The sequence below is a fragment of the Pan troglodytes genome, chromosome 21, assembly GCF_028858775.2.
Source record: "Pan troglodytes isolate AG18354 chromosome 21, NHGRI_mPanTro3-v2.0_pri, whole genome shotgun sequence".
NCBI lineage: Eukaryota > Metazoa > Chordata > Mammalia > Primates > Hominidae > Pan > Pan troglodytes.
This window is the reverse complement of record NC_072419.2, coordinates 54,616,072-54,687,151: the sequence shown is the minus strand read 5'-3', so window position 1 is coordinate 54,687,151 and position 71,080 is coordinate 54,616,072. Positions and strand designations below refer to the sequence as shown.

Here is a 71,080-nt window from a genome sequence, read left to right as displayed (position 1 = left end):
TCCTCACTAGCGGCAATGTGCATGACATTTGAGGTGGCAACTCAACAGGCTTGTCACCAGTCTGCATTTACAGCTTAATCACTTCTAGTGCGGTCGGTCAGAGCATTTGCATGTTGAAGTATGCATTAATTTCTTACAAATTACTTTACATAAATTACTTTTCTTATACTTCTGTCTTTATATTATAGTTAGGGCATTATATTGAACTTTTAAAAAGATGTGGATAGGCTGTATTATCTATGAATTATATTTCAAGATACAAGTGTGGAAATTATAAAATATTGGTTTAAAAAAGGTGGCATAGGTTTGGACACAGCTGAGAACCACATTTCTAAAACTCAGCAGTACCTTCTCTTTCCCCAGGGAAACTGCAGCCTCATTTGGAGAGGCTTTTGAGCTTTTTTGTTAAATTGAGCCAGATCTTTTACCATGAAAGAGGATCTTTTCTTTTCTTCTTACTCATCAAGTCTTCCTTTGCCAAGATTCCCCTTAATGAGTCTGCTGGAGGCCAGTGTAATTTTGATCATTACAACCTTGGGCCATATAAATTCTCCTGGAATTGTCCCTACAAATACAAGTATAACTGTCTGGCTCCAGTTTGCTGCAGACACGGCTGGGGCTTCTGCCAAATTTAGGTCACTGCCTGGTGGGCGAATGATTTGTCCCTCCATAGGGGACAGATCAATAATCAACAAACAAACACATTAAAAAGATAAAAAGGCAGAAAGCTTAGTTATGCAAATCAGGGTGGAAGAGAGAGAGGGCAAAGAAAAGGGCCTCATTCATATTCTGCAACTTCAGCAGGCCCTGGCCCATGGGCCGATTTCTATTAAAACACTCCGCCCAGAGCAGCCAACACTCCGGCTCATTAATAAAGGTTTGTCCCAAGTGGAGTAAACACCACCCGTTCCCAGGACACCCAGAAGCAGAAAATTAACCAGAGGTGAACTGGGTCATTAGCTGCTGCACAATATGGGTCATCCTAGATTAATTTAGTTCCCTTCAACTGGAGGCTCAAAGAGAGTGACCGGTTCTCATGGAGTGGGACAGTGACTTAGCAGCATGTTGAGGTCTCTTGGATACCAGGCCAGGAGCTGTCATTATGATTCATGGCACCTCTGACATCACTCGGTGGTTTTGTGATGCAAAGTTTCATGTTGTCTAAACACACACAAGGGAACCGGTGAGTTTGTGTGTGGTTGTGTGCACACCCACAGAATGGGACACAGACACACAGAGGACTAAATGACACACTGGGTTCCTACAAGTGTCATCATGTCACAATCCCTGAGTAGCCTGTTATACGATGGTGTTCTTGAACTATGTGAATATTTGGGCGATTGCAGGGATGAAGTTAGACAAATCCAAGCGTTATAATTCTGCATTATGCCTATGTTTTGACTTTTCGTCTTTTATTTGGAGAATAAGAAAGCCAAATAGAGAAAAGGAAGCCCAGCCAACCAGCCCAGTTTCACGTGGGCAGAACCAGGAGGAAATTCAAAGGGGAGGGAATCCCCCTCGCCAGAGTCGCCTCCGCGTGCACCAGGAAGCCCACCGCAGGCCCACCATCTGGGCTGGGAGATTCGTCAGCAGACGTTGGGCTGCGACAGTCACACTTCCTGCTCCTCAGTCTGAGATGCCCCAACCAGATAGCGGAGGCCCAATGGGGAAGGAGCAGCCTTGGCGGAGGCCCGCCTGGTTTTCCAGCCCTGGACTTGTAGCCAGGACATCAGGGCTCCCTCCTGCTCCCCAACTCCTCCTGCTGGTGAAGCAAGCCCCTCCTGCCCAGAGTGGAGCCTTCTCTGCCCTGGAAAGATGCTTGGAAACTTGGTGATGCTTCCAGACGTGCAGGCGCCAGGGGCCTGTTCTCTTCTCCTCCCCTTTCTCCTGGACTTGCTGACCTTCCTTCTGTGTCACAAATGGCCAGGTTCATTCCCCTGTGTGGCCGTGTTCCTGTCCCCAGCCCTGTGCATGGTTGCACCTCCTCACTTTTCAGGGCTCTGTCAAGTGTCACCTCCTGGGTGAGTGCCTCCCTGACCACCCTGTCTCCAGGAGCCCCCTCCACCCAGGCACTTCCTAGCATGTCACCCCATTTCCTCTTCTCAGGACCCCTCACCACCATCTGAAATGAACTTGAGTGCGTGATGAGTTGGGGAACATCTCTCTCCCTCCTTACCTGTGTATGAGCTCAAGGAGGAAGGGACTGACCTGACTTAAGAACCTGTGTGCCCAGCGCCTATGGCAGCACCTGGCACGGAGCTGCTGGCTGCCCACCATGCTGGATGACTCATGGGAGAGCCGGAGATCCGAGTCTTGCTGTGGCTGTTCACAGGCACCTGACTGTGGGAAGGACCTTTCCTCTAGGGATCAAGGTTTTTTCCTTGGTAAAATAGAGCAAATTCCTAATACTCATCACTTATGACTGCTGGGAGCTCAGACTGAGGTGACATATGTCAAAGCGCTTGGCCAACTCAGCTACAGAAAGAGAAGCGGCCATGTTAAGTTGCTGGCACACACCTGAGTAGAATTCAGGAAGTGGGCTAAGGGAGAGCACGGTGATGGGCAGTCCCGTGGAAGTCTGCAATGTGTGTGCTGAAAATACTGGTTAATATTGACCACCGGGGAGAGGGGAAGAAAATACTGGCTACCCTCTCCCTACGAACATTAATTCATGCCTACTGCATGCTGGGCTCTGTTCTGAAAGTTTCATAGGAATTCCCTTGTTAAATTCTCACCACTATACTTGAGATTATTATCATCTCCATTGCACAGATAAGGAAACTGAGGCACAGGGAGGTTAGGGTACCTCCGAAATCCATACTCTAAGCCACTATGTTGCACTCTGTCTCCAGAAAAAAAAATGCATGGAATAACAGATTCAATTCTGTTAAAGTCAAGGGAGAATGGAAATGCATCTTGTTAGCTTATTAATCAAATAAGAACTTCAGTGTCAGAGGGGATCTTGACAGATTCTCTAAATGCGTCTTTTTTGAGCAGCACCTCTTTTCGCCAAGAGGAAGTACGTGACTCTGGTGGACACAGGTGGCATTACCTCCACCATGTGTGACTCAGAGGGTGTTTCAGCAGGGTTTCAAGGACCCAGCTTCTGCATGGGCCCCAGTAGGAAGCAAATGTGGAAATGGCTGGACCATTTCTACAGATGTGGAAATGCTTCGTTTTAATTTTTCCTTGAGCTTGGCAAGGCCTAGGTGGCCCGAGAATGAGATACTTTATCTAGCCACATGTATCTTTGCAGACACGTCTAACTGTTACTCAACGCTCCTGCTCTCTTCTTTGATATCAACAGAACCTCAGGCTGCCCAGAATGAAGTCCACCTTCTCTGGCATCCCTCATCCTGGGGTGGCCCCCTGGACTCAGTTCTGGTCAATAGGATGGAAAGAGAAGGGATGGGTCTGACGTCCAGGCGCATCCTGCAACACGAGTGTCTCCTTCCTTCCCCCACCCACTGGCTGGAATGCAGATCGGGTGGCAAGCCATACTGGGCCACCTGGAGGAGAGCGACACCCCAGGAAGGGCGACCACAAGGCAGGCAAAGGCTGGGCCCCAGCCCCTTTTAGCTGCCCGTTTTCAGGTAGGGGCAGATTCAGGAACGATGTGGGGGCAGAGAGAGCACAGTTTAGGGTTTGAAGTTTGGTCTTGCCCATCAGGACCCAAGGCTCTTCTCTCCCTCCCCCCATGAAGAAGCCTCCTCTGTCCCCCCAGGGTTAGAACCCCTGCCCCCTGACTTCCTGCCCCACCCTCTACCCCCTTGTCTTCCAAATCACCTCATGGTTCCTGCTCCAGGGCAGTGATGAACCCCCAACCCATTGCCTCAGGGTCTCAAAAGCAGCCCAGGGTCTCCCTCCTTTGCCTTCCCTGGCCTTGCCTGTGGCCTCTAATCCTGGACAGAAATATCAGAAAAAGCCCTGGGTCTAATCTGCAGGAGCCCTGCCCTTCCCTAGGGATTAGGGAAGCTGAGCAATCACTAAAGGCCCAGACAGCTCCTAACTGGCTTGAGCTCCAGGGACCACATCCCCAAAGACAGGCCGTCAGGCCCCCTGGAGGGGTGTGTTCGTAATGGAAGGTGTGCACTCTGATGAACACAGGGTTCATGAGCCATGCATCAGGCCGAGCTGCTGAAAACCACCCAGTGATCCCCGAGTCAGAAAGAAGCCCGGCTGCCTGAAATGGGTGGAGGAGAGACACCTGAAGGACAGACACAGCCTTTATGTGGAAGAGGAAGGCACTGCAAAGGAAGCTCAGGGCTCAACACCTGTCTGCACTCTGGGCTCCCGGCCAACCTTGTATCCATCACTTAAGACTGCAGCCCTGCTAGGCAGGGCTGCTCTAGCATCCTAGATACAGGATGAGGGATGCTATGATCAGGAGAGGCTGGATTGTAGCTCAAGAAAGTCTACACCCACCAGAGGGTTGCAGTTCTCAAAGCCCAAATGATGGCTGGAAGTTTCAGGCAGTGTGGATGCCGACATTTCTCTCCTGGGGGTCAGGGGGACAGTCCCATTGAAGGGGGCTCCACAGGGTCGTGGAAGCTCCCTTTGTACTAAGCACTCTTGTTGGAGATAGATTCTAGGATTATCTGAGGGTAGCTTGGGGAGGGAAATGGAAATCATACTTAGGTCTAAAACCTCCCTTAGCACCCCTCAGCCGCTGCCTAGTTGTGGGGACCTGGGCTTCTTTTTAACACAAGGAAGAACTTTCTAACCGAACTCTAATGATGATTGGAGCTCCCTGGGAAGGAAGTGAGCTCACTGTCACTGGTGGTAATCAAGAGGTGAATGATGCTTGGTGGGATGTGTGGAGGAATTCCTGCATCGCCTGAATAACTAGAAGGAAGAACTTTGACGTTTGTGATCATTTTTGCAGTGCTGTGAACTATACGATGGTAAAGCCCCAGAAAGATCTACTTCCCATTCATTTTGCTCACCACACAGGGCTTAGTGCAATGCATGGCTCAGAGCACCCACGGGATAAATGCTTGTGGAAGGACAGAGCCATATTTCTCTGTCATCCCATTTATCCCATCGGATGCCACTGCTCATGGTGATCTCTGGGGAGTGGGGGCAGTGGGGGTGGAAACTAGGATCCCCAGAGAGTAAAATTACCCACTTCTTGTACTTTTGTACATACTCTATGTAAGTTGTGCACATTTACTTAGAGCATTATTACTTTTAATTTGTTTTTCAATTATAAAACTATCAAATACATGCTTACTTTAAAAATCACACAGGCTGGGCGTGGTGGCTCATGCCTGTAATTCCAGCACTTTGGGAAGCCGAGGTGGGCAGATCACCTGAGGTCAGGAGTTCGAGACAAGCTTGGCCAACATGGTGAAACCCCATCTGTACTAAAAATACAAAAATTAGCCGGATGCAGTGGCACGTGCTTGTAATCCCAGCTACTTGGGAGGCTAAGGCATGAGGATCGCTTGAACCCTGGAGGCAGAGGTTGCAGTGAGCTGAGACCGCACCACTGCACTCCAGCCTGGGTGACAGAAGGAGACTCTGTCTCAAAACAAAACAAAACAAAACAAAAAACAAACAATAAAAAAAAACACAACCACACAGAGAAGCATGGCAATCAATGAAAAGTGAAATTCTTCCTCTTTCCCAGGCATTGATTCCCTTGTAACTTCTAGTTCTAGCCTTTCTGGTGGTCATTGCCAATATTCTAGATAATATGCTCAGACAACCTAGTTCTAGCTTTGTCATCTTTAGATAACATACATCAGCGCTCTCATGATGAAAAATGAACATTTTAGCTCCTTTGTGGCAGCTCACCTTTCTTTCCCCATCCTGAGATGTATTAAGGACATTACCATTTTAAATTCTTCTGTTGGTCAACTTGACAGTTTTAATAACTTGAGCCTCTCTTTCCCCTTCCACTCAGCTTAGACAAGAGTGTTGTACACCCACAGCACTTGATGAGGAATTGGCTTCTCAACGCTATTCTGCATCTTGCCCTGAAATCCCCTTCCCTGTCCCCCATGCTCTACAGTCCTGACCATAGTCTATTATAGCACTACCTTTAGTCATCAAGGTTTATAAGATCCAGCTTCTTGTCCACAGCCAAGTGAGGTCTTCTGGGCTTTGACCATTGTGGGATTCTACCAGGAGAAAAGCAGTAAGTGCATTTGTAGCATCAGGATCGCCTGGGCAGATGGTCCCTTGATTGCCTCCCTCCTCAACTGTGAACCTTGTGAGGACAAGGGCCGTGCCCATCCCAGTCACTCCCCCATCTCTGGCACCAGCACAGGCCTGGCACTTGGTAGATGTTCCATAAATATCCACTGCATGAGTGAGTGAAGTTGGAAGTGTTTTTCGAGGAGTCAGGAGACAATATTAGGAGGACCATGTAAAGTTGCTCATATGTAACTATTATGACCTGTAAAATCAATTTCATTTGATTCAACTTAATGTCAGCGAAGCCTTGAGCACAGAACATGGCTCCTGGGAGGTCTGTGATAGGTGCTAAAACTCTTCCCACTTTTTCCATTTGACTGTGAATTTGACCTGGGGCTTCAGGATTGGTTTTGACATAAATATGCTGGCCTTAGAGAGCTGTTAGGCTCTGACAGTCTTTCTCCCAACGAGTGACAGAACAGCAGGTAAACTGTACGCAGAAATGACTTTTGTGTGGAAAGATCCTCCTTGCATGTTCTGGGGTCTGCAGGATGACAACAGGGGTGCATAGCAGGGGGTGACGGAGAGGGTGACGAGAAATTCACGGAGCATCTGATCGTCTCAGACCAGGTCTCGGCGCTTCCCAGGACTGCGCGATCTCATTGTTAAAGCGGCTGGGGCAGAGGCTGTGGGTCCTGTTCACTCCCACGCAGGACGGAAGCGATAAACACCTGGAAAGGCCCTCAGGGATGCCAGGCGGTGCCCGGCCTCCTGGCAGAGGCTCAGAGGTGATGCCCTGTGGGACTAGGAGGCCCATTAGCAATACCTCTGCATGTAATGGGCGATTTTGCCAGAGATGGGAATGCTCAGAGGGAAGTGCAGGGCCCGCCTTCTGAGCCCAAGGCCCAGGTTCCTCCTCCTCAGAGAAAGGGAAGAGTTGGTGAGAGTGAGGAGCAAGCAGGCCAGGCCACGTGGGATGGGGACCGGAGGCTCCCGGGTGACCTGCAGCTGGGCTTGCTTGGTGCTGCTTCTGCGACGTGCTCTGTGCTGCATGTTCCTTGCTCTCTGGTCTCCCTGAGCTGGTCTTGGAGCAAGGCTAGGGGTTCAGAGCCCGAGGCTGCTTTGAGGCCACCCCCAGGTGTTGCCAGAGCAGCCACAGAGGGGAACTGTCTGCTGGCTCACCTGGCCATGCCTGTTTGAACACCTCCTCCCGTCTCTGCAGCCTTTCAGGCTGTCTGGAAAAAGCAAAGGGAAGCTGAGGTAGGACATCATTTTTCCTGATTACTGGTGCAGCTCCCTAGCAGAGTCGGTCACTCCTCCAGACCTCGAGGGAGGCCCTTCCCTTGGGGACCCACGGTCGATGTTCCTCCTGCTGGCTCATTCTGGAGTGGCCTTCTCGGCCCTGCACTGGGCAGTCATGCTCCCCTCCAGGCACCTCTCACCCCTGACAGCCATCCTCAGCTCTGCCTGCTCTGTGCCCAGGGTCTGTCCTGCAGGCCCCTGCCAGGCTCCCTCGGCCTGCGGCTTTGGGTCAGTTTCAGTCAATGGGAGACACCAGCAGGAGGAGAGGGGGCAGAGGAGCAACAAAGGGGGTGGGGGGCTCTTTCTTTCCTGGCCCCCTGCTTCAGCATCCTGTCTCTCAGGGTCCCTCTGTCCTTCCCTGATGATTGGTCAGGTGGGTGGCTGCTGCTTCTCCTTGTCCCATCCTCCCCAGGGATGGTAACAGCTTCTGACTGCTGCTAATCTCTGTGTGCCTCAACTTCCCAATTCATTCTTTAGCCCTGACTGCCCCTCTGCAAAGGGTCCCTTCATTCATATCTGATTTGAACCATAGGGGGTGAACTCTGCTTCCTCTTGAGACCTTAACCCTGATGTCTCTGAAGGATTTGGGGTCCTCTGATGTGAACCCAGTCCTGTGTCAATAATTGATAAAGCTGGCAGGAAAATGTGAGATCAGAGTACCAATTATCAAATTAATATTTAATCCAAGGTTAGAGTAATAATTATTAATATGACTACTAACAAAGCACATATATATAGTTTCGTTTATTCTTGTGACATCAGCTCCAAAACCTATGCAGGGCACATGTGATTATGTCCATAATGAAAGTGAGTGTATTTATTAATCAGTGTTCTTCAGAGAAACAGAACTAAAGGGAAATGTATATATATATGCGTGTGTGTGTGTGTGTGTGTGTGTGTGTGCGCGCGCGTGTGGAGAGAGAGAGAGAAAAGAGAGAGAAATTTAAGGAATTGGCTCACACGATTGTAGAGGCTCGGTAAGTCCAAAATCTGCAGGTTAGGCCAGCAGGCTGGAGACCCAGGGCAGAGTTGCTGTTGAGTTCAAAGGTCGTCTGCTAGGAGAATTCCGTCTTGCTTGGGGGCCCTCAAAGCAGCTGCAGCAACAGAGTCTGACCTCCCAGCAAGGAGCTCCTGCTGGAGGTTTGTTTACTTTGAACAAAAGCTCACAAAGATGCCTACGATTCCCTCTGCAGATAGGAACTTTCCATTTCTGCATTACGCAGGGCATACGTGTGTCATTTAGGTGTTAAAACAGACCAAAATGTGTTCTCCTGGCCAGAAGTGAGCAAAGCCAACTCCAGCTGCAGTTCCCTGACAGCCCAGTGAATTAGGCCGAAGGAAATGGCCCCACGTGGAGGTGGGCAAAGCCCACAGAGGATGGTCGTGGTGGGAAACTCAGCAGGCAGAAATGTTCTCTTGGTTTCTGGGAGGCTGGAGGTTTCCCAAGGGGCCGATGAAGTTTCAGCCCCAACTGATGGCAGCAGCCTCTCCAGATGGCCTGCCACTGCCATCACACCAGCTGTAGCAGGGAGGTGCAGCCGGGGTTGACCGCTCCATGGAGTTGACAGGAGCTGGGGACAAGTGGGAGCCCTGCCCCTTCCAAGTTGGGGCAGGAGCTCCCCAGGTGCCGCTGCAGCCATCCATACCACGGCTGCAGGCCTGGGCTTCCCACTCCACAGAGCGCGCAGGAGCCCCACCCTCCTGTGAGGGGTTGCACCAGCCCAAGTCATGGCTGCAGATCTGAGCCTCCCTGTGCTCTTTGGGGGCTGGGAGCAGGCAGGAGCCCTGCCTTTCCAGGTGCAGCTGCAGTCGCCCAAACTGTCGCTGCAGACCCGGGCCTCCTGCTCCATGCAGCAGGCAGGAGCCTCACCACCTGCAACCCACCTCCCAGCCCCCTCCAGGTACAGCTGCAGTCACCCAAACCCTGGCTGCAGACTCGGGCATCCCTGCACTCTTGGGGACCCAGGGAGGCCCTCCTGCCCTCGCAGGCTCGGAAGTGCCTGCTCCTGCTGCCTGGCTTCTCCCTACTATGGGTGCCAGCTTCATTCTTGAAGCAAAGTCTGGGCCTAGCCCGGGTACCATGAAAGGCAGCAGGAGGCAGACAGATTCCTGGGTGGAAGGGGATGGGTCCCCGGTGATTCCCAGCCATACGTCCAAAGAATCTTGAAGGAATAGGATGGTTGGTGTGGAAGAAGGCTTGTGAATTCTGGATTTAGCTTTGAGTGCTTCAGCCGACCTGGAATGTATACCTGTGCAGGTGGTTGCTGGGTAGGGTGACCACTACTGTCTCTCTCCATCACCCAGGGCTGTGCTCAGCTCAAAGCCACAGAAGCCCAGGCATGGTGGCATCTCCGGGGGGACGTTGCCTTATTCCAGATTCTCAGGTCCAGGGGCAGAGGGTCCAGGGGAAGTCTGGGGCCGCAGGATATCACCCAGAGCCTGGCTTCTTCTGCCTTTCTGCCACCATCCTCAGCTGGTGCCTTCACCTTGAGGCCTCCTGTGGCTGCTGGTGCTGCCGCTCTTGGCCTCCTGTCTGCCTTCAGCCAGGAGAGGAGAAAGGAGGAGGTGAGAGGAGGAAGGGGCTTAAATAGAAGGCCACACTTACCCAGAATCCCTAGTAGCCCCCTGTTCTGCAACCCCCTCCTTCCCGCACCCCCCCACCACTGGCTAGAGCTGTGTCACACAAGGATGAGCAGCCAGAGAGCTGGGCACCATCCAGGGAGCGCGTGATCATCAGGGTCTTGTTGGTAAGAAAAGGGCATGTGGGTAGACATCTGGAGTGCCTGTCATGGTCCAATTAACTGGCTAAAGGGATTTGTGGGTGTGCAGCTGTTTTCAATCAAAAGTACGTAATTCACATCTTCCCAAACACAGATTCCTGCTTTTGAGTAATGAAGGTGACCAAACCACATGACCCTGCCTGCAAAGATTCCACCTGGACTCCCGGTTCCTCCAAGGAACCGTCGCGTGGTTCAAATCCAACAGAAATTCTCCAAATCTCCACCCTCCTCAGGGTGCAGAGTTGGCTGCTTCTCTGTGCCCCCTGCTGATCACCACAACCCCTGGGTGCCTCGGCCTGCGAAGCCCCAGCTGTCCTCCGTCTGCAGACAAGCCGAGGTATGAAAGCCTCCTCGCTGGCCCAGGAGCCTGTCATTGTCCTCCAGCAGCTCTAGCCTGGATGCCGTCCCAGAGATAAATCATATCTCTTTAAAAAGCCACGGTGGCCCATTATTTCTGCTTGAAAACACCCCTGGCTCTCTGCTGGCGAGCTGGGTGACAGGCCCCGGCTGTTGTGCTCAGCGCTGCAAAGAGTCACGTCAGTCTGTCAACTTGTGTAGTGAGCAAGCTGGTAGCTTCAGATGGCGTGCCCATGAAATCCCGTCCTGGCATCCAGGACTTGGCTGGGGGTTGCAGGGAGCCATGTCTCCTGAACAGGTAGTAATATTTTACAGTCCCCGCCTCATGCCCATGCGAAATGCCCTGTTCATACCTGGCTACATGGGCAGTAGCAAAAAAGACACAATGGCAATCCCCGGGCTACCTTTTGCAATATTCAGCAACACTTTCTCAAAGAAATTGCAATCTTGAAAAATAAACTGAATACAATTAAAGAATTACTCTGGATATCTCAACCGGAAGAACATTGTGAACCACCATATACCCATCACACAGGCTCACAGTTATCAGGGTTTGCTCCTTCCTTCAAGCTCTCTCCCTTCTTCCTGCCAACTTATTTTAAGGCAAACCCCAGACCTCACGTGGATGTTTTCTAACATAGCTGCAATATCTTTATCACCTCCAACAAAATTAAAAATAATTCCCCATAATTGTCTAACATTCAGTCCATGTTTGAATTTCTCCAGTTGTCTCCCAAATGTCTTTTTCCTGTTGCTTTTTGTCAATCAAGATTCAACAAGGGCCACATGGCATCTGGTTGTTAAGTCTCTAGTGTCTCTTTGGTTGACAGTGATCCCTTCTCCCTCATTTTACTTTTCATGTCGCTGCTTGTTGAATTCCCAGGAGCAGTTGCCTCTGGGGTGCTATACTTACCCAGAATTCCTGGCAGCCAGCTGTTCAAAGAATCTTGAAGCAATCAGATGGTTGGTGTGGAAGAAGTTTCGTGAATTCTGGATTTAGCTTTGAATGCTTCAGCCAACCTGGAATTTGTCTGAATTTGTCTGCCTGCTGCCTCATGGTGGCCCATTTTATTCCCTCTACCTGGAAGGACAAGTGGATACCTCTGAGCAATCTTGGGGAAGAGATCATGGTTTCCATTGTTAGGAATAACGCTCAAAATCCTAAGGAAATTGAACACTTGAACAAAAGATTCTTAGCAAAGCAATTTTACTTCTGCACAGAGGAGTGCCTCCTTGGCCAGGCGCCATGAGAACACATCTGAACAAATGGCACGAGAGCCTTTATTCCTGAGGCAAGTCCTGCCCCTGTACCCTTTCCCCATTGGCTGGGGTCGGGTTGTACAATCTAAACTAATCCCGGTTGGCTAAACATTTGATTTTTTTTTAGATAGGGTGGGTATGTAAAAGAAAGTGGACAGAAAGGGGAAGGGGGTGTCTGTAATGAGCTAGAAAGTTAGTCCCCTTTCCATGTAAGGAAAGGAATGTGAGCTGGTACTGATAACGCTTGGTACTGAGGCGTGCCTAGGCATCTAACAAACAAAGGCAAAAAGGAAAAAGGAGAAAAAGAAGAAAAGGTGGGGGAGGGAGTACTATGAATTAAAGGATAAAAGATTGATCACATTATTTAAAGAGAAACCCCATTATATCCCACACCATTAAACCCAGCCTGGGGTTTGAAAACTCTGAGCAAGGGAAAATACGTGCTTCAAGAAAATTTCCTGGATTCTTGCTGAACTAGCAAGGCAAGTGTTTGCTCTTAAGCCTTACCACCTCATTCCCTAACAGCTCTGTTCTAGGTTGAGTCACTTTAATGAACTGCCCTGCCATTCCCAGGTGAGATGTAAATTAGAACCTGCAGTCCCGATACCAGGACCATGTTCTCAGTATGTGGAGAAACCCTAACAGTCTAGACAGAATGAACGCCGGACCGATAAAGGGGCCAGGTCTACACAAGCACACCCATGGGGCAACCCGAGGGCACGTTATTTTGGCCTGAGTTATCTCCTGGGTCACAGGCGTGAGACTAGGAAGGTCAAGGTTCACTCGTTATCGTTATGGAAAGACACCCTGTGTGCTGGGCTCTGCCTTGGGTGCCTTCTTTATTACATCCTCAGATCAGCCTCAGGATGGCTCATGATTCCCTCATTCACAGACGAGGACCTGAGTCTCAGGAAAGACACATTTGCACAAGGTCTCGCATCTTGTAGGTCTGGATTCAGCCTGGACCCACGGTTTCCACTCTTGCCCTAATCCTCCATTCCCTCCCAGCAGCCAGTCAGTGGCTGTCCAGACATGTGCACCAGCTGTGCTGCACCCCCACCATATAAACTCCAATCACCTCCCACTGCTCCCGTGAACCCCAGAAGAGCTTACCCTGTCCCAGGAGGCTCTGCCTGATCCACACCCCGCACCCCTTTCTGCATCCCTGCAACCTGGTCTCCCTACGTCCTCAGTCCTGGCATCCTCTCTGTTCCCTGGACTTGTCCAGCCCAGTCCTGCCTCTAGGCCTTGGCACCTGCTGTGTCCTTGACCTGGCGTGATCTCCTGATGGCCGTTACTGGGCTGGAATCTTCTCAGTGCTCAGCTTGAGCTCAAAGCTCACCTCTTCAGAGAGGCCGTCCTCACCTCCCCATCCAATGTGGCCTTTCTTCCCTTTGCTCTTTCAATTCCCAGTTTGTTTCCTGTAGAGCAGTTTCACCCTCTTCAATCTTGTTTTTTATTTCCTTGTTTATTGTGCCTCCTTTACCAGAACACTCACCCTCTGAGGGCCCGGGCCAGGTCTGTCCTGGTCAGAGCTGTATTCTAGGACCTAGAAAAGTGCCTGGCACAATATCTGCTCAGCAAATGAAGGATGGATTGATGGACAGAAGCCTGTCTTAGCTGAAGGCCCACTTACTGAGCCTTCAAAGTGAATCTAGGCCCTTGGCTGTTTATATCTCTTTTGTGGTTAAATTCCAAAGGGCCTTGACAAATCCCTGTTTTGTTTTATGTTTTTTCTCTGTCTCAGTAGCCTTCTCTGCCCATCAGTCCACCTCGAGGAGTTGTAAGTCACCAAGGGCTCTGGGCAGCAAAGCCGTTCCTCAGCAACAAGGAAATGATGTGTGGGATTTCTGTTCCCGCTTTGTCCGTGAGTTAGGCTGAATAAAGGCAGCTTCTTCTCCCCACTCTTGCATCAGCTTCCTAGGGCTGCTAGAACAAGTTCCCACTCAGTTGGTGCCTTAAAACAATAGAAATTCGTTCTCCCACAGTTCTGGAGGCCAGAAGTCCAAAATCCCGGGGCTGTGTTCCCTCCAGGGGCTCCCCAGGTGACTCGGTCCGTCACCTCCTCCCACTTCTCGGGCTTGTGACTGCATCGCTCCAGTCTCTGCCCCTTCCTCCTCTGTGCGTCTGTGTCATCTCCCTCTGCCTGTTTCCCATAAGGACTCTTGCGATAGCATTTAGGGGCCATCTGGGTGATCTAGCGCAATCCTTCCATGTCAAAGTCCTTAACTTCATGACATCTGCAAACCCTTTTGACAAGCAAGGTTGCATGTACAGGTTGCAAGGATGAGGACTTGTGTCTCTGGATGGCCATTGTGTAACCTACGGTGCGGCTCTACCTCCTCCCGTGACCCTCCTGGAAGGTGGGCTCATTGGCTGCTCTTTCTCTGTGACTCCATATTCTGTTCATGATGTTTTAATCTCTAACCACCTCAGCACCTGAGGGAAGGGGACCTGGCTGTAAAAAAGAAACACTTCTCTTAATTACCCTTGTACCCAGAATACGCACTGGGCAGGGAGCGGCGGGGCCTGGGGCCATCCATCACCCGGTCCTGTCTCTGGCTCTGAGCTGCCGTCCACAGACCCCATCACCACTCTCCTCCGTGGCATTTAATCAATGGCCTTTCTGGGGGTTCTGAGTGATGCTGCCTCTGTGAGATGAGAAGCTGCAGCTGCCTCTGGAAAGACTGTTTCAGAAGAGGGGGATCCCAGGTTCTCCCTTTGCTGGGTGGGGGCAGGTCACAGGAGATGCTTTGGCCCCTGGGCAGCCCTTGGGGCTCCTGAAACTCCACAGGGGCAGCAACACCATGGACCATGCTACGGACCAGTCTCCTCTAGGCCCGGCCCAGGGACGGGACGGAAGAGATGCCAGAGCTCTGCACCGCTGCAAGACCCAGTTCCCTGGTTTGCTCATAGCCGCAGCCCTACCATTGCTTCCCTGGGAACTGGCCGGCTGTTCCCATCTCCCCTTTATCCCCAGGCAGCCAAGGAGGCCCAGGACCCAAGTCCTCCCTCATCCCCACTACGGTCTTCCCCAGCTCTGAGGCATGAGGATCCCCCACTCTCCCTGACCCCCACTCTCCTTTGACCCCTCCCACTCCCCGAACCCAAGTGCCCTTCCCATCCGCCATCCCCTCCCTGCCTGCCTTGTCCCACAACCCAGCCACCCCTGCACATACTCAGTTTCTCACTCATTTACTTGTTTGAGTTCTAGAACACATGCTCTGGGCAGTGAGAGCTTTTGTCTGCAGTGGCTCTGAAGAGGGGGAAGCCCCATGGCTGCCCATCAGGGAAGCAGCTCAGGGCAGCAGGCACCTGTGTGGGGGTGGCAGAGGGTGCAGTCCACTTGGTCTTGGCCAGTCCTTGGTGACCAGGGACAGAGAATGGTGAGGGGCACTAAGACCAGGGCTCTCCAGGGCCTCCTATGGCTGTGGGAGAGGCCTAGCAGGGCTCCTGCTTGGAGGTGATAATGAGGCATCAGAGCCATGGAGGTGAGACCAGTCCCTCCTCCGGTTGCATCCTGTGTTCCCTGCAGCTTTGTGCCTGTACTTGGTGGGGTAATTGTCCCGAAAACCAGCCCAATTGTCCCATAGAACTGATGTTTATGGTTTCTTTTGAGTAAACATAGAAATTGACCCTCCCAGTCTCAACTTGAGAAAGTTACATTTGTCTTATCTGAGTTCTTTTCTCAAGAAAGCAGCCATCAGTCCTCCCACATAGCATCAAGAAACTGAAACTCACCAGATCATTGCATCTGGACAATGAGAGACGCCAGATCCCTCACCCATCACGACTGCTGACCACCTGCCTCTTGTTGACCAACTCTTATTCCCTAATTTCTGTTTTCCCACACATGGTTACATTTATTCCCTGCTGTATAAACCCCTGATTAAAGAAGACATTCAACCCCCAAAGGGACGGATACATGATTTTTTTTTTCCTTTTTCTCTCCTTTTTTCCTGTTATTTGTTTGCTTGTTTGTCTTTCATTTGTTTTTCCCTTCAGAAGGAGAGCTGTATTTAGAAGGATGCTTATTCACATGCTATTATTTTCTAGTAGCAAAATTCTGGAAACAATCAAGATAGGGAATAGGAGAATAAAGTATGGTATAACTGAAACCAACCCAATTGCCCCATAGACAGTTCTTTTTGATAAACATAGACATTGGCCCTCTGGTCTTAAAAAGCTTGAAACTTATGTTTGTTTCATCTGAGTTCTTTCCTCAGGAAATGACCTTTAGGCCTCTCACAAAAAGTTCCAAAGGACTGAAACCAGATCACTGCAGGACCCCTCATCCACCATGATTGCTTTCTTGCCCCTTCCAAGTTCCTGTTTTCTTGCACATTGTTACATTTCTTGCCTGCTATAAAAACACCTGATTTTAGTCAGTGAGGGAGATGGATTTGAGGATAAGCTCCCACCTCCTTGGGGGCAGCAGCTGATTAAAGCCTTCTTCCTTGGCAATACTTTTCATCTCAGTGATTGGCTTTCTGTGTGATGAGCAGCAGGACCTAGCCCAAACCCTGATGTTTTGGTAATATAACTGCTCAGCAGACTGTTATGGAGACAATTAAAAATAACTCCATGTCGAATGTGAAGTAGTGTGAACTTCTATGAAAACTGTAAGACTGCACAAAAATATTTTAAAGGAGAAATAACCAATAGGAGATTAATATACATAAAATTAAAAACTGGCTTGCACAGTTATGGAGACTGAGAAGTCCTATGATCTCTCATTTGCAAGCTAGGGACCTAGGAAAGCCAGTGATGGTGTTCAACAGACTGAGAGCCAGAGCAATTGGTAGATGGCAGTTCAAGTCTGAAGGTTGGAGACTCGTTTCAGCTCAAGCAGTCAGGCAGAGAGGCAGAGATAATCCAGTCCCTCCCTCCCTTCCTTCCTTCCTTCCTCCCTCCCTCCTTCCCTCTCTCCCTCCCCTCCCTCCCTCCCCTCCCTCATTTCCTCTTCCCCTCCTCTCCCCTACCCCCTCCTTCCTTCCCTCTCTCCTTCCTTCCTTTTCCTTCCTTCCTTCCTTTCATCCTCCCTCTCTCCCTCCCCTCACTCCTTTCCTTCTTCCCCTCCTCTTCCCTGCCCCCTCCTTCTCTTCCTTCCTTCCCTCCCTCCCTCTTTCTCCTTCCTTCCTTCTTTCCTTCCTTCCTTCTTTTACTTCCCTCCTCTCTCCCTTTTGTTTCTTTCTTGTTTAGAGATGGGGTCTTGCTCTTTTGCCCAGGCTGGAGTATAGTGGTGTGATCATAGCTCAATGTAGTCTCAAATTTCTGGGCTCAAGTGATCCTCCCACTTCAGCCTCCCAAGCAGCTGAGACTGTATGTGTGCACCACCATACTTCGCTAATTTGTTTTTTAAGTTTATTTTTTGTAGAGATGGGGTCTCCCTATGTTGCCCAGGCTGTTCTCATAGTCCTGGCCTCAAGTGATCTTCCTGCCTTGGACTCCCAAAGTCCTGGAATTACAAGCATGAGCCCCTGCACCCAGCCAGAATTCAACCTTTCTAAGCCCTTTCATTCTATTCAGTCATCCTCAATGGGTTGAATGTTGCTCCCCCACACTGGGGAGGGTCTGCCTCTATGCTCAGTCTACTAATTCAAATGCTAATTTCTCTCAGAAAAATCCTCACAAACATACCCAGAAATAATGTTTAATCAGATATCTGGGCATCCCCTGGCTCAGTCAAGTTGACACAAAATTAGCCGTCACACACATTAAGAACCTATACCAATAGCCAGACTATGTTGAGTCCCTGCCATTCACCTAGCAACATGCAAAGTGCTTTAAGGCAGTGCTTCTCACACTTTAATTTGCTCACAAACCACCTGGGGGTCTTGCTAAACTCAAATTCCCATTCGGTAGGATTTGGATGGAATCCCAAACTCTGCATTTTTGATAAGCCTCTAGGTGATGAAGAGGCTGCTGGTTTACAGACTAAACATTGAGAAGCAAGGTCTTAAGATATATTGACTTTGAGCTTTCCCAACAATCCTTGAAATGAGAGGATTGGTTCAGCAAAGGGAAGCGACCTCTCAGGTAAGTGACCTCTTCAGTTACGTGACATTGTCAAGTGAGTGATGTCCTTAAGTAAGTACCCTCCCTAGGGTCACATGGGTAGGTACATGGTAGAACCAGGATTCGAACACCCATATCCCTGATTCCAAAGCTCCCATTCTCAAATCTGCTGTAACTACAACCACATGGGTGATTTCTCTAAAATTTCTCTTAAAGTGTGTTTTGCATCATTATCTTATCAGGTAAAAATTGATTAACAAGATGACTTCTCCCAATCACCAGACTATAAAAATTGCTTTTGTATTAAACTGTTCTGATGGGATTGTGGGAAGTAAGTCAATGTGAAAATTCCTTGGAAGGATGGCAGATAATGAGTATCTATCACAGAAGCTCTTACTGTCTGTAGCTCAGCACAAACCAAAGACATTTTACAGTGGCCTAAAATTGCAGTCATTTTTACCATAAACATCTGTCACTGCAAGAGTAACACAGTCTTGACGGGTCTGCTATTACCTTGATAAACATTTTCCACCAGGTGAAACTCTGAGAGCCTGTTCTCACTTGCACACTGCCACTGTGCTCAACAAAGCTGTAATATGTCTGGCTCCTGCCTTCTTCACCCTTGGACACGACCATGTAGAGAAAAATTCCAATTTAGGATACATCTCTCATGGTCATGCTTTAGAAAACCAGGAGAATATATATCTCAGTCTATGCGTTCTTATTTTAGGAAAAGTTAGGAAAGAAGAAATTATTAAAATAAATAAAATGAAAACCAAACCTCAGTATAGTCAGAGAGTCCAAAGGGAGTGGGGGCAGAATGAAATGGATGTTATTATTTCACATTTCTTCTTTGCTCTGTTTTAAGATTTTGTATTTTTATTTCTTGATGGAAATATGCACTTAAGGTGACACTGAAAATCTATACCCAAGAAACAGTATCAATTACAAAAAAGGCCCTGTCATCTAATTTTTCAAAGAAAAGCAAAAGTACGTTTATATCCAGATACTTGGGACAGAGAGGTTTTATCACTGATTGATCTACAACTGCCATAGTTTGCCACTTCATTTTGTGTGTGCAGATACAGACTGCTTCATTTTGGGCGTGCAGATACAGACTTTGCTTCATTTTGGGCGTGCAGATACAGACTTTGCTTCATTTTGGGTGTGCAGATACAGACTTTGCTTCATTTTGGGCGTGCAGATACAGACTTTGCTTCATTTTGGGTGTGCAGATACAGAGTTTGCATTGACACATGAAGCTCAGGTTGTCTTGTCACAGGTGGTCTCTTAGACCATGTTAACCTAAAAACAGGAGCAATCGGGGATAGAAAGTCCAGCCCTGTGATCCGGGCTCACAACTTCTTCCCAGGCCTCACTTTGCTCAGGGGTTACACTAAGGGGCTGCACTAGATGACCTCTAGGGTCTCTCGTCTGACTCCGAAGTTTAGATGTAAAGAACCAGGTTGGCTGTGAGAAGGTGTGTATTACACACAAAGAACCAGCCAGGGAAGGCCTTAGTTTAATAATCTACCCCTTACTATCATGCGACATGAGAGTCAGAATCAGATAGAAAGCTATGGCTGCAGGGAACAGAAAATTTAGTGGGAACAGGTGTGACCAACGGAAATTTGTGGGCTCAAGCCTTCAAAAATCCCAGAGATAAACACCATCAGGAATGATTGGATCAGGCTGTGGCTCAGTTTCCCTCAAGTTCTCTTGGTTCCTTCCTCCCTCATGGGTCATGCTTTCAGACTGTCTTCTCTCATGGCAGCAGAGAAGGCTGCAGTGGTTCTAAGAGCTGCATCCCGTCCAACTTACCCAGAGCAAACCATGGAAAAGCCAGGGAGCCCAGGCAACATCTTACCTTTCACTGGCCCCCTTGGGCCAGGTGCCCATTCTTGAATCAGTCAAGGTCAGAGAGTGGGAAGAGCTGACCTGACTGCATCAGGCCAGTCACTGCCCACTGCTGGGGCTGGGGGCAGGGTCAGGGCTACGGGCTACTGGGCTGTGAGATTCAGGGTCAGGTGAAGAAGAGCCTGGTGAATTGTTGCTGTAATCCTTCAATAGGAACCCATTGCAGGGAGAAAGTCACTCCACCTCCTTCGGCAAAAGAGAAACAGTCGTAATCTTCTTCCAACTTTGCCTCATTGTCCTAAGGACCGAAAGAGGTCGTGAGAGGCAAAGCTTTGGTATGAGCAAAGCCCTGTGTAACTGTTAGCAGGAGGAGCAGGCATTGTAGCTGTTGCTAATCTTGTTATTAAGGCACCAAAATTTGTTTACTGTGAAGCTGGTTCTTTCTGAATGATGAAGTGCCTGGTGTCAAATATCTCCATCAAGGAAACCAAAAAAAATCTATTTCTTTATTGTGAAATCAATATTGCATGAAATTGATTTTTAAATTAAAATTAATTTTCATGACACAATTAATACATAAATGTATTTCCCTGTAAGAAAACCAAGACATTAAAGACAAGCTCAGGTCTCCATTGATCTCCCCCAGGCTACCAGCCTGCCCACACATCATCACTGCTGGGTTGGGCGTGAGCCCTCTCAGAGGCTTTTCCTATGCAGTCGTCTATATGGTTACTCAGATAAGATATAGAAATAAATTCAACAAATGCTTATTAAGTACCCACTGTGTGCCACTCCATCACCTCCAAGGAGTGTACATTCTGCCGAGAATGAGGCAGATGATAAGTAAAATACAGAGCAGAGTAAGAAATGGAAGGAACCTGGGTGGGGACTGGTGGTGGTGGTCAGGGGAGGCCTCTGGGAGGAGGTGGCATCTGAGCAGAAGGAGGTTGTCATGGGTCACCTGGAGGAGGACTGGTCCCCCAGAGGGGACAGCAGGAGCAGCAGCCTAAAGCAGGAACATGCTGCATTTCCAGGGCATGGTGGCTGGTGGGTGGCACTGGGGGAATGGCAGGAGCAGGGCAGGGAGGACAGGAGAAGTGGGGATCAGAGAACAGCTGGGCAGGGCCAGGTCTGTGCAGCCTGGGCTTGGAGTGGACTCTAGAGGCTTTCGGGCAGTTGATGTATTTATATAAGTGTTCCAATCCATCTCATGTATTATATAGAATGCTCTTGAGGGGTTTTGAAATACATGTATGTGTGTGTCCATATGTGTGTGTGTTTATATGGGTGAATTTATGTCTAAGTCCATATGTGTGTGTGTTTATGTGGGTGAATGTAGACATTGTTTGCATCCTCCTGCATTTTGCCTTTTCACACCGGGCAGCCCAGACCCCGTCGATGGCTGTGCATGAGGTTCTGCCTCATTCCTCGCTGTGCCCAGTGTTCCTTGGGGAGGCTCCACCAGGGTTGGCTTTGGCTCCTCTGTGTTGATGGGCGTTCTGGTGGGTTCCAATTTTCTGCCATTACAAACAGCCCTGCAGGTCCACGTCTCCTCATGGACGTGGGTGGAGGATCCTCCAGGGCACAGCTGGAGAGGTGGAGGTGCTGGGTCCAGGGCATAAGCATTTGAAATCTTTCTTGTTCCTGCCACATTCTCTTCTGAAAGGGACGTTTGACCTGAGATCACTCCGTCTGGGGTGCTCATCAGTGGGGACCTAGCAGACACCCTCTCAGGGCTAAAATTCCTTTACATATGAACCAAGTTGTGTTCACCCTGAGAATGACCCCTGAAGGCCAGGCTGAAGTCAGGGGCATGCAGGTCCCCAGAGAATAGCACCACGTCCATGCAGGAGCTGCTGGGTGTGAGTTGGCTGTGGGGAGGTAGGACGTGTCCTCTTTGCAGAGTGGTGGGAGCTGGCACACGCCGGGCACTATTCCCCATGCCCTGTATCTATGATCTCACTTAGTCCTCACACTAACCCAATGAGACATTGCACTATTACTAAGCTCCCCATGCTACAGATGGGGAAGCTGAGGCAGAGTGCTCAAGGCACCTGCTTAGTGGGGCAGTTTGGCTCCAGAGACCATGTTCTTAACCACTAGGCCATCTGGCTCCATCTGTTGAATCAGGCTAGGAGGCAGGAATCATAACTCAGGAAACTATACACAGTCAACCCCAACACACACCACCCCCCACACACACACCACACCCTGCCACACACCACACACATCCACACATCACACTTCCTCCCACACCACACACACACACCACACACACCCCCACATACCACACACACACACCCACAAGCCACACACACACCACACACACACATCACACATACCCCTCCACACACACACCATACCACACACACCCACATGCCACACACACACCCACACGCCACACACACACCACACACACATACATCACACATACCCCCCACACAGACACCACACACACACATACATCACACATACCCCCCCACACACCACACCACACACACCCACATGCCACACACACCACACACACACACACATATATACACATACCCCCGCCCACACACACACACCCCACACACACCCACACAGGCGTAGTTGGCTGGAATACTGGGGCAAATCCATGAATGTTTCACAATTCCATCTTCAGATTCCCTGTGCATCCAGAATTAACCTTCCCGTCACTCGGCTTAACCCCACCTGTGAGTCTCAATTCCCCTTCATGGCTGACAATGGAAACCCACAGACAGGACTGGCCAGGTCGAGCGGAAGGGGCAGGGCCATCCCTCCGGGCTCAGGGATCCACTTGGTGGAGGCTGGACCGTCTCTTCCCAGCGTGTGCGCACAGCAGGACCTGCTCTCTCTTTCTGAGGGGACACAGCCCCCGTCTTATGTCCTCCGGGCCGCGGTGGTGGGGTCAGGACTGAGCATCCCCCACGCCCACCCCCACGCTCAGCCCGAGTCGAAGCCTTCGAGACTCCCCAGTGCCATCTGGACAGGACCCAGGTGCTACCGCCCCAGGACTCTCAGAAACTCAGGGCGGTCCCCGAGCAGCTCGCATCTCTTGGGGCTAAGCGTCCGCAGATGCTGTAGGCAGGAGGCGACTGGGTGAGGAGAAGGATCAGGAAGCAGTGTTTGTCCAAGACTTTGTCAGAGCCATGGGTCCCATGTGCACGGAGCTCTAAGCAGTTCCTGCCTCCCTGAGATAGGGACGGGCCAGGCCCCCCATCAACCTCTCGCTCCCTGGACTTGGGTTGTAAATCGCCCCAAGGGGACAGAAACCACACAGAAAGCTGGGAGCTGCCCCACGAGCTTACGACTGAGGTGGGATAATCCGCGGAGTGGTCACCCACGTGCTCGTGGCCCTGGAGTCCCTGTGACCAGCTCTGGAGACGTCACCTCAGAGGGAGGGGGCTTTGCCCGCTTCCTTCACCGCTGGGGCCGGGACCTGGATCTTGAGCACAGAGTAGATCTCAGTAGGTATCTACTGAGTGATGCAGAGTCTGCCTGTCCCAAATACACTACGAGGAGGCCTCCAGGGCGTCAGGAAAGGAGGCGGCTGGGGCGGAAATGCAAGAATTCCTACCAGGTTTCATCTGTACAGAAAGAGGAGACTGAAATGCCCTCTGAGCCCTTTGGAAAACTGGCAGGGTCTACTTTAGCTAAAAATGTGTTTGCCAGGCTAGGGGCGGGACCAGTTAGGGGTGTGGCCAGCGAGGAGGCGGGGTCAGTCTAGGAGGCTGGGCCATGGGGGAGGAGCCAAGCTGTGGGCGGGGTCAGGCCGGGGAAGGGTGGGGGCGGAAGGGGCGGGGTGGCCAAGCTAGGGTGTGACCTGGCTGGAGGTGGGGCCAGGGCCTTGTAGATTACGGAAGGGCTGAACCTACGTAAAGGATGTAGTCTGTTAGGGCCTTCTCTCGGTGTCTCATGATGGGTCCTACATTTTTCACTGCCTCTGCTAACATTTTTCATGATAGTCTCAGCAACTGTCATGCCAACATCTTGCTTTGAAAATCACTACTGAAAAAGGCACCACTTTGGAGAAATTTGCCGTTAGTTTTGCCTGCTTGCCTCTTAGATTATGGGAAACTTCTGGAATGGAATAAGTCGGCTCAATGCCTTTTCTTAAGCATAGAAAAAGCCAGCACTATTACTTGGTAAAGCTCACCCTCTCTCTAACGGAGAAGGGCACAGCCCATTGTAGAAGAACCTCTCATGAACTATCAAGGGTTTCTAGTCTGGTGACTTTCAAACATTTTGAAGAACGACCTACAATAAAAGAAACACATTTTACATTGACCCCAGTATGCATACATGCACCAGCGCACGCGCGCACGTGCACACGCACACGCGCGCACACACACACACAAATGCCTACACAAATCAAAATGAAATTTGTACAAGATAACACATGCCCTTACTCTATGTAATGCGCCCTGATAGTTTCCAATCCATTTATGCTCTCTAATTGTTTAAAGTGTTGGTTCAAACTCATCAAATTAGTGTTATGACCCACTTCTTGGTCACAAAGTAACTAGGCTCTAGGCTGAATTCCTAGTGAATGTATGACTATCTTTGTGAAAATCCTACCTCTTCTGTTATTTGTGTTTTCTTCCTTCCTCTTTCTCCAAATGCCTAAAATTGCGCTATTGCTGCAGGTGAGATGACATCATCGCCATTAAAGTCAAAAGAAGTCTGTCTTTTCATAAAGATACAAATGTCTGGAGGAGATAATTGATTTGGCTAAGTGATAACATGTGCCCCATTTATTAAACAAAAATTTTCAATAAAAAGGATTTTTTATGATTCTCTGATATAAAATGTGTCATAGGATACAGGAAGGTTGAATTATTTTTATAAACTATATACAGCTCACGACCCAGCTCCATGGTTAACAGCAGGCCCCGAAAACACCATTAGCTTGGTCATTTCAGCAAAAAGCAGATCATCAGACCAACAAATTCCAGAGAGACATGTTCTTCCTTGGAGGACTGTGACACATCTCCTAACTCCCTCACTCTGTCCCTGCTCCCCTGTGTCTCTTGCAGTTGGCAGAGGGGCTTTATCTGAGCACAGTCCTTCCTCAGTCTTCCCCATCTCTAAATGGCAGCCCCACTCTCCCAGCTCTCAGGCCAACACCTGGGAGTCATCCTCTACTCCTCTCTTTCTTCCCCACTCCACTTCTCATCTGTCAGCAAATCCTGCCAGCTCTACCTGCGAGATGGGCAGCATCAGAGCCCCTCACCCCCATCACTCTGACCACCTGGCTCAGGCCACTATCACCTCCACCTGGCCTCCCTGCTGGTCTCCCTGCCCCAGCCCATGCCTCCCATCCACAGTCCTTTCTCCATCTGCAGCCAGTGGAATCCACTTAGAACCTGTGGCAGACCTTATCCCTCCTCAGGACCCTCTTGTGGCTCCTATTTCAGAATAAAACCCCAAGCCCTTTCAACAGACCAACATTCTCATGCCCAGGTTCCCTGTCACCTCCCTGACCCCACCTGCTATTCCTTTCCCTTTGCTCTTGAGCTCCATTTGCAGTGGCCTGCCTGCTGTTCCTGGCATCTGGCAGACGTGCTCCTGACTCAGGGCCCTTTGCCTTTGCTATTCCCGGTTCCTGGAGTGCCCTTCCACCAGACATATGCAAGGCTCACCTCCTAAGTCTCTACTCAAAGGTCACCTTCTCAGCGAGGTCTTCTCTGGACCCTCAGCATGCACCCCAGTTGCATTCACTCTTAACTTTCTTGCTGATTTATTTTCCTGCATAGCACGCGTTACCCTGTCACGTCCTCACTACCCTTAGGCATCTGGTTGATAAATGTGCACCTCCTTCCACTACAACATGACCTCTGCAAAGGGAAGCTTTTGGCTCACTTCTGACCCCTGCCTCATCCTAGATGCTCAAGAAGTATTTGCTGAGTAAACCTCCAGCCTCCCTGCTCTTCCCCCTCCCACCCTCATCTACTTTCTGACCTCTGCTTAACATACTTAATGGCTTTCCCTTACCGTTCTGTGAAAGGTGAATATTTAACATGGACAGCAAGGCCTGGGTGGTCTGGCCTCACCCTCACCATTCTCAGCCTTACTGTCTCTTCTCCACCCAGACAGGCTCCCTTCAGTCCCTGACATCCACCCTTTCTTGCCCCCTCCTGCCATGGGGGCTTCGCAAACGCAGTTTCCACTGCTGGAAGCCCCCTCTTCACCCTTCCACACCTCTGTGGTCTTTGTCTTTGCCTAGTTAACTCATAGGTGCCCATCAGATCTCACCTCCTCAGGCAAGCTGACCCTGACCTCCTGTGTAGGTCTGTCTCCTCCCATTCTAGGTTCCCATAACTCTCTGTCTCTTTCCTTTCCAACACTCACAATGGCTGAAACAATCTCTTTATTTTTGCGATTATTTGGTACGTCTCTTCTACTGGACTCTGAACTCCATGACGGGTGAGGCTGGGTCTGTTTTGCTGCCCAGTGTATTTTTGGGACCTGCAGCTGTGTCTTGGATGGAGTAGGGCTCAGTAAATACTTTGGAGTTAAAATGTATAAGACCTTGGAGACCCTGAAAGTGAGAATTGAGATTCAAGACTCTTAACAACTGTTTGGCAAGGGCACAGGCGTCTCAGAACATACCTGGCTGGAGGCCAGCAATGCTCAGGCCATCACACCGTCAGGCCCAGGGCACAGTAGGCCTCATGTCTCAGGGCAAGCACTGCTGCCTCCCTTTGAAAGCCCACCCTGACAGTGAAGGGTCTCCCCTGAGAGGTCAGCACTTTGGGAATGAACTTTTGAGACCAGTGCACAGGGTAACCTCAAGGGAGACCTGAGCTGTGATTAAGGACCCCAGAATGGATGGAAGAAAGGAAAGCCTTTTAAAGTGTAACCCAGATAATGGCCTATTCCCCAGTCCAAGATTCCCGAGTTAGAGAGCAGCAAAGCTTAAATATTTACGCTTTAGTCACAGAGAGATGGGGCCTGGCATCTTTCTGTTTTTGTTGTCCAGATTTTTTCCTTTATTCTATGTAAGTCCTGAAAGGCAAAATTAGGCCATTCCTTTTCCTGATTCTTAAAATCTGACACTATGAAGATCAAAACTTAAAATCCCCAGGCTAAGTGCAACATCTCTATAGAAAATCTTCTCTAATGGGCTTTTAGGTACAAGTTACCCTCCGATTCTTTCAGGGATAGAATGCAAACAGGGTAAGATGTTGGCCTGAGAGGATCTACTAAATATTCATGAACTAGCAGGATATTAGTGTCTTGGTTATTCTAATCTCATTATAACTTCATCTATCCAGTAACCTGATACGGCAATGCAGCCGTGCGAGACTGTACAAATGATTCTGCTCTCAATGTCAACTGTGCAAGTTCTTTCTTATAAGGTACAACTCTTCCACTGATTTTCCTCAGTTCAGGCTATAAAATTCCATGCTCGTCAATCTCTTCTTAGAGCACGGCTCCACAAATCCCTGCCTCTTCCCCAGGCACACCCTGGGTTGAGGGCCCAGTCTCCCATAGCCCCTGCACACTCAAAAAAGGTAGAAGAGGTGATAGCCCTTCTACTCTTCATTACCTCTTCCAAATCTCTAATCCTTGACTCCCATAAAAACAGAAAAAATACTCTACGTCCCGGCATCTTTATCTGGGGAAATATGTTGAATAAAGCAGGTTTCCTAGAGCTGGAGAAACATTTTAAATCATCTCAAACTGTGCTTTATTTTCCCTTTTTCCTCCTACAAATGAAATAATTTTATTACAAATTTCCACTGAAGGAAAATCTACTAGAAAAATTTTAGGCTCTGATATACAGAATCATATACATTGGGACATTAAAACATAAAAGTAGGTGTTTATTCCTGAGCTCAATCCATTGTCTCATTTTGTGAAGTGAGACCAGGCCAGAGATTTGCTCACTCAATGGCCATTAAGGTGAATTTGGTCACTGGTCAGAATGAAAAGGGGCCTTTCCCTGGCAGTTCCAAAAGGGACACATTTTTGTCTAATTTACTAAGAAACCTTGATACACAGGCTCAGTGTGGGTCATTTGTCATTTAAAATTTATCATCTTCACGGAAGGTCAGTTCACAAGTATGTGAGCTGTTATAGGTCCAGTGTAGTTAGGACTTTCAGGCATTTTTCACCCTGAATTCCAGCAAGAAATATCAAACCAATTATATTTATATATGTATCCTATTATTATGTATAATAAGGTATCCCATTAGTTTATACATATCCATTTATGTATGTGTCTGTGTGTGTATATGTATATATATGAGAGAGAGAGAGAGAAAGATATTTACTATAAAGAATTGGCTCATGTGATAATGGAGCTCAAGAAATCCAATATCTGCAGGTGATGAGCTAGAGAGCGAGGAGAGCTGGCACTGTAAGTTCTAGCCCAGGTCCAAAGGTGTGAGAACCAGGAAAGCTAACGTGTGAGTTCCAGTCTGAATCTGAGTCTGAAGACAGAAGAAGGCCAATGTTGCATCTCAGAGACAGTCATGCAAAGACGAAGAATTCTCTCTTACTCAGTCATTTACTCTATTCAGGCCTTCAGTGAATTTGATGAGGCCCACTCACATTGGGGAGAACAGACTACTTTACTCAGTCTACAGATTCAAATGCTAATCTCATCCAGAAACAACCTCACAGACACATCCAGAAATAATGTTTAACCAAATCTCTGGGCACCCAATGACTCAGTCAAGTCAATACAAAATTAACCATCACACCCAGTGACCCAGAACATAGTTATATAGAACTAACATTTCAAGAGATAATACTCTTACTTTGTACAATGCATTTCATATTTTACATTTTCTTTAGTCTATTTCATTTGTAAATGGTGGTCAAGACCCACCCATGAATCTCCTAATGGGTGACTATTTGTAGTATTGCAGATATTCCAAATACAGATGAAACTGTTTAGGATGAATTCATTCATTTGTTCACTCAGTATTTATGAGTCATTTATGGAGTATCAGAAGCATGCAAGAAACTGGGGACACGTAGATTTTGCTTTCACGGACCCACGGTCCAGTGTGGGACCAATGGGAAATCCATCAGGGGCTGCACAATGAGAAGGACACAGTGAAAGAGAGGCATGGGGTCAGCGTGACAAGAGGCATCTTAACTAAGCCTTACATGGGGTACAAAGTGGTGGGGATAGAGGGGCTCATCATAGAAGGGTGTCTTAGTCCACTTGCATTGCTATAAAGGAATACCCAAAACTGGGTATTAGGTTGGTGCAAAAGTAATTGCAGTCTTTGCCATTAATGTCAAAAGCACAATTCCTTTTGCACCAATCTAATAATTTATAAAGAAAAGAGCTTTACTTGGCTCATGGTCCTGTAGGCTGTATAAGAAGCATGGTGCCAGCATCTGCTTGGCTTTTGGTGAGGGCCACAGAAGCTTTCACTCATGGTGGAAGGCAAGGGGAGCTGGCAAGCCACTTGGTGAGAGAGTGAGCAAGAGATAAGGGGAGGGGTGGGAGGCGCCAGGCTCTTTTTAACAATCAGTTCTCAGGGGGACTAACATAGTGAGTGAGAACTCACTCATTACCATGAGGATGAGGATGGCACCAAGACGTTCATGAGTGATCCACCCCCATCACCCAAACGTCTCCTATCAGGCCGCACCTCCAACATTGGGAATAACATTGCAACACAAGATTTGGAGGGGACAAACATCCGAATTATATCAAAGGGGTGACCACCTGGAGGAGATACCAGTAAGTCTCAAGTAGGAAGGGACAAGGTGAAGACAGGAAGTACAGACCACCACCAGGTGTGGGGGCAAAGCTAGAGGCTAGCTGGCAGCTTTATAGGCAGCACCTTGGGAAAAAGGTATCTTCGGTAGGACTGAAACACAGCTAGGATGCACCAGTACCTTAGTGAAATACAGTCCATCCTCAATATTCACAGATTCCATATTTGTAAATTTGCCTGCTTGCTAAAATTGATTTGTAACCTCAAAATCAATACTTGGCAGGTTTTTGTGGTCATTTGCAAACAGAAGCAGAGCAGAGAATATTTGAGTTGCTGGAAGTGCAGAACATGCTGAGGTTGAACAAGGCAGTGCTCTGCCTTGCTTTAGCTTTTAAACTAAACGAGCATCTTTTCATGGTATATTTAGTGCCATGTTTTTTGGCATTTTTGTGCTTTTTTTGGGGTGATTTTGCTTTTTAAAATGGCCCCCAAGAGTAGTGCTGGAGTGCCGTCTGGTGTTCCAAAGGGTGGGAAGGCTGGGGTGGGAGAAACGTGGGTTGGATAAACTTGGCTCAGTCATGGGTTGTAGCACTGTTGGCCGTGAGTTCAATGCTAATGAAACAACATCTATTAAATAAAGTGCCTTTAAACAGAAACACACATAAAACAAGGTTATGTATTGATCAGTAGATGAAAATATTGTGACCACAGGCTCATGGGGACCTAACCCTGAAGGAGCAATGGCTTAGTATTTGCCAATTCAGTGTTTGCGTGACTTTATAGAACATATCTACCATGAGTAACAAGAATAGGTTGTACCGAACTGGGGTAGAGAAAGAGAATTTGTCTGCATTTTGCTACTGCAGAGCCTGGATATTTGCATGAGGGGGCAGGGAGCCTGAGGGTTGCCACTGCTTGTTGTCAGCAGGGCCAAGGGGAGGGTGAGCTCTTCGGTGGGGGTCTTGTGGGAAGGTGGGACTCCAGGGTGCACTTGGCTGTGATGTGCTGGTGGCATAGCCATCTGTCCTTGTCTGTAATGACTCCTCAGTGCCAGGGACCTAATGACCATTCATTTAATCAAGAGGTGGTTGGAAGAGGTGGCTGTGGTTCCCTCATCCATTAGTTTCAGATAGGAGCATTGCTTAGCTAGTGGCAGCTGTGCCAAACAACACATTATACCACCAGTGTTTAAAAACCGACAGACAACCGACAAATTAGTGACAAATTGGATGAGTGATTTGTGCCACAGCTTATATCTTTCTTAGTTAAGAAGTATCTTATCAGAGTTTAGTTTGCTTAGAAAATGAAAGCAAATATATTTTAAAATTTATTTTACTATATTTGTTACTATTTTGATGATCACTGCTAAGATCCAGGCTTATGACTTTTCTCAGCTCCAAGGACCTGGTTGGAGTGTTTAGCTGGGTAAGGCAGACCGAGTTCTTAGGCAGGGATCCCAGAGCACTGGTGTCGCAGATGAAAGGGGCTGCGGCTTGGTGGAGGAAATGGTGAGATTCAGGGGCTGGCCAAGGATTAAGGCAGCGGTATTTGAGAAAGCTTGTGGCTACTCTGTAAAGCAATGGCTACTGCAGAGAGACTGACCAGGAGGTAGCCAGCACTCCAGTTTACACTTTTATATCCCAAATAACCCAAGTATCACAGCAGGGTGGTCATGAGTGTAGCCTCTGCCCAAGTTCAAACCCTGACTCTGCCTCTTGGTAGTGTAATCTCTGAGGACTGTATTTAGCCTTTCTGTGTCTCAGTCTCCCATTAAGAGAATGCATAACTGCCTCATAGCCTCATTGGGAGGATAAGAAGTTAATACCAGTAAAAGAGGGGGTACCTGATAAGCCTTTGACAGCTCTGGGGTGATATCCTTCTTAGCAAACCCTGCCAGTGCTCTACCTCCAAAACAGATCAAGGATACGGCCACTTCTCACCTCCCTCACAGCTACCCTCTGGTCCAAGCCACCATCATCTCCTGCTTGGACCATTGCAGTAGACCCCGCTGGTCTCCTTCTCCAGCTCTGACCCCACAACCCCAACCTGTCCTCACACAGATCATCCATTAAAAAATAAACCAGACCATGTCCTGTCTCTGCTGAAACCCTCTAATGGCTCCCACTTCCCTCAGAGTAAAAGCTGAAGTCCTCACAGGGTCCCCTAAGGCCTGAGATGATCTATCTCCGCCCCCCACCCCCGGCCCCTGCCCTGTAGTCACCCATCACTCCTCTACCCTCAACTCCCCCTGGCCCCAGCCACACGGGGCTCCTGGCTGCTCCTCGGCCTCATCCCTCCCCTCCCCTCTCCGGACTCTGTCCTTGCTGTCCCCTCTCCCGAATCGCTCTGCCCCCAGGCCCCAGGCGGCTCCTGCACCTCCTCCCAAAATCAACAAAAGAAGGAATGGGAGCAGGCCTTCTTAGCGGAGAATACTGCTCCCATGGGGGCCAGAGCTGGCTCCCAGAGGTGAAAAGATTTTTCTGTCTTTATGTAAAAATGCAGATGTCCACACAGTGCATAAACCATTCTGCAGTAATTATGTAGTATTAAAATTCATAGGGGGGCAAGTAAGAAAAAATTGCCTATAAAGATTCCTTAGGGGGTGATTATGAAATAAAGCTTGAGAAACGCTGAATTAGAGGACAGTCTGCTGAAATCACAGGCTTCTCTCCTACACATTGCCAGGGTGTTGGGGAGACTGTGGAAGAGAAATCAAGATCCATGCAAGTGCCTAAAAGAATCACAGCCCTTCTTCCTGGCGTTTAAAAGAGGAGAAGGAATGCCTCACTGCTTTGGGGAAACCTTTTTTTTTTTAAATTTCCTGCCAACGGACAGACTTACGAAGGATGATATTTGCATTTTCCTGAAGCGTCTAATTTTCCCATTTATCATTTGTCAGAGCCCGAGGCCCTTCCTCAGCTGTATGGAATGTTTGCAAACACGTAATGATCCCTTTTACCAAAGAACGTCACAGGCTCCACATGGAAATGTGTTTGTGTTGCAGAGGCTGCTAATTTAATGCATTAATGTCACTCTGCACCATGGCGGGGTCTCAGGGCATCTCATGTCACCATGAGCGAGCTGGTCTAAGACACAGGAACCATGGAAACCATCCCGTGCCTGGTTAGTGAGTAGATGCGCAGTGGGGTGCCGTTCACTGCCTTGAGGGTGAATGTGGACTCCAGGAGCGAGGGCCAGGCCTTCTAGAGCTCCACCCACCTTGAGGTCACAGGCCTGGCCCCAGCTTGCTGGAACTTGCCCAATGGGGAGCTTTCAGGGGGGAATTTAACCAGCCTGAGGGGCAGGCAGAGGAGCCAGAGGCCAAAGGCACCCGTGGGGCTCCCAGGACGGCTGTGAATCCCCTTCCCCTCCCTCTCTCCATCAGCGCCTCTGTCCTTCCCACCTGCCCAGCCCAGGTGCTGGCCAAACACCGGCCTCATCCGAAAAGTCCAAATGGGCCCAGGACGGTGATTCCCAGACCCAGCTGATCCCGCAGGGAGCTTTGGGTCCTGCTGGTCCCCGGGTTCTGGTGACAAAAGGACATGCAGGAAGGCAAAGTCCCCTCTGGATTTTTCATCATGAGCCACCCTAGGTGCTGCGCACTGCCAGGCTGCCTGATTCCACCAAGAGAATCTCAGGAAATGAAAAATAAGGTTTTAGTTGTTAAATTTCAGGCGTCGGGGCTCTTTGAGAGACTGAAAACACCTGGAGGTTGGGTGCACAATGGAGAAGGGGCTGTGGGGATGTTTTCTCTTCCCAGTGGAATCCGTGATTATTTACCGAGCAGCCTGGAGAAGCCCAGTCTTCATGGAATGGAAAAGCTGAGCCGGGTTTTCATGCACAAACCGGAAGCCGGGTGGTGCCCTCACAGCAGAGCTCCTGACCTCCCTGCCTCGCACGTCCTGGCAGCAGGAGGGCGGCTGCCTTGGAGACAGTTTATTGTGTGACGAGGAGGGAGACAGGAGAGTACAAGGCAAAAAAACCCCAACAAATGGCTACGCCTTAAAAACTAACTTTAAAATGTCCAGTTCTGGCATTTTACCAAATCAGGCAGGTTTTTTTTGGCTTTTCCCACCATGTGACTGGGTCTGCCTTGCCCTGCCCCACCCCTGCTTGGGCAATCGTGCCCCCCGCTGAGCTCAGCAGCCTGGCGTGAGGTGAGGTGTCTGTGTGGCTGCTGTTAGCAAATCCACCATTCCGGGGATCAGCGCCTGGGAGCGGCTTCCCTGGATGGTGATGTGGCTGTTCCCTAACTGGCTTCTGGCCCAGTGACCTGTGGTGGCTGTAGGAGCCACTGCGGGGTCCGGGCAGCAGTAGTGAAGGGCTTTGCTGCTCTCTGCAGTTTCGATGTCGCCCTCATTGTCCATTTCCTCAGCCTAAGGAGACCCGGTGGCCTGGTGGACTTGGCTTCGTTCCTTCTTTCAGCTCAGGGGGACGTGCATTTTTCTCCTTTGAGTCGAATTAGCAATGAACTTCCTCTCCCCAGATGGACAGCGTGGCATCGTCAGGGCCCAGCTGCAGCTTTCCGGGCCAATGGGTCTTCGTGCATTGTCTGATTTTGTTCTGACAAACACACGAGGCCGTGCGGTCATTATTCCCACTTTACAGATGAGGAAACACAAGGTAAGGAACTCGCCCGAGGTCACAGGGACGGCTGGATGTAAAACAGACTCCTGCGTGTACAGATATAGAGATTGATAAGAAGAGAATTTCAAATCTCAGCCAAAGCGAAGGTCAAGTCACTGCTCTTGGGGACGTTCCCTTCACACCCCAGAACGTTCCAACGTGGCCAGTGAAGACATTGTGTCCCCCTAACCCTGGGGAAGAAGAGGACGGGGCTTAATGAAAAGTAGAAAGTTTCCTCTTTCCCACTGTTGGAGATGCCGGCGTCCCCACATCACCGTCGGCGCTGCATCTGGTCCACTTCTGGGACCCATTTGGGTCCCTGGGCCGGGGCTTCCTGTGGATGAGCCGGGATCACACAGCGATGTGGGGTTGCTCAGGGCGCCCCGTTCACTCCAGAGTGACCCCTGACCCAAAGCCAGTGCTGGGAGTTTGCCGCAACTGAAACCAGGGCAGGTCTGAATCAGACCCTGCAGAACAATGAGGCCTTTTGTGCAAATGAGGCGGGGGAGGGGCCGGGGGAGACCAGGAGCTTCCTGACGGGGTCCGCAGCACAGGTCACAGCGAGTGAATTCACGGGGTGACCCTCGAAGGTCAGGTCACAGCCGAGCAGCACAGGCGCTGAGCTAAGTGTCCACAAAGGAGACGAACAAAGCGGCCGCTGTGGGAACAGAGTCAGTGTCGGTCAAGGCTGAGTCCAGGAGCTCGGTTCCGCCGGGCGGCGACGGGGGCTTTGTGCTCGGTCCCCCCACAGTCAAGAGCGTCCTCAGCATTCCCTGGACATGGGTTCGTCGGTTCCCTCGTGTTTTTCTAAGAGGAAGTTTGGTGCCTCTGACCCCTCACCCTGACTGCTTTGCTGCTCCAGAGTCCCCCACATGGTCACCTGTCCCAAGTGGACGAGCTTCAGTCACTCCAGGATGATCGTGATTGTTGCCAAACCCTTGTCATGCCCATGCTGTTTTCTAGCGTTTTCTTTTAAACTAAACCAGCTCACATTTTTACTCATGGTAAAAGTAAAAAATGTGTTACCTACTTTATGGTGTCACCTACTTTAACATCCTCTGTCGCCATAATGAAATCACAGGTTTGATTAATAAGTTGGAATTTTTTTTCTAATACACATTAAAGTGAATAACTATTGAAATAAAAAATGTACTCCCCCTACTTATTGGTATACAAGTTCACTAGCTTGTGCAGAGGCTCCAAATACATGCAATTTCATGAACCAGAGGTTTGCTTTTCTCCCACATGACAGCCTTGGCATCGGGGGGATTGTGGGGGCTGGGGGGCGGGGGCGAGGGGCGAGCTAGTTGGGCGGCTCCCGGGGCTGATCCTCGACCTGCCCATCTTGGGCTCTGTCATTGACGGAGGCTTTTCTTGTCCACCTGGTCCAAGGAGGTGCAAGTCACATCAGGCAGGAGGGAAGAGGAAAAGGGCAAGTGGGGCGTACTCATGCATTTAAGGGTACACTGGGAAGGTACACACCAGCTGCAAGGCAGGATGGGAAATTCAGTTCCGGTCCGGGCAACTAAACTTTGGGATTTCTAATGTTAAATGAAGGGGATGAGGGGTATCAAGGGTCAGCCCGCAGCCTCTGCCCCCTCTATGTGCTCCTGGAAGTCATCTACTCTCCTACCAGGGGATCCCACCAGGCATCCCACATTTTCTGAAAATTAGCTGATTAGGAGAGCATCCTTTCTGCACTACTGTCTGGGGTGGGTGGGGGGGGTTGGTTAGGAACCAGCAGTTCCCTAAGTCATGGTACCGGACCTCCCCCATCTTGGGAGAGCAAAGGCTGTCTACTGTGTCCACCAACCCTGATGCACACCCACACAGCTTTCCTGCTGCCTGTGCTGAGCCAGGCACTGTGCTTGAGATGTGCACGGTATTTGACATGGAGTCAGGGTGGGTGGTACCCAGACTCCCAAGTCACTCCGTGGTGAGACAGACTCACAGGGCTCCAAGGACAAGTCAAAATAATTTGGCCTGGCCTCTTTGTTTTAGAGGTTGGCCAACTGGTGTCAAAAGCTGGAGAGGGACTCGTTCAAGGGCATGGGGTTCTAGGTGATGGAGCCAAGAGCCACCTGGGTCCCTGGGCTCTTTCCAGTGAACACCACCATGGCCTCACTGGTCCTGAATGATCCCTTTTTAAATTAAAGAGATATATGGTCACCAAATCAAACACCGTTGAATCTTTCTGTTCCCTGCCCATCTTTTCCCAGAGACATCCACAAGTAAAGACACTTTACTGTTTGTGCAAGTTTCTTCCAAATCTTGTAAGAGCAAGTGTGTCACGGGGATTCAAGTTGCTCTGTGATCTCTCAATGCCGGCCCCCAGAGGAGGGATTAGCTCTCTTCCTCCACTTGCCACCATAACTCACAGCCTCCTGCATGGCTAAATTACCATTTTCAATGACATCATCATAATCAGCATTCATGTCATGTGGCCAAGTAGATGTTATTTACAGCAGAGCCAAGTATGGCAATATGGTTGCATTTTCTTTCTTATACTACTTTTGATTTCTCTTGAATTAATAATTTCCTTGTTCTTTTCACTGCAAAATTTGCTTACAAATATTTAGTTCTTACCAAATCCTCCATCATTTCATCTGCTCCCATATTTTACAAGCTGTTTTGAACACAACCCATTATAAGAAGTATATTTTACAACAAGGCCTGGCGCGCGCGTGCACACACACACACACACACACACTCAATATAAAACTAAAATTTTGCAGAATATTCTTACCTCACTATAAGTAATGCCCTTTGATATTTTCTACTGAGTTCTGTTATTTCACATTTTAAAATGCTGGTCAAGACTCACTGAATGGAATTCAGGCTCCATTATAGAGGCTTAACCTGCAGTTTGAGAATTGAGAAGCTTGGGCTTATCCCCCAAGGCCCAGCTTCTCCTGTAGTCAGTCTCACCCTGGGCTCTATTGACTGCAGCCTCTGTCCATAGTTCAAGTCTGTCATGGGTGGGCTCTCAGGTGATGGATGCAGGGGCAAAGGGAAAGCCTTCTGAAGGCTTCCGTCTTTAACTCTGTGGCTGCTTTAAACTGACAATAAACAGATTACCCGGAGGAAAGGCATACACATGTATTACCATGCACATATGCCTAAGAGCCACACAAAACATGAGACTCATGGAGAAGCCAGATGGATGAAGTCTTTATAGCTTGTAGGAGTGGAGGCTTGAGGCTTTTGGGGGAGGTGGTGACAAGTTAGAAAGGAAAGGGGAGGAACTGAATGGTAAACAAAGGTTGCCTTGTTATTCAGATAAAGTCTCTAGAAGAATGGACAACAGCCTTTCTGAGTGCAGTGAGGACTTCCAATCTCCTCTCAGGTGACCAGTCTTTCCCGGCTGTTTGAAGAGATTCCTAGGGAGGAGGTCATGCCAGTCACATTTCTTTTGGAAGTACATCCCTCAGGCAGATAAGGGAATCCCAGAGAGATCCCCTGGCCAAAGATCATGCTTTGGAAGTGAAGGAGAGACAGGAGAAGGTCAGAGAGACATGTGAGTTCTGAGGCCCTCTTCTGAGGTCTTTCAATATCCTTTGTTCAAAGCACTCAGGTTTGAACATTATCTTGGGGTATTGTTTTCTGAGTCCTGACACTGAGCAACTCTCATCTGCAGACTTCTCTTTGCTCCTTTCCTGGGATGCTGAACTTTTTCATGAAACCTGTGTTTTCTGTCTTCATTAAATTTCTGCTTTCCCAAACTAGTTTTTTTTTTAATTAAAGAAAACATCATTGAGTAACTTCTAAATTACTTCTTTTTAATTGAGGAAAACAAAATTTTGAGTGACTCTCCAGCCTCTTCTTTTTCTTCATCATTTCTCTAGTAACAATAAAAAAGGTGGGAAGAAAAAATTACAATAGGAAGGAGGCAGGAGAGCAAGTATGAGAACTGATTTGCACATGGTTTCAGTTCTGCATGAGGCTGGTGAAACCCAGATGAAAAGCCAGACATCCAGCTACATACATTCCTGGAGATACCCAGATGATGGAATGCAATGTTCACTGTGGCTCTGTCAGAGCATCTCACCCTGGCTCTACGGACAGTCTGGGCAGGATACAACTGTGTGAGGACTTTCCTGTGTATCCTATGGGTACCTCCTTTCCTAGTTGTGACAATTGCAAACGTATCCAGACATTGCCAAGTGTCCTCTGGGGGGCAAAGTTGCCCCAGCTGGGAGCCACTGCTCTGCAGGTTTGGACACTGTGCCTGCAATTCCATGCAGCATCACGGGCTATTGATCATGTGTCAGACGGAGCTTAAATTGGTCGATCGCATCCTCAAGTAGCCACTCCAGAGCGTGATTATCTGACACCTGTAATTTACCATCCTGGTTACATGAGGGGCAAACGTGGAATTATGCACATCAGTGGGCCCAGGGCCTGTTTTCCATGGACTCAGTGTTCCCGCTGAGCGTGGCCTCGGTTTCCCCGAGTTATTAAAGACATTGACGCCTCAGAACTGACTCTGCCTCCACTTAATCAGCTCACCAGAAAATTACAATAAAAATCATCTGCCACTTATGAAATTGCCGTTAAAATGGACTATTTCCTGCCACTTGGGGACAGGCTGCTGTTTCTCTTTCAGCATCGGTATCTGAGATGCTGTCTCTGGGAAACAGCGATCATAGATGCTGTTGAGACACTCCATTGGCCACGGTGTGTCCCTGGATTGAAACCAAAATCACAACAATGAGTCTGAAACGTACTGAGGAATCGGTTCCAAACATGGCAAGAGCAATTTCAAACAGTGCTGCGAGGGCCCTTTGGGGTCAGGACAGGCGCTGATCAGCTGAGAGCACAGGCCCTGTGCCGCCACGGCTCCTCCAAGCCAGCACTGCTCACTCCGTCCGTGAAATCCCAGCCAGGAAGGCCAATATATCTGTGCCAGTGCCTGAAATGTCAGTATCACAAAGCCAGCAGGAGGGGTGACCCGGTGGAGCTCAGCAAAGATGACATAAAACAGGCCACAAAGCTGGTGAGCCAGGGTGCAGGAGGATTTGTCTGTTTTCTCCTGAGAACGGCTGCTTAGCTCACTCCACACAGCGTTTCCATGCTTCATCTGTTAGCCCTGGAACGGGTGCCCTGGGAGCCACGGACCTTGGCAAGCTCCACTGTAGGGGAACCTCATGCTGACAGCTCACTCTTGTGGATTAATCCTGACTGTTTGCTGTATCTGGAGCCACCCCCAAGAACCTGATCATACAGCACACAGGAGGGGCTGTGAGCGGAGATGAAATCTGGGCATTGTCTTGGTTGTTATTAATTTAATTGTCATTCTGTCTGAGCAGTTTCATTTTCGGAGAGTAATTTGATCGCCCTTTTAGAACCTTGATCATCTCAGTGTCATGTTCTTAGAGGGAGGCATCCCTGGAAGAGGTGCCCACTGTGGTGTTCTTTTAATTAAATTCATCTGTTCCTGCAATAATGTGGATGAAACACCTGCCCTGCAAGCAAAATACGCACTTGTTCCTACTCCCGGGACCCAGAGTGGGGTGGAGCTGACCACAGCGTGTGCGTTAGACGCCACTCTTCAGGCAGGTTCACTCCTGAGTCTGCACTCCGGGGACTTCCGCTGTTTCCCATCGTTGTGCTCACACCCACGCGGTTAGCAAGTGTGCATCGGGAGACAGATTTCGCAGGTGCTGAGCTGCTGGGTGGGTGAGCCGGGAGCTGGTGGAGAGAACGCAAAGGCCGGATGTCCTTTGGTTCTTATCTGGAAGATTTGAGGTTGCAAGAAGAGAACTTTCCTTCTCTGCAGTCAGGCAGAGCTCAAGGCAGGTCTCAGCCTTGTAAGGTCAGCTTTTCAGCCCTGTCTGCCCACTTCTGCTCATGGAAGTCATGTTAGGACGCCTGTTTGTGTCCACGGATGAACGGCTTCCCCTGCCCCCCAGCCTCATGAGTGGCAGCTGACGCTTTCCCGTCCCCGGGTGAACCTCGCTTCCATTTCTCACAGTGCTGAACCAGGAGCAGGGGGAAGCTGTGATCCATGATCTCCCACAAATCCCAACAGACATGTTCTATAGTTTAAAGTGGTTATACGAGTTCTTATTTTTGGATATTATTTGTATGTGATCAATTTACATGGTGCTTATTGGGTGTTTGTGTTTTTTATAATGTCGGTTTGTGAGATCTGGGAGAAGAAGGGTTTTTATGAGGAAGATCTTTGGGGAGACAGAAACCTTGATGCGGGGAGCTGTGAGCGCTCCACTCAGGGCAGGGAGCACATTCAGGACGGGCTGGGCAGAGCCTCGGAGGCTCCTGGCTGCCCCTCTCTGGGTGTGGGGCCTGTGGGGCGACTCCATTCAGGAAGGATCTGTCTACTTGATGCAGGAACAAGCCCAGTAAAGCCTGCACTGCAGCTGAAGGAACGATCTGTTTGTTCTCTAAGAGGCCCCTGCAGGTGGGAGATGTCTTAAATAACCACCCGCAGGCAGAGAGTAAAGGACTCAGTGAAGAAAGAAACTGGAGCTTAGTCCTTTGAGGGCAGAAACGCATCCCCCACACCCGCCGTGAGCTGAGCATGGCCACGCCTGGGCTTTGTGGGAGCCTGGCCAGGCCCAGCTCCTGCCCTTTGCTGAACAGGGAGTAAGGGGAAGTTAGATAGCTGCAGGGACGTCCTTGGCCTGACTGGTCCAGCCACCTCACTAGCACGTGGGGCAGATGAAGCTCAGGGAAGCCAAGGGACTTTTCCCGGATCCCCAGGGAATAGGACCTGAGGTCCCAGCTCCTGACTCCAAAATCAGTGCTCTCTCTATGGCCTGAGGTTGCTCAGCACCTGCCAGGCCTGCGCGGAGCACTTCAGAATCATTAGCCCATTTAACCCCGACTGCCACAAACACATGAGGTTGGGATTGTACCCCTTCTACACATGAGGAACCGAGGCTCAGAAAGGCAGGTAGGAGGAGGAATGAGACCCAAACCCAGCACCATGACTCCAAAGAGCCCTTAACTTCTATATGCTCATCAGATAAATATTCTACCCTGTGACAATTAGTATTTTCTCAGATTCAAAGAAAAAAAAAAAAACAAAATAACTGTTAATTGTTGGGGACATGATTCTCTAATTAGACTTTCAAGGAAATTCCCAGAATTTTGCGGGTTAACAGTGATGCTACTCATTATTATTGGCTTCTGTCCCTCCTACCTGGCCCTGCTCTAAGCACTTTTCTGGCCTTCAGTTGTTGAAACATCATCACAGACTTATAAGATATGATTTGATGCGACATCATTGCCCCTGTGTTAAGGGTATGGAAACTAAGCTGGGAGAGCAGAAATTGCTTGCTCTAAAACCCCGAACCCATGATTCCGTTTCCTTGGAAATATGCTCAGGTTGGGGATTTGGAAACCTGTGGGAGGTTGTGTTATTGAGGGTCATTGTTCTCATTCTCCAGCTTCCTTCCCTAGATCTGTGTTCTCTGTCCGTGACTCTGTAGTTTGTGCACCTAGAGGTGGAGTCTGTTTTCTTGTCCTGTTGATATTGGGTTTGGTTGTGTTACTTGCTTTGAACAATGGGACGTTAGCAGGTGTGATGTGGGAAAGGGGTGCCATGTGCTAGCACAGCTGGTCTTGCCTGCTTGTTCTCCTGCCTTCCATCATGAAAGAAATAGGCCTCTGATTGTCACTGGCTCAAGGAAGATGGGAGAACCTTGGTTCAGCAGACCTGGACCCAGCTCTCAGCTTGCAGCCAAGAAAAGCCAGGCCTGGCTCAGATGGGATGAACCCCAGTAGACCTGTGGACATGAGAATGAGAAATAAATATCATTGTTTGCAACTGAGTTTGGGGTGGTTTGTTACACAGCGTTGTTGTGAGAGTAGCTGACTGATACAAAACTAGAGACCCAACATGCTGCAGCGCTCACAAGCACCTGAATGCACCTGCCCTCAGGGCCATCTTCTCCCGACACACCGTGCTTTCCATTGCCCTCAGGGCATCTTCTTGTCAGATGATGGGTCCCTGCCCACCGCATCATGTTGACCCCTGTTCCCAAGGGGCAGGCCCAAGCTCTTCTGGTCTAGTTCAATGGAGCAGTACCTCTGTGCATCGGAGGAGCTTTTGCTTGTTTGTTTTGTTTTTCTCTAATCAGACATGCAAGGGTATATTTAGCTCTTCTAATGCAGAGAAAGCCTGTTTGGCTACCATTATGTCAGTTTCTTTTCTACTTTTGCAAACTTTCTTTCACTAAACATTCATCAAACCTAGAGCTGGCCTTTTCCTGGTGACAAGAAAATAGCAGGGGTGTTTGTGTCCTCTTTCGATTACGCTGACATTTCTGTCCATCCTGACATCTTCACTGGAGAGAATCCAACTGTGCCCCCTCCTGATGACTGTTCCTGTTGGGAAGTTTCTTACTAAATAACCATCAGCATCATTATCATTGTGCATCTTTGGGACAGGAAGAAGGGAGGGCAAAGTTCTGTCCCAGACTATTAGGAGTCAAGAGGGAAGGAGACGGGAGCTGCTGACCTCTGACGGCTTCTCCAGGGGGCTCTGGCTGGGCTGCTCAGCTGTGTTGTCTCACAGCATATGCTTCACAGCTCCCTAGTACCTCAGTATCATTCTTACCATAGGACAGAAGACGATGGCAAAGCTCAGAGAGGTTGTGTAACTAGCCTGAGGTCACACAACTACAGAATTTCCATATGGAAGAAACTTTTGGCAATTACCTGGAAGGGGCTTCTGGGGGGCTGTGTGCTGCTGCTTTTGCAGAGCAACGTCACTGTGTATTTGTGGTGGATGTGGAGGTGAGATGAAAATGAACAGACGGTTACAACCATTCCAAGCCACCTCTTGACATCACCAGTGATAATAAGTGGTCATCAGCTCTCATGTCAGGACCCAGGGGCACAGGCCTGGGGAGGCTGCTGAGAGACGCCACCATGCCTCAGCTGTTCGGTGTTCTCATGATCCCTGGTGGGTGTCGGCTCATCCAAGCAGGTGCTCACTCATCCATTCTCTCCCTCACTTCCTCATTCTCTCTCCCACTCTCCCGCTCACTTGCGCTCACCTGCCACGTCTTCCAGGTAAAGGCGTCTGAATGGGGCCATTCACGGGTTGACTGCTCCTCTCCCACCTTTTCCGTTCTCATTGTCTCCACACCAGACCCCACAACCACAGGGCCTCCAAAGACTCACTTTGCTTCAACTGCTCTCCCCTGCCCTGGGTTTGACTTAAGCAACACCTTTGCTTGACCAAGCATGAAGGTTGCTGAGACAGAAAGAAAGTCTTCATGTCTTGGTAATCCCCCTGGCCTAGGGCTGCCCATTGGCCTGTGTGTTATCCTTCGAGAACCATCTGAGGAGTGATGAGGCCTATCCTAGGAGAAAGAAGACAATTGTTGGGATGGCAGGATGACCCTGTGGGTATTTCTTTACTGCTAACTTGAAAGCATCCTCAATGCCTCAGTGCCCAGTTCTGTATATTTCTTCAATCAGAAGTTCAGTAATGGGGGAACAGAAAGTAAGCAGGAAATAGAAGAAACCAGACTAATTGATCTGATGAGGAGAAAGGGAAGGCAGGTGTAAAGATAGTTGCTGTAAAAGTTGTTGATATCTGTTGTGAAAACGTCTGAAAGAATCATATTCTCTATGGCCACTGTAGCTCAGTAAGATCAAGCCGCAGTTTGAATACTGTTAGAATAAGCTATATATAAAAACACATTTTTTGCCTACTGAGGCAGTGGGGCACTTATATAGTCATTTCATTAGTGCCTTGTTTTAAGTAAATATGTTAGAACTTAGGGAGGAGTAAGGACTAGCCTCAGGTTCAAGAAAGATAGGATCATCTTCTCCCAGATCTGTAGCAGGTGTGGAAAGCTCTTTGTTCTGGACTTAGAGATGTGAAGATGAGGGTGAGAGCCTAGAGCTGCCATTGACCATCTTGCTGCAGAGCAAGAGAGTGGCCCAAGAATGGAGCCCAAACCTGAGCAATCAGAGCCAATGATGGAGAGAGCATGGGTCCTGAGAATGTCATTTGACACCTGGATCTACCCATGCCTGCAACCCACACTGCCCCCAGAGTTCTCTGCTAACAGAATCAACACATTTAATTAGAAAACTTCTTTTAAAAAGCTGGGTTGAATTGGCTTCCTGTTATTTGTAATCTAAAACTCCAGACTCATACTCACCTAAAATTTCAGGAGTCATTGATTAAAAAGCAACATCATGTCCAGTTAAAATGGTTTGTCCACCAGGTTCCATAACAAGGCTCCTAAGGACTGTGAAGTCAGATAGAGCTTTTCCTTCCAGAAAATGGCATTGTGGTGACAATGGTGCAGTTGACCCCTTAGATATAGAGCCAGAGCCAGAGTCATTTTTTTTTTTTTTGAGACAGAGTCTCACTCTGTTGCCAGGCTGGAGTGCAGCAGCGCAATCTAGGCTCACTGCAACCTCTGCCTCCTGGGTTCAAGCGATTCTCCTGCCTCAGCCTCCTGAGCAGCTGGGATTACAGGCACGTGCCACCACGCCCAGCTAACTTGTATCTTTAGTAGAGATGGGTTTTCACCATGTTGGCCAGGATGGTCTCCATCTCCTGACCTCGTGATCTGCCCGCCTTGCCTCCCAAAGTGCTGGGATTACAGGTGTTAGCCACTGCACCTGGCCACCAGAGTCACTTTTTATAAAAAGAAGAGAAACTTGTGAAAAATCATTCATGATTCCATGAAAGGAACAATTCAATATTAAACAGTAGGCCAAAAGCTTAAACTTTTATATTAAATCCAAATGAGCTTAAAACTATATGGACTGGGCCTGGCAGGGTGGCTCACATCTGTAATCCTAGCACTTTGGGAGGCCGAGGCGGGCAGATCACTTGAGCCAGGAATTCAATACCACCTTGAGCAACATGGTGAAACCTCATCTCTCCCAAAAATGCAAAAATTAGCCAGATGTGGTGGCACACGCCTGTAGTCCCAGCTACTCAGGAGGCTGAGGCAGGAGGATCTCTTGAACCCTGGAGGTGGAGGTTGCAGTGGGCTGAGATCGTGCCACTGGACTCCAGCCTGGGTGACCGTGTGAAACCCTACCTCAAAAAACAAACAAACAAACAAACAAACAAACACCTATATGAACTGATTTCTTAAGCCTAAAGAGCCTTAGTTGACCCATCAACTTTAAACTGGAGATAACTGATTTTCCACTGTTTTTCTGTCTGGTACAAAGAAACGGGAAAGTGAAGTGTCCCTCACATAATGCCCACCCAGCAACTGGCCACCTAACAACTTTGAAGTGGCCCAGTGTCTCTTCCACCCTCTCATGGCAGAGACGGAAGCACCAGAGGCTTATGTGTGCCTCAGTGGAGCTTCCATTCCCAGTGGTACTCAGGGCCTCGTGGACTTGCCCCAGAGCAGACTCTTTCATATGGAGCTAAAAAACAAGACAGAAAACTGTAGGGATGCCCTATGTTTAAGAAAGAAATTACTGCTCTACCGGCGGGATTTGATGGCGTGATGTCTCACAGAAAGTTCTCCGCTCCCAGACATGGGTCCCTCGGCTTCCTGCCTCGGAAGCGCAGCAGCAGGCATCGTGGGAAGGTGAAGAGCTTCCCTAAGGATGACCCGTCCAAGCCGGTCCACCTCACAGCCTTCCTGGGATACAAGGCTGGCATGACTCACATCGTGCGGGAAGTCGACAGGCCAGGATCCAAGGTGAACAAGAAGGAGGTGGTGGAGGCTGTGACCATTGTAGAGACACCACCCATGGTGGTTGTGGGCATTGTGGGCTACGTGGAAACCCCTCGAGGCCTCCGGACCTTCAAGACTGTCTTTGCTGAGCACATCAGTGATGAATGCAAGAGGCGTTTCTATAAGAATTGGCATAAATCTAAGAAGAAGGCCTTTACCAAGTACTGCAAGAAATGGCAGGATGAGGATGGCAAGAAGCAGCTGGAGAAGGACTTCAGCAGCATGAAGAAGTACTGCCAAGTCATCCATGTCATTGCCCACACCCAGATGCGCCTGCTTCCTCTGCGCCAGAAGAAGGCCCACCTGATGGAGATCCAGGTGAACGGAGGCACCGTGGCCAAGAAGCTGGACTGGGCCCGCGAGAGGCTCGAGCAGCAGGTACCTGTGAACCAAGTGTTTGGGCAGGATGAGATGATCGACGTCATCGGGGTGACCAAGGGCAAAGGCTACAAAGGGGTCACCAGTCGTTGGCACACCAAGAAGCTGCCCCGCAAGACCCACCGAGGCCTGTGCAAGGTGGCCTGTATTGGGGCATGGCATCCTGCTCGTGTAGCCTTCTCTGTGGCACGCGCTGGGCAGAAAGGCTACCATCACCGCACTGAGATCAACAAGAAGATCTATAAGATTGGCCAGGGCTACCTTATCAAGGACGGCAAGCTGATCAAGAACAATGCCTCCACTGACTATGACCTATCTGACAAGAGCATCAACCCTCTGGGTGGCTTTGTCCACTATGGTGAAGTGACCAATGACTTTGTCATGCTGAAAGGCTGTGTGGTGGGAACCAAGAAGCGGGTGCTCACCCTCCGCAAGTCCTTGCTGGTGCAGACGAAGCGGCGGGCTCTGGAGAAGATTGACCTTAAGTTCATTGACACCACCTCCAAGTTTGGCCATGGCCGCTTCCAGACCATGGAGGAGAAGAAAGCATTCATGGGACCACTCAAGAAAGACTGAATTGCAAAGGAAGAAGGAGCTTAATGCCAGGAACAGATTTTGCAGTTGGTGGGGTCTCAATAAAAGTTATTTTCCACTGACAAAAAAAAAAAAAAAAAAAAAAAAAGAAAGAAATTACTTTGCATCAAATTATTTAGTGTTTCCCATGGTTCGGTGGTTCTTTGTGCTAAAAGGTCAGACCCAGCAGGGGCCCTGTGCCTTGGTCTGGATTTGTACTTGAAAGAGGAGGTGCTGGAGTGGCCGGGCACGGTGGCTCACGCCTGTAATCCCAGCACTTTGGGAGGCTGAGATGGGCAGATCACAAGGTCAAGAGATTGAGGCCATCCTGGCTAACACGGTGAAACGCTGTTTCAACTAAAAATACAAAAAAATTAGCCGGTGTGGTGGTGGGCACCTGTAGTCCCAGCTACTTGGGAGGCTGAGGCAGGAGAATGGCATGAACCTGGGAGGCGGAGCTTGCAGTGAGCCAAGATGGCGCCCCTGCACTCCAGCCTGGGAGGTGGAGCTTGCAGTGAGCCTAGATCGCGCCACTGCACTCCAGCCTGGGCGACAGAGGGAGACTCCGTCTCAAAAAAACAAAAAACAACAACAAAAAAACAAGAGGTGCTGGTGGGGTCACTGGGAGCCCGTGCTCACTCCTGGTGGAGACCCACAGTGCCTCGGTGCAACTGCAGCCTAGTGGGTTCAACAACATCCTTCATACCCACCTTAACCTCAGCAAATAGAACTGTGAGAAAGCATTAGGATTTGGTTTCAAACTTAAAGTTAGGTTTTCTTTCTTCCTGTTTATAAAGTGAAATTAGGGCAACAAAGTGAGACCCTGTCTCTATAAAAAAAAATTTAAAAACTAGTGGGGTGTGGTGGGGTGCGCCTGTAGTTCCAGTTACTCAGGAGGCTGAGGTGGGAGGATCACTTGAGCCCAGGATTTTGAGGCTGCAGTGAACTACGATTGCGCCACTGTAACGTAGCCTGAGTAACAGAGTGAGACCTTGTCTCAAAAAATACATTAAATTAATAAATAAACTGAAATTATAATGAGAGTGATTCAAATCTTTTGAAACTAAGGAAGTTCATGGCAGTGTTATTTATAATAACCAAAAAAAAAAAAAAAAAAAAAAACTTATCATCCAGCAATAGAGGACTACTGAAGGCAATTATCATATATCTATGTGATGGAATATTCTGAAGAGATTAAAATTTCTGTTTTGAAGCCTGCTTTATGACATAAAGAAATGTAAGCAACCAGCCTGACCAACATGGCGAAATTCCGTCTCTACTAGAAATACAAAAAATTAGCCGGGCGCCTATAATCCTGGCTACTCAGGGAGGCTGAGACAGGAATTGCTTGAACCTTGGAGATGGAGGCTGCAGTGAGCTGAGATCGCGCCATTGCACTCCAGCCTGGGCAATAAGAGCGAAACTCTGAAAAAAAAAAAAGAAAGAAAAGAAAAATGAATAAATGTAGGTGATGTAATTCGATGTCAACTCAAGGCAGATTCTGAAGAGTACACGTTCAAACTAAATCCCAGTTTCATAAACCAAGTAGTTTTTTATTTTTATTTATTTTTATTTATTTTTGAGATGGAGTCTCACTCTGTCGCCCAGGCTGGAGTGCAGTGGCACGATCTCAGCTCACTGCAAGCTCCGTCTCTCGGGTTCACGCCATTCTCCTGCCTCAGCCTCCCGAGCAGCTGGGACTATGGGCGCCTGCTACCATGCCCGGCTAATTTTTTGTATTTTTAGCAAGAGATGGGGTTTCACCGTGTTAGCCAGGATGGTCTCGATCTCCTGACCTCATGATCCGCCCGCCTCAGCCTCCCAAAGTGCTGGGATTACAGGCGTGAGCCACCGCGCCCGGCCATAAACCAAGTAGAGTTCTTACATGTGCATTAAAAATGCTGGACGAAGTCGAATTTTATTTTTTGTCTATATTCTAGGAATAGTTTATAAACTTTCTATTACCTTTTACATCAGAAAATAAATAAACAGCCTTAAGAATAAAACTATAATAAAAGTATAGAGCAGCCTTGAGGTATGACGTGTAACTGTCTTACCATCTGGGACATTTTTAAGCTTCACAAACTCTCCCTTCTTCGTTGGGATGACCCAGGGCAGGGACCCTGTCTCCTCTCAGTCTTGGTGGCGCCAGGAACACATCAGGGCTCAATAAATAATTGATAACAACAAAGACCCCCAAAGGAGTCCCTTCACTTCGGGTGGCCTGCTGAACTCCTCAAGGCTTTCTCTTAAGTGCCTTTCATTTGTTTTGAATTTTTTTCAACTTAAATGGTTGAAAATCAAAGCCAGGAGAGAGCTGTTGGCTTGTGGAGAGCTGGAAAAGAGAAAAATAAAGAGTGAGTACAGTCCCTGCGGGGCCACAGCGTGGGGCCTGGACCTGGGCACCTGCAGCTTCTGAAAGTCCGTTCTCGGGAGACGGAAGGAGAGGCTTTCATTCACATCCTAAAGCGAGGTGAAACCACTTTCTGGTTCCTTTTTTGAAAACGGGTGTTTTTGTACCCAGATGGGCTCTGAGGCATATGATCTAAAAGTCAAAAAAGATTGGATGGTGCATGAAAAAACACTGAAAATCCTTAGTATAACATAAGAAAGGTGGACTTGGAGATTAGAGAGAACGGTCCCTGCATCGGAGTCACTTGCTAACAGGTGTGTACTGAGTACCCACCCCTGCCAGGCACTGCTCTGAGTGCCGGGACAGAGCAGGGAACAAAACACTCCCCCGCCTTCCCGCCCCCGCCCCCGCCCCTGCCCCCGCCCCCGCCCCCGCCCCACCTCACGAGTTACTTTCGAGTCTGGAGGACAAGCAGTAGCCACTGAACCTGCAACTGCATGATGTGCGGGAGGTGGGGGCTGTTCTAAAGGACGATAGAGGTGAAGGGCAAGGCCGTGTCAGGGGTCAGGAGGCCTCTCTGAGGAGGTGAGCGAGCCCTGGGAAGAGCACCCCAAGCAGAGGCACAGCAGGTGCACAGGCCCCGGGGCAGGAGAGACCTTGGTGATCCTGGGTGAGGAACAGCAGGGAGGTGGAGCCACGTGACCGAGGGGGAGGTGGGAGGAGATGAGGTCACAGGAGAGGGCGTGGAGTGAAGCAGTGAGGGGTGACGTGTGGCCTGTGGTCACTGTCTCCAGGTGAGCAGGCTCTGGTGGAGAGCCAGGGCTCTCAGGGGTGGTCCTAGGGGGAGGAGCATCAGCACCCCGGGGCCCTGCTGGGAAAGCCAGCTCTGGGCTCTGCTGAGACCTCCTGAATCAGAACCTCAGGGTGGGCCTGGCCATCGGAGTTTTAACAAGGCCTCCAAAACATTCTGACACTCACCAGAGTCTGAGAGACACAGCAGAGCTAGAATCCGGGCTCCAGTTTTCACCCAGGAGACAGGAGGATTCTGGGTGGAAGGGCAGGAGGGACTGGGGTCCCCCCTAGAAGGAGCGCCCCAGGAGGACGCCACACAGGTGGACATTCGCTCCTCCTGGGAATGGTCTCTAAGGGTTGCTTGGACAGGAAAGTGGCTCTCTGAGCTGCCTTAGCGTTGGAGATGCTGGGGGTGAGTGCCCCAGGAGCAGGCCTGCACTGGTGACTGAGAGGCAGGAAATAAACACCCCAGCTTCCCCTTGTGTCTGGGTGACTCTGAGGGGCGTCCCGTACACAGATCCCAGGCTGCTCAGCAGGATCGAGTTGGGAAGGGGGTTCCAGGACAGGAAACAGCATGACTAGAGGTGGAAGAACCTTGGCCTATGCAAGGCACTGTGTGTAATTCCATCGGGCTGCAGTGTAAGCTTGCAGAGAGGAGGAGGGAGAGTGGAGTGAGATGGAAAGTGACTGATGAAATGTATGTATCTCCAGGAACGTCGGTCACGGATAAGCCCCCAGTGAAGGGACTTAGGAAGCCTCTCCCCCTTCGTGTTCTTTCCCCAGAGAGTCTTCCGAGATGGAAATGCTTGCAAGGAAGGAAGAGCCACTTTCTATCTTCTGCCATCAGAAGCACAGAAGGGTGAAGCCAGGCACACCCAGAGAAGCATCTCATGTTGTCTGTGGCTGCTGCAGCGCTCTCCTGGGCCCTGGGGCAGGAGATGCTCAAAGGTCAACAGGACTTGGGAAGGCAGCTGTGAGTAAAGCCCCCAGTCCTGGTCCTGGACTCACTGCACCAGGGACCCCAAGGGGCTAAACATGACTGGATTGTAGCAAGCCTTTTCCAACATGCAAAGAAGCAACCAGGAAGAATGTCTAATTACAGATGTGCTATTTCTCTGCTCTTTCTTCTTCAACTTTCTCATCACCCTCAGTGACATCACAGCAGCTTCCCCTTGTCCTGTGACAAACCCAGAGCAAGGTGCTTTGGGTGGTAGTCAGAGTGACATGGGAGACCCTGAGTTCCACGTGTCTAAGCCCATATTTCCCTCCTTCCTCCCTAGTTCAAGGAGGTAACCAGGCGTGGCGACTCCTCCTGGCAGGCACGTTCACAGGACAGAGGCGGGAGCTACTTGAGAAAGATTTAGCTCATTGGAGCGAGGGGCGGGGCAGAGAGGGAAAGAGATGGAGGAGAAGTTTATTGAAGAATGGAAAGGTGCAATGTTCCCCAGGTCCTAGAGATGCACTGCACTGCAGAGGGTGGCTGTGAGGTCCCACACCTGCAAGCGGGAGTCACTGGATTCTGCTGGTGGCTGACCTGCTGACCAGAGATGTGAGCCCAGTTTCCTCTTCTGTGAAATCAGGCGTAGCCCAGTGGCTTTCAATCCTGGCTATATGTTAGTGACATGGGAAGGTTTAAAGATTCCTGATGGCCAAGCTGGACCCCAAATCTATCAGATCAGATCATCTGGGTAGAACACAGAAGCACCAGAGTGGATAAGGTCCCTCAGGTGACTCAAATGTGCAGCCAACATGGAGAGCACTGACCTAAGCTAAGTCCTGTTTACAAGAATTTTGAGACCATGAAATGCTTAGAGCAGGCAGGGCCCTAAGAAATCAGCTGACCCAACTTCTGCCATTCACAGGGGAGGAAACTGGTTTTCAGAGAGGCCAAATCATTTACCCAAGGACACACAGCAAATGAGCGACAGAGCCATTTCCAGTGTTCCCTCCGCCTCTCAACGTCCGAATATGACTAATCTGAAGCTCTCAATTTCACAAGAGAGCTGGGCCTGAGAGACCCACATGGAATCCCTGATTTTCAGGATAGGATCCTAGGCCTCTTGGTGGTTCAGCAGGCCATCCTGTTGCAGTGACCCTGAGGTCCCTCCTTGGAGAAAAATTCCAGGAGGCTTGAAATGTTCTCCAAGGCGTAGAAAAGGATGATGTGCCTGGAAACTGAAAAAGACTGGGAAATAGATGACAATTTGGGTTTTGTGGCTTCTTTCCCAAAATAAACATGGCAGAATTGCTTCTCACTGAAAGGGCGTCTGGGTTTCATAAACAGACCATAAAGAGGCAATCGAAGACCCAGAACATCCCCAAATCAGCATCTGTCCCTGCCATCTGGCTCTACCTCCATCCTCCTCCATCTCTCTCTCACCCAGGCTCACAACACCAGGAAGTGCTCTTGCCTTTTGGAAGGAGGATGGTCTTCTCCCCAAGCACTTGTCTCTTGGCTCCTCCCACAGGTGGAGGAAGGTGAATCTGATTGATGGGAAGATGAGACTCTGGGTTCCATCCAGTGGGTGGGGCTACTATGCAAATGGTCAAAAGAGTTAGGATGCTTTTGGCAGCAAGTAACAGAATATGCAGCTAAAAGTGGCTTATAGTCGAATGACTCAAAGTGGGGTCCATGGACCAGCAACATCAGCATCAAGAGTTTGTTAGAAATTCAGAATCTTATATTTTACCTTAGATGTACAGAATAAGAATCTGCATTTTGCATAAGAGCCCCAGGTGATTCATGTCCACATTGAAGTTTCAGAAGCACCATCTTAAGTTAAAAAGATATTTATTGACTCACTTAACAAGAAGCCCAGAAAAGACAACTCTAATTTGGTTTACTCTCTAGCTCTAGAATGTCAGGCCTCTGTCTCTGCATCTCTGAGATTCTCTGGCCTTTGCCTTGAGGTTTCCAGTGGCTGCCATGGCTCAAGCATCACCAGCCTTTGTCCAAAACAGAGGATGGGAAGGAGAGCTGGGGGATTTTTCTCCTGTGTGGCTTGGGAATTCTTTCCCAGAAGCCTCTAGTAGATGTCCCTTAAGTCCCTTTGGCTAGAACTGGATGACAGGCCTGCTTGCAAAACAATCACAAAGGGGAAGAGGATTACTATGCTTTGATTGGCCTTGAACCATTGAGCAATCATGTTTGTCCCTTAGGGCTGAGGCAGGGCCACCTTTCCTCAGCACATTGTTTTCTACTGGAGGGGTGAACAAAAGTAGGGCTCTGTTACCAAGGAAAAAAGGAGAGTGGTGGCCCGGCGTGGTGGCTCATGCCTGTAATCCCAGCACTTCGGGAGGCCGAGGCGGGTGGATCACAAGGTCAGGAGATCGAGACCATCCTGGCTAACATGGTGAAACCCCATCTCTACTAAAAATACAAAAAATTAGCCGGGCATGGTGGCAGGTGTCTGTAGTCCCAGCTACTCGGGAGGCTGAGGCAGGAGAATGGCATGAACCCGGGAGGTGGAGCTTGCAATGAGCCGAGATCGTGCCACTGCACTCCAGCCTGGGTGACAGAGTGAGACTCCGTCTCAAAAAAAAAAAAAAAAAAAAAAAGGAAGAAAGGAGAGTGGCTGCTCAGTGTCGGCCACGAACCTGGCTGTCCCTACGTGCTCTCTCTCGTGTGTGTGTGTGTTTATGTGTGTGTGTATGTGTGTGTTGCTGCCATCAGTGCACAGCACACCACAGTCCTCTATTCAGTGGACTATTTTTCTGCTTGGTTAAACCAGCTGTCCCTAGAGTTAGGGTCCAGGCACGAGAAGACCCAAGTCACAGACTCCCAACCAATGTTGAGTGAAAGCAACAGAAACCACCTCTGGATTCCTTGATTTAATTTTTTGAAGACATTTATTGGCAAGATATGAGGTAAGTCACAGAACTCTAGGAAAATTAAATGTGAAGAGCCAAATTCAGAGGGTCGGGGCATCAGGGCAGCTCCTGGTTCCCCTATGCTGGCAATGATTCCACTGCAACCTCTAGGGTCCTCTTGTCACTGTTCATGATTCAGGTCCCCAGAGGAGGATGGGATGGTCCTGTCTTGGCCACATGTTACCCCCTGGACTGCGGGAGGTTGTAGTTTGACTGAAAGTCCCTCCTGACCACATGGACAGGGATGGGGAGTTTCTCAGAGGAAGCCTGAGGATTTGCTCAGGCCTGGAGAGCAAACCCCACACGCCCTCCACACATCGCCTGCACAAACGCCCCTCCAGCCGAGCCAGCCTGTTTATCGCCCCTCAAACATCCTTCTCTCCCATCCTTGCTTGTTCTGGGACCCTTCCTGGAATACTTCACTCTCCTGTTTGCTCTTCTAACTTTCTTGGTCCTTCAAGACTCAGATTAAACCACCCTCCTCCCCCAGCAAGCACCAGCCATTGCTGCTGCCCTGTCTCAAGGTTTCTGAACCTCAGAACTATTGACATTTGCGGCTGGGAAATCTGTGTTGTGGGACTGCCCTGCATATTGTAGGATGCTCAGCAGCATTTCTGGCCACTACTCTGTAAATGCCAGTTATGCCCTTACCCAGTTGTGACAACCAAAACTGTGTCCAGATGTTGGCAAGTGTACCTGGAGGGAAAAATTGCCCAGGTTGAGAGCCACCCATTTTCTGAACCTGAGACCCTAAGATTTACTGCCATAGCAATTTAATGACATTGTGATGTTTACTTAACTTCTCACTGCTGCTTAGTGCCTTCACAGACTGTAGCCAGCCAGAGAGAAGCCAGTTTTGCTACAACCCACAACCCTACATTAAGTTGCCTCCCACACTGTGGAGGGATGGCTCAGGGCAAAGGAGCATGGCAGACCACATGCTTTGGGCTTGATGGCTTTAAAGCCTCTGCCAGACTGGGAGGCTCACAGCTTGGTACCCGGTCTGGATGCAATGCCATATTCCTGAGGCAGGATGATCTTTATGTACTTGATAAATTAAATAAGCAGAAGGCCATTAGCCTAAGGCTATCCCCCTACTTTAAGCTCCTAAGTAACAAATTACAACCTAACTTGGTAAGTAAACAAACAGAAACCTAACTTAGGAGTATTTTTTTTTTTTGTAACAAATAGCCAGATTTCAGGCAATCAGAAACAGCTAAGTTTCAACCAATCTTTGGCAACCCACTCATCACACCATGCCTAAATAAGGCAGATGCCTAGTGGTAGCCAATCAGGTGATTTCTCTGCTTTCATGTTCAACCTATAGAAGCTCACTGTCCAGACTACTGGGTGGCAGTCTCTGAACCTCTTCTGGTTCTGAGTGCTGCCCAACTCATGAATAGTTCTTTGCTCAAATAAACTCTGTTAATTTGTAAGAAGCTTTTCTTTTATCATGCTGTAGACACTCTTTCTGGCTACATTGCCTGTCAGCGTTCTCCTTGGACCCAGTAGGAACCAAAACTTGCTGTGACTCTCCAATAATGACAGCCACCCCCTCCCACCCTCTGAGCTCCAGGAATGGCTCACAAGAGCTCTCTACATGCACTGTCTCATTCACAATGAATTAGGTACTAGTGTCCAGTTTTTAGAGCTTGGGAAACTGAGGCATGGAGCATTTCAATGTCCTATGCACATTCAGAGTGAGTAAGGGTAGAGACAGCTTTGTCCTGAGGGGTCTGAGTCCAGAGCCAGTGCCCACAGTTATAATTTTCACAGATCACCACAGCCCACCATCTCTCTGAGCACCCACCCACATTCTCCATGCAGCATGTAACTTGTAGGAAATGAAGGCATGCCCCAGACTTTGCCTGTGTCCAATGTTAACTCATTTCCTCTTTAGCACAAAGCATTTACTAAACGAGAGTTACTGATTTAGTGGATGCACCACTTGACTCTGTCATCTCTTCAGTGATAAGATCTGCATTTTGCTCACTACCTCATCTCAGAATCTAGCAGACTTCTTGATGCATGGCAGGAACTCATCATTATTTGCCTCATTTAATTGAACTGTATTACACTTCTTTTTACACTTCATCACACCTAACAGTGTTTTGCACAGAGAAGTCATTCAAAAAATTCTTGCTGAATGACCATATAACTCATCAATTAGTCACTTTTCAATTGAACAGTTTCCGTTGTCCTTACAAGTGAAAAAAGTAAAACGACTGCAAAAGTGCTTTTATTATTGCACATTGATTGCTCCAATTAAATGGTTCTCTAAGCTTCAGAGAGCACAGTGATTCAGCTCTTTTGATTTTAAGCTCAGGTCTTTTCAGTTCTGATACATGCAGGTTTGGAAATCTGTGAAATGTGTAATGTGGATGCCATAAAACCATAATACTGGTAGCCAATTTAAACATTTCCTAAGGAAATTTATATCATTTAGAAATGAGGGAAAGTTCTGGATTGGGACTCAACAGAGTCAGTTTTAGGAAATTTGTTTCAGGGAGTCAGCTGAAGAGCAGCAGGCTGAGAAGCCAACCTGGATGTGACACCCCATGAGAGAAAAACTCAGTTTAATGAATGAAGCAAATCCTGGCAAAGTGCATAGAGCTGATCTCAGAGGGGCTGCCTATTTTCTGACAGTTGGCAATTCTATCTGTTAACTACAAGTGTGTCATGGGACAAGGAGGAAGATTGCCTGCAGCCCTCAGAGAATAGGATAGTTATCCTCTTTATTGGCACACAATCATGCTTCTAAGTAATGCTTTAGAGCTCATCAGTGGTGAGACCCTTGGGTATTAACTATATCCCTTTGAAGGCTGTGACCCAGAAGTGTCGGGAAATATATCTTGGGGGCAGAGAGGAAAGGAAGCTGAAAAGTAGCTTTTATCCTGAGCGCATTCTCCAAAATAGGCTTTACAACAATCTTTGCATGTGTGATGGGGTGTGTGTACACATACGCATATGTTCTGGTGGTGTGTGTGCCATGGTGTGTGCATAAGTGTACATGTGCCGATATGTATATGCACATGGACAGATGTGCTGGAGTGTGTGTGTACATGGGCAATTATGGACTGGGGTATATGCCAGGGTATGGGTGTACTGGGGTGTATGTATGCACATGGGCAGGTGTGTTAGGGTGTGTGTGCACATGGGCAGGTGTGTTAGGGTGTGTGTGCCCATGGGCAGGTGTGTTGGGGTATGTGTGCACATGGGAGGGTATGTTGGGGTGTGTGTGCACATGGGCAGGTGTACTTGGATGTATGCATGTATACTGGGGTATTTGTGTATGCCCACGTATGTGTGCATGTGTGTGCATGTGGGCATGTGTATTGAGATGTGGGCAGGTGTGCTGGGGTGTTTGCATGTACTGGGGTGTGTTTGTCTATGTGGTCACACACATGTGTGCATTTTTACTCCTCTATTACCATGAAGGGCCTGGAGGCCAGCTCTCTGCATCCATTTCCTCTGTGAGTCCTGCAGCCCCCACCTCTAGGACTTAAGGGTGTTTGGTGAACTCAGGAGTGTGGGAAGATGAACTGGAGGAAGAGTCAATTAGTTTCTCAGTCTGGATCATCAAAAGTGGCTGAGATAAAAGAAATACTTCATCATGAAAACATTTAGCAATCTTAAGATGGGTCCACAAAAGGATCACATTCGTCTAACCACTGTGATTGATTCAGGGTGATCACATGACCCAGGGCTAAGCCAGTGAGCATGTGGTATTCCCCTTGACCACTGGAATTGGTTCAGAGCTGGGCATGTGACCCACAGTCAACCATTTAGAGTGGATAGGACTTTGAATGCATGGAGTTTTTGGAATAGAAACCTCCTCTGACCAGGCACAGTGGCTCATACCTGTAATCCCAGCACTTTGGAGGGCCAAGGTGAGAGGATTGCTTGAGGCCAGGAGTTTGAGACCAGCCTGGGCCACATAGTGAGACCCCATCCCTAAACAAAAATAAATAAACATTTAAAAGTTAGCCAGTCACAGTGGCATACATCTGTAGTCCCAACTTCTTGGGAAGCTGAGGTGGGAGGATTGCTTGGGCCCAGGAGTTTGAGGCTGCAGTGAGCTATGATTGTGCCATTGCACTCCAGCCTGGGTGACAGAGTAAGCCTCCATCTCTAAAAATAATAAATAAATAAATAAAATACAATAAAAATTGACCAAAAAATAAACTTTTTCCCACCTGGAGAATGGGGAGTGCAGACAACAATCTGGGGCAGTGACAGCCATTATGTGACCATGAGGAAGGCCAGTGGGAATAGAGGCTTCAGAGTTGAGGACAAAGCAAGACCACCAGAAAAAATTGAGCCCAAGGCTGTGGAGCCTGCCTGAGCTTCCTCCAACTCAATTTCAGCAGCCAATACATTCCCTTTAATGTTTTGTTCAGTTTGACTTTTTGTTGCCATTTGCAACCCGAAACTTACTAAGTGATACTGTACTCACCCCTGGGGTGTTCAAGGAAAGAGAGGCTGAGAAGGCTCCAGGGATGCTGAAAAAGGAATTTCTGTCATGGGTTGAAGATCAGGCTAAAAGCTTGGTAAGGTTTCTTCAAACTCAATGACATGACAAAAGCCACTTGACCAGTGGAAAATGGGTGTGTGTGTGTGTGTGTGCATCTGAGTATGTATTTTCCAACTTAAACTGACCATTTTGGTATACCTAGAAAGGATATTTAATTATATATTTATATGCATATGTAAGAGAAATATTAAAAGAGGCAAAATACAGAGAATTAAAGGAATAAAAGGAATATGGTTTTCAAACCTCAGCCAAGCTGGTGGGAAGAACGGCTTAGATGCAATTTGTGAGCTGAAGGTTCCATGAACCCAGCTGGGGCCTGATCACTTCCAGGGAGGATGCTTGGCTTCTTGTTGCAGGATGGGGCACCCATGGTCTATGGAGGAAGCTCCTGGACTACTGTTGACCAGAGAAACAACTTGACCAATGAGGAAGCAGAGCAAATGCTTCAATATGTTTGCCTCACTGTTTAGGCTTGACCTTGAAGAGGGCAGGGCAGAGCCCTTCAAGCACATCCCCAAGATCAGAGTGGCTGCCAAGTTCTCCCTGTTGACTCCATTTTGTTGGGTCATCACCATGGCAACTACAGGGACCAGGGCCCTGGCCTGGCTGGTGAGTGTTTGCAGCAGCACCTCCTGCTGGTGATTCTGGAGCACGCCAGGTCCATGGAGTCTCGCCTGCAGTCACTGCAACTTACCCTAGAGCATTAGTCTACCCAGCAGCAGGTCCAAATTATCTGAGCTAGAGGCCTCAATGTTGGCGTAAACTGACAACATGGGACTTGCTAGGACGCATTCTTTTGTTTAATCATAATTACTATTCAGTTCAGTTCCTCTGTTCTGGCTTCATGAAGCTTAATGATATTTCTTGTATCTGCTATAAGTAGAGTCAACGCCTCCACCCACATGCCATCAACTAATGGTTGCTAAGTAACCTCTCCTCTCCCAGCCCAGATCTAAGAACACCCCATGGCTAGACTTCAGCCATGGAATAGAAGTAAAATGTAACTGCTTTCATATATACTAATCAATATGACGCCGTCAGGCCATCTGCTATCCCTGCTATGTCTGAACACAGTCAGAGCATATCTCTGTGTTTGTGAATAAACCAAAACCCAGGAACTCCTGTGAAGTGTTTGTGCTTCCAAACCCAGGAGCCACACAGCAACATCACGGGGCTGGAATGAGATGATTCTTCCAGAGCAACTTGCAGGAAATCTGTGTTAGGTCCACCTAGGGCTGGGGGCATACATCAGGTATGTTTAAAGTCTTTGTGGGAACCCGTAGGAGAGAGACCATTTTTAAGTAAACTGTTTAGTAAATATAGTACACAAGCAGAATAATGCACAGTTCATAAGTGTAAAATTCACTGAATTTTCCCAAATGGAACACATTCGTGAAAGGGCATCCAAATCTAGAAGGAGAATGGAATCAGCACCCAGAATCTTCCCTTCTCTCTTCTTGTCACTCCCTGCCCCCGCAGGGATAATCACTGTCCTGATTTCCATCCTCGGTAATTAGCATTGCCTATTTTTAGACTCTGTACAAATGGAATCACACAGTCTGTACCCTTTGTGTTTCTTTTTCTCACTCAGCATTATGTTTGTTACCCATGCTTTGTGTGCAGTTGTAGTTAGTTCGTTCCATTATTTTATACTGGCCTATTATGGGGAAAATCACAATTTAATTATCTTTCTATTGCTGATCACCGTAGACTCCTGGAGTGCTTTTAAAGGAAAAATGCCAATAAACAAACTACAAGACTGTAGTTTTAACCACAATCAAAATAAGCAATCCTCTTGATGCAAGCAGGTCACTCCTACTCCCTGTTGCTGAGTGTGAATCCATTTTTCAGGAGGCACAGCTTTTATGGAGACCTTCAGAAATTGCAGATCAGCTCTGTTCCATTGGTTAAGACCCTGCTCATCTCTGGCCTCTTTTTCCTCTAAAATGATGGGCTTAGAACTGAACATCTTTAAGGCCCCTCTGATTCTAGCATCTGAGTAACCTACAATTCTGAGAAGAGAAAGCAATTGCTTATGAGAAAAAAAGTATGGTTTCTTAAGCCGCAGATTGCAAACTGGCAGTGCTTGGGGCATATCTGGCCTGTGCACAAGTTTTCGTTGGCCCACCCAAGAGTTTTCTGATTTTTTAAAAATAAGATGCAACATTGTATTTAACGTAAATGATCTGGACATCAGTGGGAATAGCAGAATAAGGACCTGAAAATCTCCTTCATCAATTCAGTGAGCAAACAGCCAAAACTGTCCAAATCATTTTTTTTATAACTCTAGGAAATTAACCAGAGGCTTGCAGCAACCCAGGGATGTTTATTTAACAAAAATGGTTGAATCTTGTTAAGATTAACAAAATTTATGGATTTTAAAGTAATCCAATTATCACCTCCCTTGTCCCAGCTTTTTAAAAACCAATAGCTCACAATTTTGGTGAGAACCAGCGGCCAGGCAACTACTAGAGGGATCAGAACAGGGTTGGAGTTCCTTCTGAGCCCCATTCCCTGCCTGGTGGTTCCCTGAAAAACCCCAGTCTCAAGGCTATCTTTACTGGACTTGATTTTTAATGAGCGTAAACAGCCTTTTCCCCCAGCAACGTTTGCCAAAACAATCAGAGGCAATTGTTTAGCATTTCAGCTGCCTACAGTGGTAGTAATAGTTGGGGCAAACAATAGACTAATCAGAAAGCATAAATGTGAAATCCAGGGAGTTAGATGCCCACAGGGGGATCTGAAAACTTCCCATGTTCTTAATCTAGAAGGGTACATACATGTGCAGGGCTGTGTGCATGCTCAGGAAAGAACCGAGAGGGTCCTAAACTCTCACCTCTGGCTGGCCTTAAAGCTGTGCTCAAGCAAGAAGTGAAGGCTTTGCCAGAGTTGTCAACTGCCTGAGAGTGAAGATATACCCCAAGAGATACAGAGGTCCTGGGCAGAGACTGGAAACATTAGTTCCGGGCATTTAATGAAATCTTTCTTCAATCACGCAGAGACTTGTTTCCATACATGACAAGGAATACAGACTTTAAAGAATTGGTTCAGAAAAGCCACTAAACAAACATCATGAACAACAAAAAACAAAAAGCAACAAACTCTGGGGGAGGAAAAGAACCAGATTTCAAGAGTTGCCAAAAAATATTATCTAAACAATCTATTTTTCAACAAAAAAAAAGATGAGCTATGCAATAAAAAAAGAAAGTATATACCACACACAAGAAACAAAAGCAGCCAATAGAAACTGTCCCTGAGGACGTCCGTACATAGGACTTAACTAGACAAAGACTTTAAGTCAGTCATTTTAAATTTGTTCAAAGAATTAAAGAAAACCATGTTTAAAAAACTAAAGAGTGTAGGAAGATGATATTTGCTATTAAGAATAGCAATAAAAATACGGAAATTATTCTTAAAATATAAAAAAGAACTAGTTAGAAGTTTTGGAGTTGAAAAGTACAATAATAGAAATAAAAATCGACTAGAAGGGGCTCAAGAATATATTTGAGCAGGCAGTGGAAAGACTCAATGAACTTGAAGATGGGTCTATTGAGATAATACGGTCTGAGGAACAGAAAGAGAAAAGAATGAAGAGATGTGAACAGAGCTCAGGGACCTGTCGGACACCATCAAGTGTGACAACATACACATAATAGGTGTCCTAGGAGGAAAGGAGGGACAGAAAGGGAAAGAAAGAATCACTGAGAAATACTAGCCAAAAAAATTCCCAAGTTTGATAAAAACCAGCCAGGAAGCTCGATGACCTCCAAGTAGAATAAACTCAGACATCCACACTAGTCACATCATAATCAAACTGTCAGAAGACAAAGGTAAAAAAAAAAATCTTGAAAGCAGCAAAGGACTTGAAAATACGTTTCTGAAAAGACATACAAATGGAGACTAAGCACAGAAAAGATGCTCGACATTGTGAGTCATTAGAGAAATGCAAGTTAAAACAATGAAATCCATTTCACATGTCCTAGTATGGCTGTAATAGAAAAGATGGACACTAACAAGTATTGGAAAGAATGTGGAAAAATTAAGTCCTCATGCATTGCTTATGAACATGTAAAATGGTACCGTTACTGTGGAAAACAGTTCAGCAGTTCCTCCAATGTTAAATATAGACATATCATATGATCTAGCAACATATGCCATTCCCAGACATATACGTAAAAGAATTGAAAACATATGTCTACACAAAAGCTTGTATATAAACGTTTATAGCAAATTGTTCATAATAACCAATAAGTGGCAACAACACATATGTCCATCATTTTATGAATAACTCATAACAGATAGATAACATATTTAAATATGGATAGGTAATAGATAACAGATTTAAATGTGGTATACCCATTCAATGGCATTATACAGCCATAAAAAGGAATATAGTACTGATGCATGCCACAATATAGATGAACCTTGAAAACATTAGGCTAAGTCAAAGAAACCAGTCACAAAAGGCCACATAGTGAGCAATTTCATTTATGTGATACATCCAAAACAGGCAAATTCATACAGACAGACAATAGGTAAGTGGTTGCTGGGGCTGGGAGGTGGGGAGAGGAATGGGAGATGGCTGCTAATGAATGTGGGGGGTCTTTTTTTTTTCTTTTTTTCTTCCTTTTTTTTTTTTTTGAGACAGAGTCTCGCTGTCACCAGGCTGGAGTGCAGTGGCATGATCTCAGCTCACTGCAAGCTCTGCCTCCCATTCACACCATTCTCCTGCCTCAGCCTCCCGAGTAGCTGGGACAACAGGCGTGTGCCACCATGCCCAGCTAATTTTTGTATTTTTAGTAGAGACATGGTTTCACTATGTTGGCCAGGCTGGTCTCGAACTCCTGACCTTGTGATAGGCCCACCTCGGCCTCCTAAAGTGCTGAGATTACAAGCATGAGCCACTGTACCCGGTGAATGTGGGGTTTCTTTTGGGGATGATTAAAATGTTCTAGAATTGAAGCCAGGTACAGTGGCCTGTGCCTGTAATCCCAGCTACTCAGGAGGCTGAGGTAGGAGAATCCTTTGAGCCCAGGAGTTCCAGATCGGCCTGGGCAACACAGCAAAGCTCCACTTCTAAATAAATAAAAATAAATAAAATGTTCTAGAATGAGATAGTGGTGATGGCTATGCAAGTTTGTGAATATACTAAGAACCATTCAACTGTATACTTCAAAATGGTGAATTTTAGGGTATATGGATGATATAACAATAACAAAATTACCTAAGAATAAAATTAAATGATGCACAACCAAGAGAGATATATTAAATTAAATTAAAGCAGAGAGAGAGAAAAAGGTCCAGATTTGAGGCAGTCATTGAAAACCTATAAAATTGTAAAATGTGGACCCATATTTTCCCACAGTAACAGAGGCTGAAGCTGAGGGGCCGATGCTCCTTTAGAAGGTGCTTGGGCTCCCCAATTTGCCTCATTCCACACCCCTCACTATAGTCACCTGGCTTCATTTGTTTATGTTGTCATCTAGTTCCTGAGGAACTCACAGTGTGACACTTGCAGGGACAAAACCCTGGGGCCACCACATTGGACAGCCCAGTGGCACCACTGACATTGTGTTTCCCGGAAGCAGTGCCTCAAGGACTTTACCAGAGAGGTGGCCCTGCTGATTTGCCCCTACTCTTCTCACCCTAAGAAGCTCCTACCAGCCTGGAATCTTATACCAGTATTTCTGAAACCCCACCCAGCCAGTACAGCCTAGTGGTTCCATGTGAGAGTGCAGGCTCCAGACCCCTGAGGTTGGAGTCATCATCACTACAATGTCTGGATTTGGATACTTGGACAAGTTACTTGATCTCTCTGTGCTTGGTTTCATCCTCATAAATGCAAATGATAACAAGACTGTCTCCCTTGGAGGAGTTTGGTGAGAATGTAATGAATTGATATAGGCAAAGTTCTTAATCTGCACCTGGCCTAATAAGTAAATGGTGGCTCTTGTCATTATTGCCTGGAAGATAGCACACATCAGTGAGGTGTGGTGAAAGCAACTGTGAGCTGCTGAGAAATGCAGAAAACAGTCCTGGTTCCACCCCTCTCTCCCTGAAGCACCCTGGACAAGCACCCCAGAAGGGACCCCTTTCCTGTCCCTTTTCGTCCCTGTGAAATGAAAGGACAGGTCACTGGTTGACCTCTGTTTGAGGTTCCTTTCAGCCCAGATAGTCTAGGACTCTGTCATTACCACTGTACTGTTCACTAGTTGAACAGAAAACTAACCACATTAATCAGGAATGCTTTCAGCTTCCAGGAACAGAAAGCGTAGCTATAGAAACTTAATTACATAACTGTTTTCCTCAAATCTTGAGAAATCTGGGGTAGGAAATTGCTGGTCATGGTTCAGCATCTTGGAGATGGCATCACCGAGACTTGCACAAGCCTCTTGGCCTTTCCCTCAAGGCTGCAAACCGGCTGCTACTGCTCCATCTTGCACATCCATCATACCCATCACATCAACTGCAGGACGATGGGGAAGAGAGGGCAAGACAGTGACTAAATCAAGAAAGACAAACAGTTTCAGGAAACCCACAGCAGACTTCTACTTATATTTCATTGTCCAGGACTCTGTTTCCTGCAATGCCTAGCTGGAAGGTAATTAGGGAGAGAGGGTTAAGAACAGATGATAGGTGAGCTAAGCAACAGTATTGCTTGTACCAACTATGAGATAACTACCCATAGACAAATCAACAGCCTGAGATGAGATGGATGGTAACGTGGACCAAGAGTCTCCAGACCTGGTCCTGGAATAGCTCTGCCAATGACCTCCACTCTCTGGATGGGGTGACTAGGGGTGGTGGAGAAATCAGTCCCACTCACATCTGATGAACTGAGGGGTTTCCCAAAGGAAAGCCCAGCCATTTTAACAGAAGGCGGGAGCTTGATGCGCAAAATCATGGCAGTGCCCATCACAATGCCGTAAAGGGGGTAAGCCAAGTGTTGTGGGGGCCCCAGGGGAAAATGTAAAGAACTCCGCCTTGAAGAGTCAGGAATGAAATCACATCTGAGCTGGGCCTTGGAGCATGAGTACTAGTTCTCTAGGAGGAGAGAAAAGAAAGGGCACTTGAAGTCCTAAGATAGGAGTCCATCAGATGAAATAGTAACTGTCCCACGCTGAAGCCTTAGTTAATGAGGCTTCAAGGGCTGGCCCCTCCCACTTCTATTTCCTTAGGCTTCTCCAGACCCAGGGGAAATGCTGCGGGAGGGGTTTCTGGCAGAGGACCGCCCTGGCACATGTCAGGGATTCCCTGTTACCTTTGAGATCTCAACTCCAAGGGACCCTTGAGGGCCCACATTCAGGCAGCTCCGGGAGTGCTGGAAATTAATACCTCGTGGGGCAGACATTGACGAATGGGACATGGGATCTGGTGAGCAAATCCCTCTCCCTCTTTCCCAGGTAGACTGAACCTACAGCAGCTCCTGTCCCATCTCTGAGAACGTTCTGCAAGACCGTGCAGTGAGGCTGTCCCCAGTCTGTGCCCAGCTTGATAGAAGCTTCCTTGTATTTTCTTTTCAACCTTTTCTGCCTCCTTCTCCTTTTTCCTCACTCCTACAGCCTGGGAATGCACTCTTCCAACAAGTTTTAGCACATAAGCTTTTGCCTCATCTTTGTTTTCTGGGAAACACAGGCAACTATGATTGTTGTTGTTATTTATCAGGAAACTCTGTCCAAGCTGAAGTTGGATGATCCAAAGGACTTTATCCCTGATAAAGGATAGCCGTGGTTTATTGGAAACAGCACTGAACTAAGATTGAGAAGATGCACAAGGTGTCCCAGTTTCTCCACTTAGCGGCTGCCTGTTTTAAAGGAATGAAAGCGAACTCACCACGCGGCTCCGAGCCCATGGTGGCAGCCAGGGACCTGGGAGCTCAGCACTTCACATCTTCACAACGCTCCCCGCAGACCTCGCTGCCCTGACTCATGATTTCTTCCCCCAGTCTCTGACAGAGTCAAGGCCATGGGTGTTAATCTGCCCATTTGACTGATTGGGAGGCTGAGCCCCAGGGAAAGGGAAAGGCTGGAGCCCACCAGGGTGGAGCGAGTATGGGCGGAGCTGAGGCGCTGCGCCGGAGACCCTGTCTCCAAGGCCACGGCCACGGCAAGCCACGGGGCATCAATCGTCGGGGCAGCTGTGACATCATTGCCCTCGTGTCCACCTGGTCCCTGGGCCAGTCCTGGTCAACGTCGGCCAGGAGGGCCCCTGACAGGCCCTCACTCCAACAGATTTCTGGGGAAGCCAGCTTCCGTCAGTGCGCAGAGGCCTCGCTGATCTCCTAAGTGCACTCCAAGGCTCTGGGAAGCTGGAGGAGGAATCACTGCCACCACCTCCAGAACTTCAGTGTGGGTGCGATTCTGAGCAGGCTGGGCTGGCTGTGGACGCCTACACATTTCCTCTCTGCTGAGGCCGCCTCAGGCACAACCTACTTCAGAAAGGCAGCATCTCCCCCTTTCTGGGGCGTGGACCCTATGGAAATACCCACAGGTGGTGGCATTCGCCCCATGCCCTCAACGCGTGAAGTCACTTCTAATTTCACAGGAGTCGCTGGTGACATTGGGCTCTGATTGCCATGGGCTCAGTGACGTGAAGGCGCTGCCTTCTGTCCTCCCCAGGGCTGCCTTCGAGGGTGACTTTCACCACGATTGGAAGGAAACAGCCACAGACTGCAGGGCCTGAGCTGACTCAGTCACTCAGTCAAATGTTTGCGAACTGTGAGCTGTTGAGGGGAGCCCGGAGAATGTTGCCCCCAGTAACTTCCCCAGGAGCTCGTGATCCAGCTGAGGAGCCCAGAGGATAAAATAACTCTTTAATTCACTCTGCAGACACTTGCTGAGACCTCCTCCCACCGCCCTGTGTCAAGCACTGTCCTGGGCAGTGGGCCAGGGGGTCACCGTCCTTTGCTCATGGAAATGAGAAAGCACCCAGCAGTGACACCACAGGGCTTATCTGTGTGTTTGGGCAGCTCAGGCGTTATGGGAGCAGGTAGGAGCAGGAAACCCAGGACAGACTTCCAGGAGGGAGTGCAGCTGTGATGATGAGGACTCAGGCAGATGAAAAGAGCAGGGAAAAGAGTCCCAGGCAGGGGAACTGCATGTGCAAAATCCTGGAGGCAAGATGGAGCAGCAGAGTGAAGAAACTGAATGAAGTTCAGTGGGGTTTAAGCAGCGTTGGGGTGAGGATGACGAGGGAAGAAGGCAGAGGTTGGGGCTGGAGGAGCAGACAGTGCAGGGCCTTTCCAGCCATGTTGTGGCATGGGGGGTGTCTTTAAATGCAGTGGGAGACCTCAGTGAGGTTAGCAGGGATGTGATGTGGCCAGAAGGTCCCTCTGTCCATGGTATGGGGAATGGGGAGGAGGGGCTGCCCAGGGCCAGGGTGGTCTGTGAGGTGGGTGAAGCCATCATGTGGGTGAGAGAGGACGGTCAGCTGAGCTAGGAGGGTGACAGCAGAGGAGGAAGGAATGGAACAGAGCCAAGAGCCATTTAGCAGTCAACTCAGTGGGACTTGGGTTTGAGACGAGAGAGAGAGGAAGGGACAGGGGATGGGAGAGCTGCCCAGGGTTCTGGATGGGCCTGGAGGGACGGGGTCACCAGTCACTGAGGTGGTGACCCCCAAAGAGCCTACGTTTGGGGGTGAATTTATTGGGCTGAGTTGAAGGTGCCGTGGGACAGCCATGTGGACCTGCAGGTCTGGAGCCAGGAGAGCGGTTGGCTGGTGTGGCTAAGGAGTCCCCTGTGTGGCTGTGGCCCAAGGGTGGCTGAGACCCCCAGGAGGGGGAACAGAGCGAATGAGAAGGCAGACTCCACGGAACCTGAGGGACACCCGCATTTAGGCCCCCTGCAGGAGGATGAGATGACAAAAGTTGCTGAGAAGGCCTGGCCAGGTGGAGAGAGGAAGGAGAGGAGACAAGGAGGAAAGAGGCCCCAGGGCCACCCTCTGCAGACACCCAGGAGGGACTGGGCGGGTCCTTGTGGGGAGCACAGGGAGCTCCACAGGAAAGGCTCTGGGGAGCAGGGCTGGGAAGCCCAGTGGGAGTGCCGGGGTGAGTGGTGGTGAGGCAGGGGTGTGGACACTGCCTGGGAGACGTGGAATTTCCTTAAAGGCAGGGAAGAGGGCTGCAGGGGGACTTGAGGAAAATGTATATGCAGTCATCCCTCGCCATCCACAGGGGACTGCTTCCAGGACCTCCTGCGAATACCAAAATTCACAGACGCTCAAGTCCCTAATACAAAATGGCCTAGTATTTGCATATAACCTACGCACATCCTCCCATGCACTTTAAATCATCTCTAGATTACTTATAACCCCTAACAGAATGTAACTGCTATGTAAATAGTTGTTATACGGTATTGCTTAGGGAATCATGACAAGGAAAACAGTCTGTGCATGTTCAGTACAGACGCACATTTTTTTTCAAACATTTTTGATCAGCAGTTGGTTGAATCCATGGGTGTGGAACCCACCCACAGATACAGAGGGCAGATTGAATACGGAAGGGTAGAAACCTGTGCAGTGTCCATAGTCTACAGAGAGGCCTGGGCTGCGGGAGGCAAGCTGGGCAGGGCATCCCAGGCACAGGAAAATCCCCAGAGCTCGGGTTTACTGAGACCGTCCTGTGCAGGCCTGGATCTGAACACTGTACCTGCAGCATATCACTGAAGCCCCCTCCCACCCCACGAGGCAGGTCCATCATGCCACCCATTTTACAGGGGAGGAGACTGAGGCCAGAGAGGGCAAATAACCTCCCTACAGCCACACAGCTTGGAAGGGGCTGAGCCAGGGTTCCAAGGAGAGCTTGCACCCCTCCCTGCTGCTCTGTAGCCTGGTTCAGCTGCAGGAGCCAAGCCTCAGGGCAGGTTGTGGTGTGGGGCACCCCGTGGCGATGTGTGCACAGGGCCAATGAGGCGCAGGACTGGGGATGTGGGTGGCCATGTGCGGCGTTGCTGGTTTCTGTGGCAGGAAGAGTCGCAGCACCCAGGGCTACAGACTCGGGTTCCTCTCTGCTGAGCCTCCTTTGGGTCAGCGATTCGGTTCCTGATTGTTTCCTGGGCTCTGGTCTAGCAGATTCTTTCACACCTAGTCCCGGTGGGAAACACAGGCATGCAAGGCAGGGGTTTGGGGCAGAATTAAGGAAACTGGGAGCACCTGGGGACCAGCAAGTGAGGGAGCTGCCCAGAGCCCAGGGCTGGAGGGGCGGGTGGAGGGGAGTGCATGGGCAACCCTGGGAAACTCCTGCAGGGAAGGGGCTGCCCACAGGGCTGCGGTCACACCACAGCGAGAGTAAGGAAGAGGCACCCCAACCTTTCCCCTCCTGTCCTTAACCTTTAGGGGAGCCTCCCTTTTGCTGAACCCCAACTGGATGCCAGAGGGCAGGGAGTCCAGGAGATGCGGTTCTCAGGGGCCACTTCTGGGACAGGGAGCCCCGGGCAGAGAAGGGGTCCAGGTGTTGGGGAGGGAGAAGGGGAATGACCAGCTGAAGCATCTGCACCTTGTCCCCACACTTGTGCCCCTGGCTGCAGGCACATCGGGTACCAGCCAGGGGAGGAGAGGGAGCTTTGGAGCCCTGGGAAAGCAGGCAGGGAGGAGGAGATTTAAGGAGAGAGAGAGGTTTGTGATGAGGGAATGGAGGGAGGGAAGCTGTGACTGAGGAGCACTGAGTGGGCTCATGCTCAGCGTGAAGTGAACATGGGTTATTCTAATAATCTAGTTGTGATGCATTAATTTTTGGTCAGTGTACACCCTCTTGTTGCCAAGGTCTGTACAATACCAACTGCCTGGCCCATCTGTGTCCCCTGCCCGGTAGCTGTCATGGCCTGAGTTCTCCTTTGTGGGGCTTGTAAATTCTGCTCAGATGAACGCAGTGTGGAGACCTGGCAGGCTTTGTGTGTGTGGCGGGGAGCTGGCGGGGGTCCAGATAGTAATATTGAAGGATGATTCCACTTTTCTCTCTATTTGAGTTTACGAATCATTTTAGACTGTTAGGGACTGGGAATTTTCTAGCAGCTGCATCTGACCAGGTACAAATTGAGAACTGGTCTTAGGTTCACACTGCGGTCACTCTCGGCTGTGATACGAAGTGTGAGTCATATTTCATGCATGGGCCTCCTGCCCGAAAACAGTGTCAGCTTCTGAGAAAATACAGCCCATGTGCAAGGGAACATTACGATTCCTCACAAAATGAAGACACGCCTTCTTTGTAACCCTCCCAGCCCAAAGTGAGATCTGTCTTCCCAGGCTTCCCAGCGTCGCTAGGTTGTCAACCAAAATTGATTGAGGACTTCTTATTCTTCGGCTTGAGAGGTGGTAGATGATGCCTGGACCATCAAAACTTAGACTGGGAATTCTAACATCTACAGGAGAAGGAAGAATACTTAATTAAAACACATAGTTTTCAGAAGACGCGGGTATAACCACAGCAAAATGCATCATTTATAATGGAAGCACTTTTCTGGAGATGGAGACTCAGGGAATTGGAATTTTTAGCATGTTCATCTGGCATCGTGACATCACACATACATCCTTCTTGTACATTTAAAAATCTTGTCTCTGTCTACATCTTGAGGGTTCCCTGAAGAGAGACACTTCTCTTTGCGTTTCTTTCATAACCTCTAAAATGTTCCCATGACCCTTATTCTTTTCTGAGAAATTTTTAAAATTAAATTTAATTTTTTAAATTTTTATTTCAATAGCTTTTGGGGTACAGGTGGTTTTGGGTTACGTGAATTAGTTATTTAGTGGTGATTTCTGAGATTTTTGTGCACCCATCACCCAAGCAGTGTACACTGTACCCAGTATGTAGTTTTTCGTTGTTGTTTTTTGTTTTCTTTTTTTTGAGACAGTGTCTTGCT

At 48.7% G+C, this 71,080-nt stretch overlaps 1 protein-coding gene and 2 long non-coding RNA genes across 5 annotated transcripts; 2 read left to right on the top strand and 1 right to left on the bottom strand.

Moving 5' to 3' along the window:
- Nucleotides 1-37,188: 37,188 nt before the first annotated feature.
- Nucleotides 37,189-49,725, bottom strand: LOC104003605 (uncharacterized). 3 transcript variants are annotated; one of them, XR_010154268.1, is made up of 4 exons: nt 48,738-49,447; nt 43,057-43,365; nt 41,622-41,781; nt 37,189-39,764 (listed from the first exon to the last, which is right to left on the bottom strand). It is a non-coding gene; the product is annotated as an uncharacterized LOC104003605 (long non-coding RNA). The 3 variants fall into 3 exon arrangements; XR_001712275.3 differs by lacking the exon at nt 37,189-39,764 and adding an exon at nt 49,486-49,725 and having other exon boundaries at nt 41,093-41,781; nt 48,738-49,015; XR_010154269.1 differs by lacking the exons at nt 37,189-39,764; nt 48,738-49,447 and adding an exon at nt 44,176-44,332 and having other exon boundaries at nt 41,093-41,781.
- LOC107966159 (large ribosomal subunit protein uL3-like) lies at nt 45,454-46,797 on the top strand. Its single transcript, XM_054675021.2, has one exon. The coding sequence runs from the start codon at nt 45,496-45,498 to the stop codon at nt 46,681-46,683; it is 1,188 nt and encodes a 395-aa protein (XP_054530996.1). The 5' UTR covers nt 45,454-45,495; the 3' UTR covers nt 46,684-46,797.
- A 94-nt stretch (nt 49,726-49,819) lies between the features above and the next one.
- On the top strand, nt 49,820-52,086 carry LOC107970046 (uncharacterized). The gene is made up of 2 exons (XR_010154270.1): nt 49,820-50,522; nt 50,609-52,086. It is a non-coding gene; the product is annotated as an uncharacterized LOC107970046 (long non-coding RNA).
- Nucleotides 52,087-71,080: the final 18,994 nt, after the last annotated feature.

Excerpts from the sequence above, each read along its gene's own strand:
- LOC107966159 (XM_054675021.2), top strand. The coding sequence starts at position 45,496 with ATGTCTCACAGAAAGTTCTCCGCTCCCAGACATGGGTCCCTCGGCTTC.